Source organism: Leptonotus elevatus, chromosome 2, assembly GCF_054856555.1.
Source record: "Leptonotus elevatus isolate MCC_2025b chromosome 2, RoL_Lele_1.0, whole genome shotgun sequence".
Taxonomy (NCBI): Eukaryota; Metazoa; Chordata; class Actinopteri; order Syngnathiformes; family Syngnathidae; genus Leptonotus; species Leptonotus elevatus.
Window position 1 is genome coordinate 3,378,205 of NC_141240.1, and position 60,948 is coordinate 3,439,152.

At 41.4% G+C, this 60,948-nt stretch overlaps 3 protein-coding genes across 7 annotated transcripts in view; all 3 read right to left on the reverse strand.

Annotated features, from left to right (window-relative positions):
• LOC147178174 (uncharacterized) overlaps positions 1–1,476 on the reverse strand; it is a 23,883-nt gene extending 22,407 nt beyond the window's left edge. The window contains exon 1 of the mRNA XM_086068732.1: positions 1,075–1,476. Coding sequence (XP_085924858.1) covers positions 1,075–1,101 — 27 coding nt within the window. The 5' untranslated portion in view covers positions 1,102–1,476. The remainder of the gene's footprint in view (positions 1–1,074) is intronic.
• Positions 1,477–5,788: 4,312 nt separating this feature from the next.
• On the reverse strand, positions 5,789–23,709 carry LOC147178175 (uncharacterized). Of its 2 annotated transcripts, XM_086070151.1 has the most exons (7): positions 23,345–23,709; positions 22,158–22,238; positions 13,539–13,689; positions 9,825–9,892; positions 9,236–9,345; positions 8,613–8,704; positions 5,789–7,022 (listed from the first exon to the last, which is right to left on the reverse strand). In XM_086070151.1, the coding sequence occupies exons 1-7, from the start codon at positions 23,582–23,584 to the stop codon at positions 6,328–6,330; spliced, it is 1,437 nt and encodes a 478-aa protein (XP_085926277.1). In that variant the 5' UTR covers positions 23,585–23,709; the 3' UTR covers positions 5,789–6,327. The 2 variants fall into 2 exon arrangements, with proteins under 2 accessions (XP_085926277.1, XP_085926279.1); XM_086070153.1 differs by lacking the exon at positions 22,158–22,238 and having other exon boundaries at positions 23,345–23,707.
• A 10,398-nt stretch (positions 23,710–34,107) lies between these two features.
• edem2 (ER degradation enhancer, mannosidase alpha-like 2) lies at positions 34,108–60,179 on the reverse strand. Of its 4 annotated transcripts, none has more exons than XM_086068029.1 (11): positions 59,918–60,179; positions 48,726–48,836; positions 48,611–48,650; positions 48,401–48,506; positions 44,379–44,504; positions 44,047–44,258; positions 42,334–42,475; positions 42,129–42,253; positions 41,910–42,054; positions 39,302–39,423; positions 34,108–39,234 (listed from the first exon to the last, which is right to left on the reverse strand). In XM_086068029.1, the coding sequence occupies exons 1-11, from the start codon at positions 60,010–60,012 to the stop codon at positions 38,782–38,784; spliced, it is 1,677 nt and encodes a 558-aa protein (XP_085924155.1). In that variant the 5' UTR covers positions 60,013–60,179; the 3' UTR covers positions 34,108–38,781. The 4 variants fall into 4 exon arrangements, with proteins under 4 accessions (XP_085924155.1, XP_085924153.1, XP_085924156.1 ...); XM_086068027.1 differs by having other exon boundaries at positions 44,047–44,291; XM_086068030.1 differs by lacking the exon at positions 59,918–60,179 and adding an exon at positions 59,329–59,750 and having other exon boundaries at positions 44,047–44,291.
• Between the last annotated feature and the right edge of the window lie 769 nt (positions 60,180–60,948).

Consider the following 60,948-nt stretch of genomic DNA (forward strand, 5'->3'; position numbering starts at 1 on the left):
CAGTAGAAATGCAAACCCAGGACTATCTCATGAGGTAAAACTGTACACACAGTGCTTTAGGAATTACAGTGCAGTCTTCCTGAACCTCCAATCCCATGATTTAGAATGTGGTCTACAAGTGTCTTGTGTTATCTCATCAAGAATGCACATTTGTCTTCGGCCTCATCTGCTTCTTCCTCTGTTTTGCCTTTCAACTCACTTGTATCACCAGAGATGGGAAGTAGGAGGAACGTACAGTAAAAAATGTTTTACTTTTACTCATCAAGTACATTTCAAAGCCTGCACTTTTGTACTTTTACTTGAGTAATTATTTGAGAGAGTACTTTAACTTTTACTAAAGTAGTTTTTTACACAAGTAATTGTACTTTTACTCAAGTAGAAAAATGTCAGTACTTTTCCCATTACTGTGCATCACAGCCTCACTCTTGTTCATCTTATTGTCTCTGGCTGTTGATCCCATCCAATTGTTTGCCCTTCCATTGTTAGACATTGTAACAGTGCGTTGTGCTCCGGCTAGCTATATACAGTATATATAAGTAAATCTAGTTCATCATTGTTTGCGCGACTGCTTCAGACAGTTAGAAAACATCAAGATTCACCTGGGGAAAATAATTCTAATGGAAATGTATAAAAAATATGCCTATCATCTTATGACAACTTGTTCAGCCAATTGAAGACTTGCTATAATACATTTTGATCAACATGACAAAAGCAATTCATAATGTAATAACAACTGTACATAATAATTTGCATGGGCGAACCAAAGCGTTTGCAACTTGTTAAAATAAAAAGAGAGAGAGAGAGTGAGAGAAAGAGAGAGAGGGAGAGAGAGAAAGAGAGAGAGATAATATGTACACAATGATATGAACAATCAGTATTGAGAATTTCAATGCTGATCTGAGAAAGGTACCAAAGTGACGGAGAAAAAAGGCTTCCTCAGACGTATTGCATGTGACCACCACCAGCGATTTCAGGACAATATATTAAACCTTGTTTCCATGGTAATGACAATTCCAGCAGTATCCAAAGAAACGTGTCTCCTAGTTGATCTTCTCACTGGAAGAGGTCACTCACCTTGGTCCGAGTGAGGTGACACCCCATACTGGCAGCAGGCCAGGTCTTACGAGATGTCCTGATGGCAAGGTGGAAGAGGAGGAGGGTGAGCAGGAAGCGGACAGGGGGAGGAATAGCAGGGAGAAGAATCCACGACGTTGGTCGCTCAGTCTTGCTCCTCCGGGTGGGAAAAAGCAGTCGCCATGATGGTGCTGCATGCAAGGCATTCCATCGCAGGAAGCATAGATGATGAAGAGCAGTTCCTCCTCCTCACTCCACTCCTCTCTCTGCCTCTGACCAACATCCAATCACAAAGCCCAGATGATAGCCGCATGCTGTGATTGGCCGAAAACACCATCACTGTAAACATCCATTCAGTCTTTTCTCTCTATCCCTCACTGCTCGTCGTCTCTTGTCCTTCTCTCCCTCATCTTCCTCCTCTTCATCTTCCGACACAGACGCCTCACAAATGACTTTTATTTTGACAGCGACAGCAATAAGCTCTTACTGCTCTGGTTGAAGTGTTCCAAGAGCAGATTGGCAATTGGGAAATTAGGGACACCCACTGAACGGTGGGGCTATTCCAGGCTGATCTGGTCCTGTATAATTATTATTATTATTATTAGTAGTAGTAGTAGTAGTAGTAGTATGTCCAAAGTATTTTCAAATTGTGGACCGCACATCATCACACAGCCGTTTTTTTCTCACACACTACTGTCACCAATTGTATGGAAACTCTTTTACAGCAGCTCTTGTGATCATGTGACCATAATGAGCTAATAACATTGCTTGCTTGTCAGAAGATATTTGCAGGATATGATATGGATGGCTTCCTCTAAAGTTTTGAAGGTTGACAGTTTTGTTTTTTTTCCATCCATCTATCCATTTTCTTAACCGCTTGTTCTCACAAGGGTTGCGGGGGGCACTGGAGCCTATCCCAGCTGGCTTCAGGCAGTAGGCGGGGTACACCCTGAAATAGTTGCCAGCCAATCGCAGCATACACGTCCTTTTTTTCTTTTCGTTTTTTGAAATTATTATTATTATTGTATTTTATTTATTTTGTCTTTTTGCCTTTAAAGGGACAGTAACGAGTAAAAAATCTACTTTTTAGATCTTTTAGCCATGTTAAAATTCTAATTCCTCACCAAAATTGTCACAGAAGTGGTGTTTACCTCCATTCGCCCCCTCTATGAGAAATTCTAGGTCATTCTGCTCTCCAAGCACCAGCCGCTTCTAACCTGAAAAAACGAGCAGGTACTCACTCTATGATGTCATCAGGTGCGGACCCACCCCCGCCTATGTGGACTAAACACACGCTCACTTTTTCTGAGACCTCCATGCTCGCAGGATAGTGATAAAAGTAGCCTTTATCAGTAAACATTCTGTTAAAATGAATTCAAAGCAATCAATTATCCTTCACATTTGCAATGCCAAAGTGCAATGACATTTGGCCATTTTAAATTCCCATAAAGGTTCCATGGTTGACACTTGTGTAAACTACAAGTAAAATGTCTGCTCTGTTGAACCTAATGAATGAATGGTGTAGCGGTCAGTGCGCTTACCCTATAAGCAGAAGAACCCAGGTTTGCGTCCCACTTTTTTCTTCTTTCTTTCTTTCTCTCCTCCCCTCCTCCTCCGCTATTATTTCTTGCGGCAACTGAACCGTTATGTTTCAAATGTTTATTGAAGAATTGAACATCCATCCAATTTCCACATTTGGTTATCCCGCAAGGGCTGGCCGGTCTTGCGAGGCCACTCAAAGGAGTGCTCGAACACAGCACTCCAGAGTTTTGTGGGCGGTGCGCGCAGCAGCCGGCTTAGAACGAAAGGGGCGCGGCAAGCACACTGGGAGAGGCGGGGTTTTACTGAACGGGGCGTTTTACTTCCGCGTTAGACAGCAAAATGCCCAATATTTCCTAAAAAATTACACCGTCATGGTGTGTGTCCAAGGTAAGAATTAATCATTATATGCCTATAGTTAACTGTGGAAGGGCTTAAAATACCGCAATACATATCCTTTGATGGACAGCACAGCTGAAGAAGACATGACATAAAGGAAAAGAGCTGCTGCTTGGCACAGGATTGGAACCGAGGTGCTCTATGAGTGAGCTAATGGCGTTGTTAGACCTATTTTACAGGGCTCAAGCCTACCTAAAATGTTCTTAAACGCTCCTTAAATGAATTGGTTGTGTATTGTTTTGTTTTATATATATATATATATACATATATATATATATATATATATATATATATATATATACATACATATATATATATATATATATATATATATATATATATATATATATATATATATATATATATATATATATATATATATATATATAGTGTAAGGTCCATTCTACTTAATCATGTCGAAAACATCCTTAGTAATATTCCAGTCCATGTTTTCCCTGCGTCGTCGATTGCGACCGTGCTTGCAGTTGTATGTGCCTCTGTCAGCCAAGTGTTCCAAATATGCCAACTACAAGCAGCATTGAGGAAAATAACGTGACGGATGGACTGTAATTAATTACTTATATGATCAGAAAATCAATTGATTTCCTTTACTTCAGCAGTACTGTAGATAGCGAGAGCCCTTGTCATGTTATGTTATCCAATTCTAATCCATTCCACTTGAACTTCCTTATTACTGAGAATCCAGTCCATGTTTTCCTGCTTGTTTGCCTGCCGGTATTAGCGTCCATTGTCTATCACAGCTGAGAAAGTCATGATGCAATAAGTCATCACTGTCTGCTGTTAGCAACAATTAGTTAGGTGTGGCCATGGCCCAGAAACAGCAGAAAGTCCCATGCTATATTGTCTAATAATTACTCTATGGCTACGTTCTCACTGCAGGTTTTAATGCTCGATTCCGATTTTTGGGTGAAATCTGATTTTTTTGAGTAAGCTTTCACATTACATATTAATTGCGACCTCAGTTTGTCTGCTGTGCGGACGTAATGCGTCCCCAAAGTGACCCGCATGCGCAGAAGAAGATACAACATCACTCACAACGCTGTGCTTGCGGAAGTAAATACGTATGGTCCAGCGTGTCAGGGCCACGGACTTTTATAAATCCGTCATCCGGGTTCATATTTTTACCATCTCATATCTACAGAGGAGTGATGCAGGAGGAGGTAGAAATAATATTTTGTGAAAATGAGGCAAGCCTGTTCGAGTGCCTCATCTCTCGGTGACCTCTCCTTTTTTTCCCCTCCCAACGATGACGTCACGTAAAAATAAATGAGCCATCTGCGTGGCATCCAAATGAAAGACATATGCTATCCTTCCTTTCCACACATATCCAATGAACCCAGTGGCTACAACTTGTAAAGATAACTGAACTGCAAGCCAGGTATAACTTCCCGCTGACATCAGTTAACCCACAATGCTTTGTTTCCGGGCCGCCATTTTTGAGGGCACTCATTCAAAAGGAAAACATGAAACGTTTTCGATCTACTTATGTCTAGTTTCTTGAAAATGGTCCCTATTTGGACACTTTGCTTGATATTTCTTTTAATGTTCCCCCGTGTCCACGGTCTACCAACAGCTGAATGTTGTTGAGACCAACAGCTGTTGCATATCTACGGCTGAGTGGTGAATAACACCACGTAATATGTAGCTTGTAAACAAACAACCCACCATTGGTTCAACTGACTTAGGCCCCGTTCACACGAAAGCCCATTTCAATGTATCCGCACAAGTTTCTTACCGTTTGGGCAGTTTGTCCACACGGCGGCGCCGTTTTGGAGATTGAAACCGATCACTTATGTAACCGGGCTCCAGAACAGAAAGACTTTAAAATGTGTGTTCCAATGTGGACACCATATACGGGATACTTGTCCAGTGATGACGTAGTGGACGCAGCTCGATGACGACGCATTGTCATAGTTTGATGCTCCAATTCTCGCATAACTGCGCGCGAACCGCCAGCCTGTCAACAATGGCAGATAGCCGTGTCGTAGTCATTTTGCAAAACCTCCTTAGCTTTTACAGCAAAATATTTTTTGTTGTACTTGAATCACCCACCATTGTCACTTGTCTTGTGTTTGTCTCACTGATCTGTATATACTACTGGATAGCCAATAGCCCATACACGCCCGTACAAGCCGTTGAAGCGACAGGGCGGCCATCCTACTCCTCCCATCTCGCGAGCAGACTACTGGATAAGCCATACGTATACGTACAGATTAGACATGTACAGCTCGTAGGCTAGTATATATATATATATATATATATCTGGGAACTCCTTAAAGACTGTTGGAAAACACTTTCAGGTGATTACCTTATGAAGATCATTGAGAGAATGCCAAGAAAAAAAAGTAATCAGAGAAAAGGGTGGCTTTTTATTTATGTATTGGTTTTATTATATCACCTTTTTTTTTGTGGTTAAGTTTATAACTCCGTCATAGTTGTCGTCATAGTTTTGATGCCTTCAGTGAGAATCTACAATGTACATAATCATGAAAATAAAGAATGGTATTTCTTGGAAGGAATAATATGGCGGCCTCGTGGCTTCAAAAGTCTTGGCTATCCAGATCAGTGGGTCGTCTTCTTCGCTGATTCTTCTTCTACGCTTTCCATTAACTGCGTGTGGCTACGCTAATGTACATTACAGCCATTAAACGTCCTCAGCGTCTTCTTTTGAACACACGCATGTTTTGAAACGTTTCTGTGTGGGGGTGCACGCGTGCGCACGCTCGTTGGCCAGTAGCAATCATGCACAATGACATGTTTAATGAAAAAACTTTATTTATATACAACTATGGAAGCTATGCCTATGCTATGATAGCGATGAGATGTTTGTACTTCCCGTTTGTAACTTTAAACCTTAAAAGAGGCTCGTCAAACTCAGAACAAATTTATAAAAACGTCTTGTAACTTCATACTTAAAACTTCCGGTTTTTAGATTGTATTCTCCTCCTAGTGGACAATGTGAAGGATTTACATTGTGTAGCTTACTTCGTCACCCTTGCTCAGTTGTCTCACCATGCTAGGTTGCATCCATGCTTCAACACTCCTGGCTGCCTCATTCAACATGCAAACTCCACACTGGAGGGCCTGAGCTGAGATTCAAACTCACAATCTCTCAAACGAGCAGACGTGCTGACCACTACTTCACCATGCTGCTTTTAATTATTATAATTACTATCATTAAACACATTTCAAATAAAGGTATACACATGATATCATCACCTGCTTTTTCATTATTAGGTTGGTTATTAGGATATATTCTATGTGTGTGTTTGTGTGTGCATGTGGTTCTCTTCCTCACAATGGCAGCATGACAAGGACAAAGAAGATAAAATAGAGTAAAAGCACAGGCATGGGTGGAGGTGATGAGCATGAGATGGCTTCATTCCCTGTGATGGTCATGTCTTTTTGAGATTTTGTGATGATTGGCAGGCCATCCATTTTTGGTTCTTGTTGTCCTGACTTGGAATCCTCCTCCTTCCTCATGGCTGCTTTCCGCTGGGGTGGAGTGGGAGTCATTGGGGGGGAACTGCTGTCTGCTTGGTGGTATGACTCTGTTGTTGCAAGAGGACGAACAAGCACACCCTCCCTCTCCTCCTCTTCCTCACCCAAGATAAAGTTGGGATTGGGTGTCACGAGAAGAGGAGGAAGAGTGGGAGTCAGTAGCGGAAGGCTGGTTCTCATAGTTCTGCTGGTTCTGGTGGTGATGTCCACCTGGTGGTATGACTCTGTTGTGAGAGGAAGAACAGGCACGCCCTCTTCCTCCTCCTCCTCCTCCTCCTCACCCGAGATGAAGTTGGGCTTGGATGTCTCAAGAGGAGGAAAAAGAGTGGGAGTCAGTAGTGGAGGCTTTGTTCTCCTGGTTCTAGTGGTGATGTCCGTCTGGTGGAATGACTCTATTGTTGCGTCAGGAAGAAGAAGCGTATCCTCCTCTTCCCCCTCTTCCTCAACCATCTCCTCTTGACCACCGTCATTGTCATCCTTGTCGGGAACTACAAACCACACAAACCAGAGTATAACATCTTACTAGCTACAGAGGTAGTAAATCCAGGTCCAGAAAGTAAAAACCCTGCCACAGTTTGGCTTTAGCCCCTGGTGCTAGCTTGTTTGCTCCCTAGCTAGCTCCCATGATGCTAGTTTACCTGCTAGGGAGCTAACTAGCTAGCTAGCTCGCTAGCATCAGGGGCTAAAGCAAAACTGTGGCAGGGTTATTAGTTTCTGGACCTGGATTTGCCACCTCTGCCCCTGAACATATTTTAGTTATATGTGATATATTTCATGAAACGTGTCAAACACATAATCAAATAATATAGTGTGTAATATAGTCAGCTACATAGTATGTAACATAGAATTTCAAATTAACATATACTGTGGTCAAACAATGGAAAATTCAATGTAATAAAAATTGGGTGTAATGCAGGTAATTAAAGTATTGTGTTGTGTAGCCAGACAATCTAGTAATTAATGTGAAATGTAGTATGTAATGTACTGTAGAGTCATAATGCATTATGCAATAAAGTAGTATGTACTGAGGTCAAAATACTGTACCATGAAGACCATGAAAATAATGTATTCTATTCTGCAGCACAAAATAGGTGTATAGCGTGGCCAAATTATGTAGTATATACTCAGAGTTGGGGAATCCAGGTCCAGAAAGTAAAAACCCTGCCACAGATTAGCTTTAGCCACAGGTGCTTCTACTTAACTGGCAGGTAAACGAGCTCATAGAAGCATAGAAGCACCTGTTGAGTAGAAGCACCTGTGACTAAAGTACAAATGTTTCAGGGGTTGTTCTCTCTGGACCTGGATTCCCCAACCTTGTATATACTTAATAATTAGGGGTGTTAATTTGTAATCGTAATTAATCGCATGACATCAATAGTTAACTCACAATTAATCGCAAATTTTATAGCTGTTCGAAATGTACAATACAAAGTACAATAAAATATCTTAAATTCAGTAATACATTTTTCATACTCCTGTTAACACAAAAGTGGGGAAAACATGTTAAACTAATAGAAATATGACTGCAACTTTTAGTTATTGATACAGTAATTTCATAATTCATAAAATTGAGTTAAAATTAAAAAGATATCATGTACTGTAAAAAATGAGTGTAATATTGATTTGTGTTGGTCATTTTTCTGCTACTAGATGGCATAATTGCATTTGTAAGACGTTGATGATAGCTCAGTGCATTTTTCTTTTCATATTAAGAGCTATCTAATCTTTAGCATGAAGTAACTTGTGAAATTCTTCACATTTTTTTAATCGTAAAATACAACTTGACCCTAGTCTCCATAAATATATGCATTATTATTACATTTATTACTGCTAAATTTTGACGTGGACGTGTCTGCTGCGTTGTGACTGGAATTCCGCCTGCATATGCTTTCCAAGTAAGGGGTGGTCATTAATCGCATGTTAAAAAAAAAATTGTGGCGTTAAAGGAACTATAAATCAACTCAAAATTAACTCATTAATTTTGACACCCCTAGTAATAATAAATGTATTACAATGTGTGTACGTGCATGGATGCATGTGTGTTTATTAGCAGTAAGTTAATTAGGATAATGTCATACCACAGAGGTTGTTTTCACATGTTTGTAGTTTTTCCGGACATTGGGAGCATGAGTCTCCTTCCACATAAGGGTGCTCATCTTCGTAGTTCCCACTGCACACACACACGCACACCCACACACCCACGCACACACACACACACACACACACACACACACACACACACACACACACACACACACACACACACACACACACACACACACACACACACACACACACACACACACACATCAGTGCTAGCACATTGCAAAAACTCTGGTGTCCATAAGGCACTCCAGTTTAGCATTAGTTCTAGAAAGTAGCTTTCTGATGCTAAATAGCAGTACTGTTAGCAATACCATTAGCTATGGTAACTGTTAGCAATAGCATTCGCTACGGTAATGATGAAAAAGTCATTGGGTAGCAGTGCTGTTCAGAGGGGGCAGATCCAGGTTCAGAAAGTAAGACATCTGACACAATTTGGCTTTAGTCCCATGGTGCTAGTTTACCTGCTAGGGAGCTAGACAGCTAGCATCAATGGTTAAAGCAAAATTGTGGCAGGGTTTTTACATTCTGGACCTGGATTTGTCACCTCTGGTACTGTTAGCATTAGCTCTAGTAATCTAGAGAAGTTAGCACTGACGCTGGGTAGTAGTTGCACACCAGGAAAGAGATCTTCTCCAACGCAAGTCCCTCCATGTTGTTACACAGGTGGGCGGCACAGCCCACCCTGTGAGTATCTGACCACACCATCTGAAAAGTTATGGCAAAGTCTCACATGTCACCTACATCTACTAGATTGTGGAAGAATGCAGAAACCTTGTAAACTGTGCTGAACATGAAAGATACTTAGATGGACCAGTTGGCTGACGTTTGGGGGATGTACCCGGAGCCACAAGGGGACTCTGTAATGGGCACGCCTTCCTCTGGACGACCGCTTATACTACAGAATGGGGACATCATTCTGACTTTTCACAGACAAATAAGGACCTCACCTACAAATGGGGACATTTTGGAGGTCCTCATTACTTTCAACAAATAGGGGCCTCACCTACAAATGGGGACATTTTGGAGGTCCCCAATTGTAGGTGAGGTATTTTTGAGGGTCAAGAGTTTAGTTTGATATGGGTTATGGTTGAGTTTAGGTTAAGGACTTTAGGGGAAGGGGCTAGGAAATGATGTCCCTGTTTTGCACAAAAAACAACCTGCATGCGTATGCACATGTCACTGACCTGTGTGTAATGTCCACACATCTTGTCGTCATCACAACTGTTGTTATGGAAGTCATAGTGCAGATGTTCTACACACACACACACACACACACACACACAATTTTAGTTACTGAATTTGGAACTTGTGACAGGCGTATAAAAATATAATAATTCATCTGTGAGACATTTTATGTGCCCATTAGGCTGTGTTTAACTAATTCAAACCCAAAAACATATAAATACCTTTTATTAATATTGTCCTGCATTCCCAAAAACAGGATTATATGTTGTTGTTTTTTTAAATGTTTTTTTTTTTGCTAGAGCATACAGAAGACTTTAATGCAGCTGACCTGAAGAGGTTGCTTAAAGCAATGGTAGTTATTACAAAAAATGGCCAGCAAGTGGCAGCAGAGTATAAGAGATCAGCCAGGACCATGTTGCAACAAGCTCTTTTTGTCAGTGTTTTCAACAGGAATGTGAATAATGATGAACCTTAGCTATATTCTAATGCTAATTGCTGCAAAACAGAAACAGATACAAACATACTTTTTTCCTGATGAAAGAACAGATTCTAATCTTTCTTTTTGTAGGTTCCATGTTCCAAGGAAGACGTGTCGGTGGAATTGAGGAGGTCTTCGAAGTATTTTCCCCACCGATTCACGATGTCCCGAGTCAAGGTCAGCAACACCCCATCTCCACTATATACAGTGTTAATGGCGTACTGCTTTCCTCTCCTAAGACGCCCAATGGTGGACCAGAATTTCTTCTAAGCCGTCCGGAAGTCATTTTCCATGGCCTCACCAAACTCCTCCCATGTCCGAGTTTTTGCCTCAGCGACCGCCGAAGCCACATTCCGCTTGGCCAGCCGATACCCGTCAGCAGCCTCCGGAGTCCCACAGGCCAAAAAGGCCCAATAGGACTCCTTCTTCAGCTTGACGGCATCCTTTACCGCTGGTGTCCACCAGCGGGTTCGAGGATTGCTGCCACGACAGGCACCAACCACCTTACGGCCACAGCTCCGATCGGCCGCCTCAACAAAGGAAGCGCGGAACATGGTCCACTCGGACTCAATGTCCCCCGCTTCCCTCGGGATAAGGGAGAAGTTCTGCCGGAGGTGGGTGTTGAAACTCTTTCTGACAGGGGATTCTGCCAAACGTTCCCAGCAGACCCTCACAATACGTTTGGGTCTGCCTGGTTGGTCCAGCATCTTACCTCGCCATCAGAGTCAACACACCACCAGGTGGTGATCAGTTGACAGCTCCGCCCCTCTCTTAACCAGAGTGTCCAACACATACGTCCGCAAATCCAATGACACGAACTACAAAGTCGATCATCGAACTGCGGCCTTGTGTTTGAACATGGTGTTTGTTATGATCAGTCCGTGGCGAGCAGAGAAGTCCAATAACAAAACACCGCTCGGGTTTTGATCGGGGGGGGGGGGGGCGTTCCTCCCAATCACGCACCTCCAGGTCTCACTGTCATTACCCACGTGAGCGTTGAAGTCCCCCAGCAGAATGAGGGAGTCCCCAGGGGGAGCGCTCTCCATTACACCCTCCAAGGACACCAGAAAGGGTGAGTACTCTGAGCTGCTGTTCAGTGCATAAGCACAAACAACAGTTAGGACCCGTCCCCCCACCCGAAGGCGGAGGGAGGCTACTCTCTCATTCACCGGGGTAAACCCCAACGTACAGGCGCCTAGCCAGGGGGCAATGAGTATGCCCACACCTGCTCTGCGCCTCTCACCGTGGGCAACTTCAAAATGGAAGAGAGTCCAGCCCCTCTCGAGAGAATTGGTACCAGAACCCAAGCTGTGTGTGGATGCGAGTATGACTATATCTAGTCGGAACTTCTCAGCCTTGCACACCAGCTCGGGCTCCTTCCCTGCCAGAGAGGTGACATTCCATGTCCCCAGAGCTAGCTTCAGTAGCCGGGGGTTGGACCGCCAAGGCCCCCGCCTTTGGCTGCCGCCCAACTCACTGCGCACCCGATCCCTTCCACCGGTGGTGGGCCCATGGGAAGACCTCAATTCATTTAGATGGAAAAGTGGAATTAATGATATCCAATGGAAAGATGCACAAAAAAAGAAAGAAAATCACTCAATAGCACCACCTAAGCATGCAGTACCCTCCATTCATTTAGATGGAAAAGTGGAACTAATGATATCCAATTGAAAAAATGCAAAAAACAAAACAAAAAAATCACTCAATAGCACCACCTAGGCATGCAGTACCCTCTATTCATTTAGATGGAAAAGTGTAACTAATGATATCCAATGGAAAATGCAACAACAACAAAATCACTCAATAGCGCCACCTAGGCATGCAGTTCATTCATTTAGATGAAAAACTAGAACTAATGATATCCAATTGAAAAATGCACAAAAAAAATCACTCAATACCGCCACCTTGGCATGCAGTACCCTCTATTCATTTAGATGGAAAAGTGTAACTAATGATATTCAATGGAAAATGCAACAACAAAAAAATCCCTCAATAGCGCCACCTAGGCATGCAGTACCCTCCATTCATTTAGATACAAAAGTGGAATTAATGATATCCAATGGATTGATGCACAAAAAAAGAAAGAAAATCACTCAATAGCGCCACCGAGGCATGCAGTACCCTCCATTCATTTAGATGAAAAACTGGAACTAATGATAATCAATGGAAAAAGGAGAAGAAAAATCACTCAATAGTGCCACCTAGACATACAGTACCATTTATTTAGATGGGAAGTGGAACGAATGATATCCAATGAAAAAATGCAACAACAAAAAAAAATATCACTCAATAGCATCACCTAGGCATGCAGTACCCTCCCTTCATTTAGATGCAAAAGTGGAATTAATGATATCCAATGGAAAGATGCACACAAAAAGAAAGAAAATCATTCAATAGTGCCACCTAGGCATGCAGTACCCTCCATTCATTTAGATGAAAAACTGGAACTAATGATAAGCAATGGAAAAAGGAGAAGCAGACAAATTCACACAACACACACACCACCTAGACATACAGTACCATTCATTTAGATGGAAAAGTGGAACGAATTATATCCAATGGAAAAATATAAAAAACAAAACAATAAAATCACTCAACAGCGCCACCTAGGCATGCAGTACCCTTCATTCATTTAGATGGAAAACTGGAACGAATGATATCCAACCCAATCCACATATCGTCACAGTATCGAATCAAGAGTTACCCGTATCATCCCACGAGAAGTGGATATACTCTAAAATTCCATAAAAATAAAAAATAAAGTAGTCCATAAAACTGTCCTGTTTTAAATACAATGACATGTAAGAAAAATCTGTCATTTTTACTTCCTCGCAATAATAAAATGATCATGACTTGATTGACTTGAGCAGTTTGTAGTTATTACTGGTAACACAAGCGGCCTGAATTAATGTAAAATGAGTTTGTCATGAGACATATATATAGTATAAATAATGTTGTAAAACAATATTTAGTGAACAATGAACAAAAATTTAGAAAAATAGTCCCTATTAGATCTCAATATTGTTTTAGGCCGAATTTTAAAGTACATGTCTTTAACTTACTTTAAAATCAACTACCAGCCTCGCTACTAAAACAAAACTAGATCATGCAGTATATCAATATATCAATATTACATCAATCAACCATTGCCGCCCACTCCGGGGATCAAAACCACACAGCAAATAGTCTAGCTTTCATTGACTTTGTCATGTGCGTCCTCTGCAGTCTCACTCACCCAGGAACCACTTCTCCAGTGCCATCCGCAGGTCCAGGGGCCCAGTTCCAGCGTACAGGTTCTCTCCGGTGTCCTCCAGGTCCGGGTTGTGGTTCCAGATGCACTTGGCGGAATAGCCTTCAGCCAGCACCTTCAGCGTCGGGTCCCATTTCTGAAGAAGCAGGGAGTGAGTGAAGGTCTCATAGGTCACTGCAAGCGTCATCATCATCATTCACACTCATATTTTCAACTTCATTGACATTAACTCATGCTACTACCATGTGTCTACATAGGGGCCGTCATTTACTTAACTGCAGATGGAGGGAGACCTTTATTTGTCCAGTAAAATAATAAGAGACAATTTTAGCACTATATGGCAATTGAACTGGCGTTTAGTCCATGCATCTTCTCAGATCGTCAGATCAGCAGCCTACGCAGAGAAGCCAGAATTTCCTCTGCCCAACCATTGGTATTCCAGGTATGTCAGGAGGAGGATTTGAGGCTCATCTTAATCCTCATTCCTAGGTCCTCGCTCCTCCGTTTATACGCTTGCAACTCCCACCAGAAAATCCATCGAGGAGGTAGAAGATTGACAAAGGAAGAAACTTGAGCACTGACTTATATATGAAGGAACAAACAATTGTCCCCTCACGGTTGAAGCTAGGGGGCAGCCATCTTATGTTGGAGCTGTAACTGTCAACACACACCTGAAATCAATCTGTAATCAGCGAGCAGTGGCATTTAAGTAGCACCTTGGGTGTGGCACACTTGCTGGACTATTACCTTGCTCTTCGTCACAGTCCAAGTTTAGCCTCGACTCCACGACCTCGCTTCTGTATACCTGTTCTTGTTTGCCTGCCTTGCTCCTTTTAAGTTTTGATCTTCTTGTTTGAACTTTGTACTTGCTACCGTTTCCCTGTTGCAAGCTCTTTGTGTTAATTAGCTTTTCCGCGTTTGACGTGCCCTTTTTGTTACCTTATCTCTTGCCTGTTGCAAGATCCCTCAGTTGTACTTTTTGTGTGCTTTGTGGGTTAAATTTTGTACGCCTTACTGGTTGTCTGCATTTTTGGGGATCCACCACTGCGGAAACGCAACAGCTTGAGTGTGCGTGCATGTCTCTGCTCTTCTCCATCAAATACTACAAACTGAGAACAAAATAATTCACATTCCACTTATTTTTAAGGGAAGTGTACGAAAAGCGTCACAACCCGTGTCTGTTGCTCTGTCAGTCATCTGAGCTTTTTCTATGCATACCTGTGATTTCCTACTGTGTGCCCGTTCGTTGAACGCACCTTGAGTCCACTGCAGGAATGATTGCTGCTTTTTCTCCTGCTTTTTCTCCTGCTTCTCTGCGAAAAACTTTTGCTCTTGATACAAAATGTTTCTAAAATTGAAAACCACACTTGTGTTAGTCATGTGTTTATTGAAAACATGCGTAGGCAATGCCAATACTGTCGCGTGTCTTCCACTCTGCTTGCGCTCGGAGCCTTAATTAGCCGGTCATACTTGTCAACGAGGAGTGTACGGCCAGCGAGGCTACACTTAATAAGCTTTAATAAGCTTAATTAGCGCTTCATGCTTCTCAACGAGGAATGCAGGTCCAGCGAGCACTTCAGTACTGAAGCCATCTTCCTGCGGCCTCTCACACACACACGCTGAAAGAGCCGTGTCGCTTACTTAAGGCGTTTTCCACATATCTGTAGACAGGCGGCCATGCGGGTATGTGTACCTGCCTTTAAAACAGAGTTGGCAGTCTGTCTCGTATTATTTTTTTTAAGTACTAAGAAAAAATGATACCGAGCTGTTTTTTACGCCAAAACATTGAGGTACGGTATTGATACCGGTATCCCGTGCAACACTATTCCATAACGTGTGAACTTAAACTACGATAGCGTATTAGGGCCACGTATAAATATATATATTTTTTAGAGGGTGGGGGCAATATTCAGAGAGGCGGACGTGCTAACCAGCCGTGTATGACAGTAAAGTTTAAATTAAGAATAAATCCGTCTCCATCCTGCTTTATAAAGTGGCAAATTTGCCACGTTGCCACTTTATAAAGTAGCATATATGCAAGTTTTTTTTCTCTGAGTATAAGCCTACCCCCCACCACCACCACCCCCCCGCCCCGATTTTTTTTTATATATACTGTATACGTGGCCCTAATATGCCGTAAAAAATGAACTATCTATAAACCATTAGAATTCAAGTTTATTTGGCCCTTATTCGTATGTAACAAAATAATCTTATTGCTACACCAAGGAGAGATGGGGAGCATGATAGGTGCTTTCTTCACACAAATGATAGGTGTATTCTGTTGCAAATGCATTTATCTATTGAAATGTATCTTCTTCCCAGATTTAGTCATAACTGTTTTAATTTCCTCATTTTCTCAGTAGAGCTTTGTTCTGCGCATGTATCCTTGTGAGTGTTATCGCAATTTCTGCCAGGTGCAGTCATGACTGAATAACCTCCTCTATTCCTCAAATGGGCTTTGTTCTGTGTCTGAATAGTGTCCTTGAATGTTATCGTGTAGGTCCGGTTAACTTTGTGAGCTGTTTACTGGAAACTGTGTGGTACCGCCCTTCAAGATAGTATAAGAATATTGTAAGTCCTCTGTAATCTTCACACTTGTGAGAAGCTACAGCCATTGCCTGTAACTCACTTGTGCCCGGAATATTCTGTAGAAAGAAAAGCTTTGAAGGAACTGTTCATCGATCTCCAGCCTGTATTCAGATAACCAACATTCTCACTACCCGAAAGAAAACGAACACGCGGAGGAAAAGATTTACTCCACAACACTATATAATTGAGCTGTTATGTGTGTTGTCTTCTCCCTTCAGCACCACAACATGGAGAACAGCCTCTACTGTCTTGCTCATGCTGCTGCCCAAGTATAAACTGTGTAATGTCAAATCATCACTTTTGCATATACAGTTATGCTGTCAGTTAGAAATTATGAAGTGAAATCAATTATATTTCTGTTAACCATCCTAAAGATTCTGCCAGAGAACCTGCTGGTAAAAAACCCCAAACAGTTTATTTCTATTAAAATATATGTATCTGTATAAACGACCTGATGTGTGTGTTGTCTTCTCATTCCAAAGGGCCCTATGCTTACCTTGGCATGGGGCCCCAAATTTCTTAAATCCGTCCCTGCTGTAGACAGAGAGCAGAAAATTCGAACCCGAATCCAATCTAAAAAGTGTTGGCCAGTGGCTTGGAGGAGTACCCATTGTGAACATCTTAGGTTTAATCTATTATTTAAAAGATGTTTCAGTCATAACTGGTCAAATAAAAAGGTTATTGTAAAGATATTCTGGGGCAAATTGTTACATAGAGCAGCTTTAAAGTACCACCTGATTGTCGCAAGATGTCACCAGTTGTACTGTACATAACATGAGATCATTTTAACCTCACATTGACTGTTTTTGTGCTTTAGTGCTGCTGTTTTGGTTAGCTACTTACTGAATACAAATTCTTTAATATCCATATATAGACAGGACTGAGACTTACACTTATGTTAATTCCTGATTTTTGTTATTTGGGTCTAGGCATTCATCTGTCGAACGGTATTTGACAATTGAAGATGGCATTTTTCTTGCTCATTACATCAGCAAATTCCCATTTAAATGAACAAAGGCAGCTGTCGTTTACGCACCGGATACGTCATCATGATCACGTGACCAGGATAATGGCGTTCACCACGGTATATTCTTATTTTAATACTTAATTGGTTTAAAAAAAAATACAAATCTGGGACTAAGATGCCAGAGATGTTTGCACTTTTATTCTTTATACAGAATGCCTAATCGAATACTGGAAAATGAGTTATAAGTCTTGTGTTCCTTTAACACAGGGTTGTCAAATGTACGACCCGCGGGCCAGATCAGGTCCAGAAAGGGGTTTAATCTGGCCTACAGGAGGATTTTTTTTTAAGTAAAAATAAATAAATAGTATTGCCGGACCAATTAATCAGCTTGGCTACAATCAAAAATACATTTGTAATTTCACAAGCAATCCTCTGATGAGTAGTGCAACTTAATTGCCCTGGATGTCATAATTTTACATACCACCTAAAGTTCCGATTTGTTAAAAAAAAATATATATATATATATATATATATATATATATAGATATATATATATATAGATATAGATATATATATAGATATATATATATATAGATATAGATATATATATAGATATATATATAGATAGATAGATAGATAGATAGATAGATATAGATATGAACAATATATTTACAGTTGAACCCTGCTATTTAGGGATGACCTGCAAATAGCGTACCATTTTTTTTCAGTTATATGCGCTTAAAGGGTTATATTTTCCATGAATTTATTAATCTGGCCAATTTGGTAATATATTTTCCTCTATGTGGCCCCTGAGCTAATATGAGTTTGATACCCCTGTTTTGCACATCTACATGCAAATATCATTAAATAAAAGCTGAAATTCTGAACTTTTGTCTAATCTTCATCTATTAGTCTGAATCCCAAATGTCTTCATATACAACAAAAACAAAGGAATTAACCCTGCCATTCCAATACTTTTGGAGGGCACTGCAAAGCTGGCGAGTTTGATGTGCACAAGTTACACAATCTTGTGAAGTAGCTTTGAGAATTTCAGTTCTGATCTGAGAAATGTACCAAAAGGACAGGGAAAAAAATTTAATAGGTGTGTATGTCTGTGTGCGCGCGTGCGTACAGGCAAGTGTTCTTAATTATTCTCGACCCGCAACAAATGCAACAAACAACAACTGTAAATAATCATGGCTGCATGTTCTCCTTTTTCTTTCAAGGCTCTCCACATCTGGACTGACTTAGTGTTTGGACACATCACACACACACGCACACACACACCCCCACACACACGCATACACGCACGCATGCACACACACACACACGTTTGTCTTGCTATCTAAGTGGAGACATGCCATTGACACATTGCATTTCCTAGCCCCTCACCCCAACCTTAACCTTCACAACTGATTACCTTACCCTAGCCCCAACCAAAATCCAATTCAAACCTAAATTCTAAAACCAATTCTTGACCCTCAAAAACGAGGTCTGGACTTGTGGGACCCTTTAAACTGTCAAATCTCAACGCGGAGGAGCAGCGGCTCGACTCCGAATCCCTCCCGGATGACCGAGCTTCTCACCCTATCTCTAAGTTAGAACTCGAACACCCTGCGGAGGACACTCATTTTGTCCGTTTGTATCTGGGATCTTGTTCTTTCGGTCACGACCCACAGCTCGTTACCATAGGTGAGGGTAGGAACATATATAGACCGGTAATTCAAGAGCTTCGCCTTTCGGCTCAGCTCCTTTTTCACCACAACAGACCGATACAGAGTCCGCATCACTGCAGACGCTGCATCAAATCTCACTGGAGCAGTCCCAGAATGATAATGTGGAGAACTCCTTTGAGTGATTCACATGATCAATCTGGCTCTTGCCAGGTTATGTTGGCCCAGTAAGTCCCAAGACTTAAGATAATAACAAAAGATAAACAATAAATATGATAAAAAGATAAGGTCAATGCTTAAGAATGAAAATCAGGAATACTAATGCAAGAGGCTTGCATTTCACATGATTTTTATAAGGTAATTTATACTTGACAAAAACAATAGTGTTCAACTTTTTAAAGTGCAGGGATGAATGGTCATGACGCTATGATGACACTTTTGAATAGTTGAGTTTTATTAGTTGAATAAATACTAAGTTTTGAAATCACAAATTGCTTTCTTAATGGTGATTTCATCCATCCATTCATCCATTTACTACCATTTATCCTGGGTCAGGTCGCGGGGGCAGCAGTTTTAGGAGGGAAGCCCAAACTTCCCTCTCCCCAGCCACTTCAACCAGCTCCTCCGGCGGGATCCCAAGGCGTTCCCAGGCCAGCAGAGAGAAATAGTCTCTCCAGCGTGTACTGGGTCGTCCCCGAGACCTCCCGCTGGTGGGACATGCTCCCTGGACACATCTCCAGGGAGGTGTCCAGGAGGCATCCGAACCAGATGCCCGAGCCACCTGGTGATTTCAATCTCAATCAAATAATTGTAATTGCGATTTTTTTTTAGCCCAATTATGCACTCTGACGTATACATTGCAGCAGTTGTACACAAGTCTGATAAGGTCATTCTATGGACGTCATTCAAAGCAGAGTAAAAAACAAGGAAAACATTCTATGATATCAAGGAAAGTGCCAATAATGCAAGTGTTGCTGCTTGATGCTGTATGTATAAATAAGCATAGCAATGGGTTAGGTTTAGGGTTACGAGGTACTCTCCTGAGAGAATCTACTTGAAAACAGGGCAGACATTTTCCAACAGACGAAACAGGATCAGTTCCTTAAAGCAGAGGTACTTAACTATACAAATGTAAGTGTTAGTGTGGAGTTCTACAAAAACTACTTCAAACTTCAGCTCACCCATTTTAAAATGAATTACATTAGTTCATAGTTAATAACAGATTTTTTTCAAACTAAGTTCATTGTTCCAACCCCAGAACAATTATGGAAAAAAATATAATCACGATTATTTTTGATTGAGATTAAAATCATGATAAAAAAAACATTGGAATAAGTGGTTCAGAAAATGGATGGATGGATGTTCAGTGATTTCAGAACGTGGTATTTATTAGTGCTGTCAAAGTTAAAGCGTTAACTGATTAATTAATCACAAAAAAATTATCGCATTAATCATAAATTAACGCAGATTAATCGCATTTTTAATTTTGATAATAGATTATCCTTTAGCGTGACAGTGGATGGCTACGTTTAAGGTAGCACAGGTTGTGTTTTAGCATTAAACATAATTACATGCATTAAAGTAAAGCATTTAATAAATGTTTGCATATCACATTTAGAATATTTGTTCATGTTAAAATATTAGGGTAATTTTTTTCCATTTTAAATTATGCAAGTAATTAACTAATTAGAAAAAGATGAGGATGAGCGTGTGCAGTGGATCAAAAAAGATGTCCTCATAACATTCAATTTCAAAACAATGAACACATAATCAGTGCTTTTCAAATTTGGCGGGAAAAAAATGTTGATAAAAAAGCCTTTTTTATTAAGCGATTAATCGTGATTAATCAAAATTCTAAAATGTGATTAATCTGATTAATTATTATTATAGCCTCATGTATATTCATCCATGCACATAGACCTTTTTCACAAAACCCGGAAGCTAAGTGATCGTTGTGTGTCTCAACTTCCTGTCCTTATATCAAGCGCTAGAAGCAAGATGGGTCGCAGAGTATATTGTACATTATCTCAAGCATTTGCCAAAAGTCACCTTTGCCGATGTGGAAACAAGCATTGTACAAGAAAACTCCATCACAAATAAAGAAGAATGAACAAAGGGTACGCATTTTTCCACAAGAATCTCATTGAAAAGAGGACTGTAAAAAACGCTTCATGTGCGTGTATGTTGTGGAGGTCAGAAAACTTTTAAGAATGGTCACTGTAGTGGTTTGTGGTAACCCAGAGATTGCAGTGTAGCCTTAAGGGTTCCAGAAAGGAGTTTGAAATAAAAGCTAGTTGAAGGCAGAAGCTAACATAAAAAGGCAATACAGAGATGGCAAATCCAGGTCCAGAAAGTAAAAACCCTGCCACAGTTTGGCTTTAGCCCCTCGTGCTAGATAGTGTTGAATTATTAACATTGTTTTTCAGTTTCAATTTATATTTTAGCCGTTTTTGGAGTCATTTAGTTATAGCTGTGTAGCTCAATGAATAGAATTGTCTATTGTATTCTTATCTGTCTCTTTCGCCTGAGAAGAAAAGGGCAACAAGTTATTTTCCATGTTATCTAGAAGGGAGTGTAGTCTAGTACCGGTCTCAGCCGGTCGAAGTGAGACAGGCTGATTTATTATTGTTTAGGTCTAATCTGATTTGTATTCCTGAGAACTTCTGCCTTTTTGTGAAGGGGAGGAGACTTTTCGTATTCACCCACTTTTCAATAAATAATTATGTGCAGGAGAAGGAGGGGCACACTTTTGAACAGAACACTGCTTGGGTGACTTCAATTGTGTGATCAGAAGCTTCTGATAATGATACCTTTGCAAAGGGACTTCTTCACCAGAATCTCACCATTCAGTTAATTGAACACGCAAAGAGTAGAATACAAATATTGTCTACTCTAACAATAGCTAGTTCCCTAGCAGGTTAACAAGTACCCGGGGAGCTAGCTAGCTAGCACCTGGGGCCAAAGCCAAACTGTGGCAGGTTTTTAACTTTCTGGACCTGGATTTGCCACCTCTGCAAGTGAACGCTTCTTTTTGAACACAAGAACATCAGTCACCAATATCCACCCACACATCTCTACGTCTTATGCCCAGTTCAACCTCTGAAAATATAAAAACAATTGCCATAGTATTTTGGCTTATATTGGCATTCAGATATGGTAGCTTTTATATTTTGCCTGCTGCATTGTTCCAGTCGCTGTGAACGACACCGGAAGTTGATGCACACAACGAACACTTAACTTCCAGGTTTTGTGAAAAAGGTCTGTTGAATACTTTATTCTTTAACTAATTTAACATGAAATTCCCTTCATTTGTGCTATTAATATAACTAGTTTTTCACAGATCTGGAAAATAGTTGTGCCTTAGTGTTATCTTACCTGTGTATGTCTTTCCACAGCATTTGTGTGTGAATATTCATTATTTGAAGGAATATCACTCCCGAAGTTGATGTTAATTTCCTGTTAGTTTGAAAGAAAAAAAACCCTGTTATTCTGTCTAATGTTAAAATTCCAAGAGGTGGGCATTCTGTCAATATCGATGGAAGGTCCGTCAATTTGTCAATGACATTTGAACTAATTTGCTCCCAAAAACATATAAATACGTTATTTTTTTAAATACTACCATGCTCCCAAAGACGTATTCATATGTTTAATTTTTTTTTTTTATGCTATAGCATACAGAAGGCTTTGATGCAGCTTCTGAACTGAAGAGAATGCATGAAGCAATGGTAATTATTACATAAATGGCCAGCAGGTGGCAGCAGAGTATAAGAAATCAATCAGGTCCATGTTGCAACAAGCTGTTTCCCCCACTTATTCACAAACAGATTTGTGAATAATGATGAAAGTTAGCTATATTCTAATGCTAATTGCTACAAAACGGAAACAGATGAAAATGTACCATTTTTCCTGATGAAAGAAGAGACTCTAATCTTTATTTTGGTAGGTTCCATGTTTTTATAGCAATAGAAAAATTCTGTGGGCCTTGCAAAATCAGTCAAAATACAGTAAAACAGCCAGTAAGGGGGTTGCTTCAGCGAAATTGGCTGGGAGTGAATGAGTTAATGACAAATGGCACGATGATGGACACCCATTTTGCTGAGGAATGACAGATTGACAAATCAATTACAATGCGGTTCGACTTGAAATATTGTCGGATTGATGATGACAGAAGGGTGTCCCGATTGAGGGAACAACAGCGTAATATATGGCATATGCCTTTCTTGACGTCTGTCCCAGCTGACTTTGCGAGGGGCAAATTATATTCTGGACTAATCGGTAGCCAATTACTGGGCACATATAGAGAAACAGCCATTCACAACTAAGCAATTTTCTAGTATTCAATGAATGTATATGCCCATTTTTTTAATGTGTGTGGAAGCTGGGGTACCCGGGGAACATCCAGGCAAGCACGGTAAGGACGTGCAAATGCTACATAGGAAAGATTCAAACCCCAACTTTAGAATTGTGAGGCAGATGTGCTAACCATGCGACCATCGTACCTCCCTTTATGAGAATAATCATTAGCATGATTGTATGAATGGGAGCATTTCCCTTCTGCTTACCAGGGGTAGCATGGCGGAGGCACTCGGGGACACCTGACCTCTATAGTGGTTGTGGAGCTCCACCAGCAGCTCCTCTTCCTCCTCACTGAGGTGGCTCCAGGCTCCAGGAGCCAGCAGCGTGGCCAGCAGCAGCCAAGCCCACAGAGGAGCACTTGAGGCCGTGGAGCAGTCGGACATGCACCCTCTCCTCGCTGGCACTTTGCTAACCTTCTGGAGCTCCAATGTGCCCTGCTGTTGCATGTTGGGAAACAAGTCCTGGGAGTGTTGGAGGAGGTCTGTCCAAAGGTGTGTGTATGTGTGTGCTGTCGTCTACCCGGTGCAGATGTGTGCCTTGATCGCCACCACAGCAGCTTTAAGCGTGCAAGGTCCAACACACACACACACATACACACATACACACACACATTGCATCCTCCTCTTCCTCCTCCATCATCCCTCCCTCCTCCTTCCATCAAGTGAACATCAGAGCCGCAGCATAACAAACAAAATTCAGCTACCTTTCACACAGAACATTTATATTGCCATAACTGTGCGCGATCTAACAGCAATGCAGCATTCTGCAGTGAAATTATTGGTCTCATATAAGTCTTTACATGTTTTTTTAGTTCTTTACTTTGTTCTTCAGTACTTGCTTGTTTAGTCCTTGACTTGTTTCTTCGGTCTGTTATTTGGTTCTTAACTTGGTTCCTGTTGCTTGACTTTTTTCTTTTTTCTTGACTTAGTTCTTTGTTCTTGACTTGATTCTTTGGTTTTTGGTGTGGTTCTTCTTGTTGACTAGTTACTTCAATTATTGATTTTGTTTGTTCTGACTTGGTTGTAGCTTGGTTCCTTCTGGACTTGGGTCTTGGCCTAGTTTTTAGGTTATTGACTTGGTTCTTGAGTTTCCTTAGTCCTTCCGTTCCTAGCTCTTGACTTGGCTCTGATTTTCGTCTTTTCGTTTGTTCTTGACTTGTTTAACTGTTCATGACTTCGTTGCTTGTTCTTGACAAGGTTATTTATTTGGTTCTTTGTATATTTATTTAATTTTGGGCTTGGTTCTTTCATTGTGTTTTAGTTAGATTTGGTTCGTGACTTAATTCTGGATTTTCGACTTGGCTATGTTCAAACTGCAGGTCAATTCCCATTTGTGCTTTGTGCGCACCATAGATGCGTTCTGTTCACATTAGAGGAAGACACATTTGTTTTTGGAATGTGAACAAGTACATAAAAATATTGGATCTAACAAAACATAGCTTTTGTTCATGTGAGTAATCAATATGATTAAAGTTCAGGTAATCAAGTCAACAAAGAAGAAAAATCACACACGCAAATATACACACAGATGTGTGAGCATTTATATGATGAAGGACAAAAAAAGAGCAGAAGAACGTGAGTGAATCATATCCTGGAAATTCTAAATGTTCCTAAGCTGCAGGGTGGAGTCACCAACATGAACACACATGACATGTGCAATCATTTATTCTATTCACACGTTGCTACATCGCATAGTGTGTGTGTTGTGTGTCCGTGCTTGTGTGTGCGTGGTGAGCAGCAAGCAACCTAACATTGGATGGAATTCCCCTTTAGTCACAATGTGAGAATGATGAAAACACACACACACACACGCACATCATGAGAAGACTATGCAGTGATGTGTGAGTCCCACCCTTGTGATCTTGTTGCCATTGACTAGTTAGCTGCTAATGGCTAACAGATGATTATGTGTATGTGTACTTCCTATGCTTGTGTCCTAAACAAGGCTACAGGACAATTACATAATATAGTGCATACACGTTATGTACTGTATGTGAGCGTGCGTATGGTGAGTTTAGGGGTCTGCAGCCAATTAAAGCACACAAAACAAAGTTAACAGCAGACTCGCACGCTGTTCAAATAAAAAGTGGATGTTTGTGCCACTTTTTCTTGATGGCTCCTCATTGAGAACTATCCTCTAGTTCTAATGTGTCAAACTGGGAGTTCACATTAAGTGCTCGGAGAGCCTGATTAAAATGATGATGTCATGACTGTGGAAGCCGACGCCTCCTTAGAGACCACGTCAAACATTTCAGCAAACATCTGGACCAGTGGACCCCAACCCAGGAACAACTTTCACAGGAGGCTTGCTCTGCCCAAACTAACTTGTGGTCCTTGGTATGCTTGTGCTGGTTGTGTAGTAAACTCTTCTGCTTATTAACTACTGTTGAGCATGGCTCCCCACCCCAAACCTATAGCTCAAGAGTTGCAGCCTTGTTTTGTGTTCCCTTCACTCTAACATATTTTCTTGAATGCTTGAGTGTAGGATTTAGGCCTGCAACTAACCATTATTTTAATGATTGATTAATCTGTAGATTATTTTGGTGCTTCACTGAAAAATCTGATTATTTTTTCAAAGTTTAATTTCCATCACAGGCTTAAAAAACAGGACATTATTTATTATTTTGGAATTTAGATGTTTCTGGGGTTGGTGAAAGATTCTGGTTGGTAGACCGGTGGGTAGTAGGTGATGTCTGGTCGGTGCTGGATTTCACTTTTCTTTCTTTTCTTTGATCCTTCCTCGGGTCTCCTGACAACCTCACAACTCTAGCTGGATTCTGAAGTATTCGGTTTAGGTGAACGGTATGGGATTTTTAATAGGTTTTAGGTGAACTAATGAGTACACACTCACACGCACGCACACATGCACACACACACACACACACGCACATGCACATCCTCACCCACATACAAAATAAAAAAATAAAAAATAAAAAAGAGAGAGCGCAATGATGATGACATGTCAAATCGGTAAAATTACCGAATGAGCAATACTGAGCTCTCTCGGAGAAAAAAATAAAATAATATTTTTTTTTAAAAAGGACATTATTTCAAATTGGCAGTTGCAAAATAAATTAATTATGATTCAGTTGCTGCACTGTTAACCCGAAAAAGTGAGGTAATCGGTTGCCTCACTTTTTTTGAGTTGTTGCCTCACTTTTTTTGAGTTGTTGCCTCACTTTTTTTGAGTTGATCAGCTCAAAAGTTAAAGTTTTGCAGAACTTGAATGGTTTGATTACATCAAATTATTTATTTTTTTGATACATAGTTACTTAGAAGCTTTCTGTTACAGCAACTCAATTATTCTCAGTTACTAATTTATAAATGTTATAAAACCATTGGATTAAGTTAACAGAAGTCCAAACCACAAGTACACTGTGTGTCCTCACGAGAATCCCGGTAATGCTGGAGCCTCCCAGCTGTCTTCGGGAAGTAGGCGGGGTACACCCTGAACTGGTTGCCAGTCAATCGCAGGGCACACACAGACAATCTAGGGACAATTCAATTAACATACCATGCATATTCTTCAGAATGTGGGAGGAAACTGGAGTACCGGGAGAAAACCCACGCAGGAACGTAGAGAACATGCAACCTCAGCCAGGAAGGCCAGAGGGCCGGATTCGATCTCACAACCTCTGGACTAGGAGGAAGATGTTAACCAGTTGGCCACCATGCCACCTGTTATGAGCATATGTTTATAATCTAACATAAATTACTATCAATTTATTCAAATCAGATAGGAAACTGAGAACAAATAATCATTTACACTGTCATACATAAGGCTAAAATAAAATTACAAATTAATAAGTAAAATAAATTTGTTTATGTTTTTAAGTTACCTAAAAACTAGTATAGTTCAATTTAATTAAAACTTTTTAGTACAAATTACTCATAAAAGCATACAAAGTTACACCAACTTAAAAAAGTTAAGTTAGTAGTAGTTTTCATAAAACTTTGAGTATTGTGTACTTAATCTATTTGATTATTTTGAACGTTTGGGTTTACAGTGTGGTTTGGTCTGTGAATGTCAGAAAATCGGCAAAAATGTTGATCATTGTTTTCCAAAGTAAAAGCAGATGCTTGCAAATATTTGTATTTTATTTATTACAAAGATATCAGTTTGCTTTCATGTAAGACGAGAGAAATCTGAGAATATTTATTGTTGAGAGGCTGAAATTCAGAGGATGTGGAAATTTTACATTACGCAAGGTCTCTACCCTAATCTAACCTGGCAATAGCCAGATTGATATTGTGATTCACTCAAGGGAGTTCTCCACAATATCAATCTGGGAGTCGGACTGCTCCACTGTGATTTGTTCGGACATTCTGCGAGGTGATTGGATGATGCACTACAGTTTTGACCAATCACGGATATGAATGGCGTCGTAGTAGGAAAAATAAATTAAAAGCACAAACATCTTTACCAGATAAAAAATGCACAAAGCGCCTCCTGCTGTTCTTCTTCAAAAAGGAAACTGTGAGTAATTCTGCAGGAACACAATTAATTGCAGCGTCCATGCATTCGTCTGCCGGTGTCGCCGTTAGGTTTGTTTGTTTCCCACAGCTTCGGCACTTTCGCCACAGCTGCGTATCCTTCTCATCCTGCTGACTTGGGTCCTTTGGCGCACGATCTTAAGCCAACAGTTTCAAACTTGGGTGTTAAGACGCACAGTGAGTTTAAACTGGACCGTCAGAGCCAACACACCCACCACCAGGTGGTGATCAGTTGACAGCTCCGCCCCTTTCTTCAACCGAGTGCCCCAAATATGTGGCCGCAATTCCGACACAAGTACAAAGTCGATCATTGAACTGCGGCGCAGGGTGTCCTGGTGCCAAGTTCACATATGGACACCTTTATGCTTGAACATGGTGTCCAGTATGGACAATCCGTGACGAGCACAGAAGTTCAATAACAGAACACTGCTCGGGTTCTGATTGGTGGCCCTGTTCCTCCTAATCACGCTCCTCCAGGTCTCACTGTCATTGCCCATGTGAGCGTTGAAGTCCCGTAGCAGAACAAGAGAGTCCCCAGGGGGAGCGCTCTCCAGCGCATCCTCCAAGGACTCAAAAAAGGGTGGGTACTCTAAGCTGCTATTCAGTGCATAGGCACAAACAACAGTCTGGACCTGTCCCCTGTTGGAAAACGATCCTTTTGTTTTCCGCGTGTTCATTTTGTTCCGGGTAATGAGAATGTTGATTTTCTGAATACAGACTGGAGATCGGTGAACAGGTCCTTCGAAGGATTTATTTTACAGAAATTTCTGGACACAGACAAGTTTACAGACAAAACGCTGCAGTTCCTCTTGCAAGTGTGTCGATTCCTCACAATTGCATTTGTCTTATACTATCAGAAAGCGGTCCCCCCAAACCCCTCCCCTCTCCCCTTTCTCACCAGCCCTGCCCTTTAGCCCCACCCCTGCCCCCTCTCCCAAGACAGACAGCACTCAATACACATTGACAGATGGCCGATTGATGTGGAAATATAGTAGGTCTCAGACAAAATGGCACCTTGTAGCAAATACAACTTACAAAGGAATCATTTTTAACACATTTGCTCCCCCAAACAAATGGCAAATTGCGTGTGAAGAGGAAAGAAGAATCTTCAGACATTCCGTCACATTATTAAAACACTTCACCAAGCTTTACTGAGGAAATTAAAGCAGTTATGACTAAATCTAAACAGTTATAACTAAATCAAAACAGTTATAATTAAATCTGGGCAGAAGACTGTCAACATTCCCTCATTCGGACTCAAAAGAGTCCGACACAAGCAGATAAACATTTCAGAGAAAAATTCCAGCGGGATCTTCATCGTCGCAGACGGCTGGCGCAACATTAAGCAAGGGTTGTGTGGAAAGATTGGACATTATCATTATAATAAGAAGCAAAAGCACGCAACAATGAAACATTGAGAAAAGTTGTTTAGCAGTTATGTGGCATTCAAGAACAATGTGATTCATTAAAAGATTTTGCAGTGGAATAAGCATATGTGTATCACATGTTGATATTTAAGGGATGTCCCCCTTCCATGGGGTGCCAGGGAGTTTGTGGAGAATCAATACTTTGCTTAATACGATGTGTTGTGGTTATGTTCAAGGTTGTACTGAGGGGCTTCCAGAGATACCAGATTGGCATAAAAGATAATTTGAGAAAGAGTGTCGTGATGCAGCAGCAGATGGAGATGCGTTCCCACTTTGAAGCCATCTCGAGATGATGTTCTTTATGGAATGATGTCCTCATTAGAGGGCAGCTGGACACTGGATCAGTAGACGTGGTTTTCCGGTCGTCGTCAGGTGGTGGGATCGCTGAGCCTGGGTTTTCCGGTCGTCGTCAGGTGGTGGGATCGCTGAGCCTGGGTTTTCTGGCGGGTCGTGTAGACGAGATGTGGAACCACGTGTCCCCTTTTCCGTGCAGGCGAACTGCAGAAGATGTCCTCTCCGTCACCTTGTGGGGTCCAGTCCACCTGGGCTCAGATCATTTTCGTTAAATCACTTTTAACCATACATATTCACAATCATTTATTTCTGAAGGAGCATCTGGTTGTTGTTTTTTGTTAGCTGGGAGTTAGTAAATATTAGTTGTTTGAGTTCTGGAGGTCCCGGAACGTGCGCCCCTTCCAATGGAGCTGTTTGGAGCCGGAAAAAGTCTGTTGGTGTGACATTCAAACAGAGTCCAGCCTTTGGCTGAGTTAAGTGACATTCGCATATTCATTAATGCAACAAACAGGAAGAGCTTGTAGCCAATTTAAATTTGATGAGGCCAATGCTTTAGCCAATTTTCTTTAATATTTCTATTCATTCGCTCAATCTGTCCTTGGGATTGGGGATAATACACTGAACCAAATGTGTTTTAATCCCAATGCCTTTTCTACCGCTTGTAGATGTTTGTTTTTGAAATGGGTTCCATTGTCTGATCAAATTTTTCTAGGAAACCCATGTGATGGTATGTAATGATTAATCAAATGTTTTACCACGATATTTACTGTTTCAGATTTGCATGAATATGCCTCTGGCCATCCTGAAAAGGAATCCACTATTACCAGCAAATATCTATATCCTGACACTGGTTTTATCATGTCAGTGAAATCCATCAAAAACCATCTGATCCCAGAGCTGTCACGTCCGGCCGGACCGTGAGTGCCCTGGGGAGTTTTAGATGTATGCATACTATTATACCTTTTGCAAACACTGCAGTCCTGCAGTTCATTTTTAACAATTTGTCTCATGAAAGGATGCCACCAGGTGTGTAATTGTCTCAATGTTTCTTCCACACCTAAATGGCATATTCCATGGGCTTCAGAAATTAGATTTTTCAATTGTTTCTGAGATGGAATACATTTACCTTCTTTCCGCCATATACTTTATCTTTTTGTCCCCCTCTGGACTTACTTTTTCCTGCCACAGCTTGATCACCTCCTGTGGATTGTCACATTCAGATATACTTACAGTTAGTTGGAGTGTAGGTCGGTACCCCACAACCTTTTTTGCTGTTCGATCTGCTAATTCGTTTCCATTCTTTTAATTCAACATGAACTGTCATGTGTGCATATTTTTCCAGTGGAGTTGATGCATACAGACAAACTTGTCGACTTCCCCCTTCCCCCTTCTGATAAAGAGCAGCAGAATCACTGCTGACCTTTTCAGACACGTCAAGATAGAACATTCGACTGTAATCAGGAATCACAAAAGCTGTAGCAATGGAAAGATGCTGTTTCAAAGAGATGAAGAGCAGAGACCCCGTGGCTTTAAGATAAGAAGTGTCAGATGGATCTGTCAGCAAGCACCAAGAACAACAGGGGGCAGTTTAAGTGGAGACAGCAACTGGCGAAGACAGTCGTTAAAGAGACAAAGCCTTTGAGGCAGGCGATTGTAATGCAAAAGAGAGCATCAGATCTGGAATGACACACTCAGGGAGGAAAAACAAAGGTTAAATAATTTTCTCGCCTAAGAGCCTAATTATCAGGGAGGAAAAAAAAATAATAATTAAAAACAAAACTTTACAATAAAATATTAAACTATAAAAGCAGACTTAATAATTGTGTAAAAAGAACACGGATATCACCTGCTATTAACGTTTGTCCCGTAACCGCTCTCTGCACTGCCTGCAGCAAATTGTCAACCCCACACACTCACATCAGTGGGAGAGAAATGTCCGTAAAGCATGTGGATGCAAGATTTGGGCTTCGAGCCACAGGCCGATGAGAGGGCAAAAGCTGGACCTTTGGAAGATTCTTCGGGGTCTTTCAGAACCTCTGGTTCGGTCCATAACGGGAGTCAGGATGGGCACCTGAAAGACTCCGGACATGACACTTTAATTCTGCTACTTGATTCTGTAACTGAGCAATGTACAACCTGCTCTTCACCTCCTCACTCGAAGGGCCTCCAGCCGCGCACTCACAGCGTCATCATTCTTGCTTTCGCTTTTCATTTCCAAATCATTCTCACCCTCCCTTTTGGAGACAACCCGTTAATCTTTTCCTTTTTTTTTTTTTAGAGCCACCGCTCCTCCAACACAAGCTTTTTTTCCGTTTCTCTCATTAATATCACCAAACACGCAGTTAAAACATTGTAGGAAACCATCCATTCTCGCAACACTTCTCATCCAGTTATTCAACAATTCTTTCTCTACTTCTCTTTTTCAGGCACACCCCCACACTTCACACGCATTTTACCTGTTCTCTCTCATCCCCCCCACCCCGAAGTCACACACTCCTTGCATACTGCTCCCCCTCCCATCTCTTACACACACTCCCCTCCTCCTTCCTCAGCCCTCGCACACACATGTATTCCTGATTTACTCACCAAGCACTCATTCAGAATGGTTTGGTATTTGCCGAAAATCGAACCAAACACTGTCCCTACATTCATTTTGTCTTTATTTATTTTATTTTTGTTCTCTATTTTGACGTATTTTTGTGGTACCACAGTTTAATAAGCCTCCTATTTATTCAATATTCCCCCCAAAAAATAAAATAACAATAACAAACAAACATGTAATTTCTCAGCAAAACAACGATTTATGATTTCTAGGATTCCATAACGGAACAAAACTACCTTGTGTTTTACTCAAATAAATATGTCCGAGCCTCGATCTCTCAGTAAAACAACGATTTATGATTTATAGGATTCCATAACGGAACAAAACTACCTTGGGGTTTACTCAGATTCCATCAAAACCGCTCGAACTTCTTATTCTCTTATGTCTCTTATTTCTCTTCACTCAGTTGCGCACAATTCATCGTAACGTTACTTCTGTATACAAGGACTTAGGTTTCTAGGATTCTAAAATAGAACGAAACCACCTTGTATATTTAATTTCTTAGTCAAATCCAAAACCAAGGACTTTGTGTTAATGAGATTCCGTAATGGAACGAAACAAACTTGTATTTTATACTTTACTAATACCTGTTCACTTAGATCTCATGTACAATTTAGTCACAATTTAGATGACGTGAAAACAGGTCTCAGAGTTTACAACAGCAGAAATTCAACTAAGAGGATAAGTGTCCTCTTACCTTACAATTACTTTGGCGCCAGAAGTTCTGTCTGTTGATCAACACAAACGATCCTTTTGTTTTCCGCGTGTTCATTTTGTTCCGGGTAATGAGAATGTTGATTTTCTGAATACAGACTGGAGATCGGTGAACAGGTCCTTCGAAGGATTTATTTTACAGAAATTTCTGGACACAGACAAGTTTACAGACAAAACGCAACAGTTCCTCTTGCAAGTGTGTCGATTCCTCACAATTGCATTTGTCTTATACTATCAGAAAGCAGTCCCCTTTTTGAAAAAAGAGGGGAAAAAAAGAAAGCAGTCCCCCAAACCCCTCCCCTTTCTCACCAGCGCTGCCCTTTAGCCCCACCCCTGCCCCCTCTCCCAAGACAGACAGCACTCAATACACATTGACATATGGCCGATTGATGTGGAAATATAGTAGGTCTCAGACAAAATGGCACCTTGTAGCAAATAAAACTTACAAAGGAATCATTTTTAACACATTTGCTCCCCCAAACAAATGGCAAATTGCGTGTGAAGAGGAAGGAAGAATCTTCAGACATTCCGTCACATTATTAAAACACTTCACCAAGCTTTACTGAGGAAATTAAAGCAGTTATGACTAAATCTAAACAGTTATAACTAAATCAAAACAGTTATAATTAAATCTGGGCAGAAGACTGTCAACACCCCCCACCCGAATGCGGAGGGAGGCTACCCTCTTGTCTACCGGGGTGAACCCCAACGTACAGGCGGCAAGCCGGGGGCAATCAATTTGCCCACACCTGCTGTGCGCCTCTCACCATGGGCAACTGCAGAGTTGAAAAGAGTCCAACCTCCCTCGAGAAGATTGGTACCAGAGCCCAAGTCGTGTGTGGAGGCCTAGTCTCTGCCACACACACCCGCTCAGGCTCCTTCCCCGCCAGAGAGGTGACATTCCATGTTTCAAGAGCTAGCTTCTGTAGTTGGGGATCGGTCTGCCAAGGTCCCCGCCCTTGGCCGTCACCCAACTCTCTATGCACACTATCCCTTTTGCCCCTCCCATAGGTGGTGAGCCCATGGGAAAGGGGACCCACGTTGCCTCTTCGGGCTGTGCCACCAGGCGCTCGCTAACAAGCCCTGCCTCCAGAGGGGGCCCCCGGTGAAACCTTGCCTCTCAGTATCGTGATATGTAATACTTGCCAGTGGGTGTTGCACAGTGCACCATTCAAGACTATTGACTGTGTGTGACAGTGCAGCATAAATAGAGTACAGTATAGGAATATCTAAAATATGGAGCAAAGTAAGTACTGAAGGTAAGGTGATAATAATAATAGGGCCATCCATGTATTTTATGTTCCACCCTTAAAACTGAGGTCTGGCAACAGGTCTGGAAAGCACGTCCAAAATGGCTAAATGCTAGACTGAGTAGACCACGCATTGCATGCATGTTTTGCAACTGATTGGGTAACAATTTACAAATTCAGTTAATGATATAAATGTTCAAAACTTTAGTCTTTATTTAATGCACGACAATACAGGACACAGCATCGTTGATTCAGAAAATCATGAGAAAATGAATCACGTCTATGTGACCTAACATTGTGATTAGTTACACTCAAAGCAATTCAGAGATGTTTACATATTATTTGATATGTGAACAAATGCGCTGGAAATATTATATATATACATATTTTTTCTTTCTTTTTTTAGCTTTTAACCCTATTAAAATTCTATTTCCTCACTAAAAACACCACCAAAGTGGTGTTTTCCTCCAATCACCCATCTCTGAGCATTCCTGCTCACTCCTGCTCTCTAAGCACCAGCCCCTCCCTTCTCACTTATCTCCGTAGACAAGTGAGAACCCTCTCATGTACACAACGCACACATGACGTCACATCCACAGACAGCCCGCAGAGAATTTGAACCAAAATTCAGTTAAGATAATTGGCCAGAGGCTTGCAGGAGTACCCATTGTGAACAACTAAGGTGTTAAACTACGAATTAGACGATGTATCAGTCATAAATGGTCAAATAAAACGCCTATTGTAAAGATATTTTTTGACAATTCATTAGAGAATAGCTTTAAAGCGCAACTCAGTTCACATGTAGACTACCCCAACCAGGCGTGTGCTCCATTCTCACTAATATTTGAGAACGGCACTCAAAGGGGACATTACCTGGAGGACCGTTGAGCTTGCGAGGTCGGAGAGGGTTGGGCATGGCCTAGCTGTGATTGACAGCAACAGCGAAAACCATGATATAAATGTCTATACTATGACAAGCTATGCTAAATAAACTAACCAAGTGCTGTGATAATAAATCACTATTTTAACATGGAAATCGATATAAAGATGTTTGCAAAACGCTACTATTCCAACTCGCTAAGGAGGCGTGTACGAGACTGAGACGGTGGGTGGCAGAGCGACTATATCATATTCTAGAAGTGACGTAGTAAATCACTTCACTTCTCGTCTAATAAGAGGACACACTTATTAAGCCAAATTATGCTTATCCCAGTGTTTAACCTGAAAATGGTGCCATACAGACGTTTTTCCCCAGCAAACTCAAACTTTCAACAAACATGCACTAATATGTCAAAAATAATGACCAGGGCATGTAGACAGCATTAGTAGACACCCATTTATACAGTTTATCAGCAAAGAAAAAAAAAAGTTGATTTGTTCTTGGCCCTTTAACTCTTTGACCGCCAAAAACGTTTAATAAAGTTTAGTAAAATCCAAATGAGTGCCGCCAAATACGTTAAAAGACGTTCACTATGTGTTTTTGTTTTTTTGAAAACAGGTGGAGGAAAGCCTTGGCAAGCTGTGCTGAAAGTATCAAGCAGGTCGAGTTAGTATAATGACTATTTTTGGGCACTAGATGGCAGCGATGACTCTTTGGACAAGATCGGGTAGGCGTCAGTAGAAGACGTGAGGCGGAGCTAGAGTGTTGAGGAGAGAATGGCTGAGGAAGCGAAAATGGCGACCGGTTGCAAGCAGCTCACGCTTGAGCATTTTTTTCAAAGACGAAAAGCATCGACCAATGCTAAAGAGCACATTGATGATGATGATGGTGACTCCGAGGTTGACGCCGAAGTTGGAAGCGTTGACGCGGCGGCTTCGATCACGTCGTAAAGCCTCACCGGCTAGCGATGCTAACGCCGGAAAACGAGCACTTCTGCACAGGCGGACGTTCAATCGGACGATGAAGAGTACCCCGAGTCCAATGCATATTCATCGTAGGAGTGGGTACAGTCTGATCACGGAGAAGACACTGGTTCTGGACTACAATGCCACCATGAATGGAGTGGATAAGATGGATCAGAACATCTCTTACCACCTGGTATAGGAACTGAAGGACATGAGGAAGCCAGATGTAACACCAGGTCACCGTATCATGATCCTGAGAGTAGACTTGATGACAACATGGCCAAACACACACTGCAGTATATACCTGCTACTCCCCGGAAAAAAAAGCCGGCAGGAAAGTTCACGCGAAGGGGCAATCGCAGTGAAACTAATCTGTGGTGCAAAGCCTGCTGCGTCCCCTTGCACGCAGGGGAGTTTTACACAATATACCTCACAAAAAGAAAAACTGTGTAGTTGAAACATCCACACAATTGTAAATAGTACCACAGTTGCACACATTTGTAAATAGTTTGCCAAATTGTTTTGTCAAATTGTTACACTGTTGAATGTAAATAAACGTATTTTGCTATCAAAAAAAACTTTTTCATTGTTGGTGGTAGTGTTTTACAGAAGTAAAGCACTGTTTAGATGTTTGTGGCATCATTCATGGAAAAAAAAGGAGTCAAATTCACTAGAGTGCATGAAATAATCGTTTCACAAAAAGCTTGATTTCTCCGTATTTTGGTCCAAAACAGAGCATTTGGGTGAAACTAACCTATTTTCTATTGTTGATTACTGAAGAACGGAATAAGGTAGAAACAAACTTTTTTTTCTGATGAAAGATGAGAGTTCAATCTTTCATTTGGTAGTATCTGTGTTTCCATAGTCCAAACACAAACCTTGAAAGATCAGTCAAAATGCTTATATCAGCTGGCACCCACATATCTTCTTTTCTGAAAATGCTTGGCAGTCAAAGAGTTAATAACTAGACAAAGTGCAATTTCTGCAGAAATTGCGTGGGAATGCTGAAAACCTGAATGCTATTAGCTGAATGCTAAAATTTGAATGCATGTGCTTATGAAGTAAATTGAAAGATAAATTACTCAAGTACTAAAATGTGGTTCAAGCGGGGTTTGAAGCCAGGTATTCCGTGGTGGAAGACAATTGCTCTGACCACTGAGATAACTTAACTTGTTAGAAATCATGGCTAATAGCGTATTTATTTTGAAAAGTTTTCATCTGATGTTGAACGCTAACACGCATTTAATAATTTCAGTGAAATGATAATCCATTTCTAATATGATAGTCAGTTGGTATACATGTATATCACTTAGCATAATGGTCATGGATATATTTCCAATGTAGAGTCGGAGGTGGGATTCAAACCTGCAATCTCCTGGTTACTGGACAATGCACTTTCCCAAGTGTGCCACTGAGCAGTATCAGGGAGCTGGTAATGATAATAAGTTGTATGCATGGAAGTGGGCGTGGAAAGTGGGACTTGGAAAAATTTCAATGTCTGTCCCATTGAAAATTAATGGGGAAAAGTTGATATTTAACGTTAAATTGTGCAAATACAGTAAGTAATGTGAAATTAGACAATATATACCCTGGGAAGCGTAAATTTTTTAAGCAAGTTGAAATTTTAATGGTGTAAATCGGAAGTATTATGTGGGAGTTGTTACACGGCAAAAAAGTGTGGAGAATAAAAATCACAATAATGCTTCAGCATTCCTAGAATAACGCATCAGATTTATGTAGTGCTTTTTTTTGGACACGCTTCACAATGGATGAATTATTCACGTACTGACACATTGACATCTGGTGGCGGTAAACTACATACGTAATTACAGCTGCCCTGGGGCAGACTGACCGAAGCGTGGCTGCCAGTGTGCGCCTATGGCCCTTCCGACCACCACAAAACATACACTGGTTGTATGAATGGTGTGCGAGTGACACTGGAGGCAATGTGTGTGAAGTGTTTTGCCCAAGGACACGACGACATGCCTTGGGGAGAGCGGGAATCGAACAGCAGAGCTTCCGGTTATTGAACGACCAGCCCTAACCATGAGCCAAGGCCGCCTTTAAGTGGACGATATATTCTTGCTCAGCTTCCTTGCAATGAGAACCAAACTGGTCTGACATGCCTGTGATAAAATAAAAAGTTGTAATTATTCTGTCAGGGTTATTTGAAAATATCTGGTCTTTGTTATTCTCGTGGGTCCATTTATGAGCTGTATCAAATTATAAAGCTCTGTTATTTCCTTTAACGTTTTCCTGTTGTTTTTATCTATCCAGGTCACATTAAAATCGCCTAGTATAAGAACTTTACTGAGCGTATTTAATTCTTTTAAGATTACTTTAAATTGAGCATAAAAATTTGCATCTGCTCAGGGTGGTCTATAAATGCAATAGATTGGCAAGTTAAAACAATACAGTCAATTACTACTTTCCTGCATATGTATCTGTTTGCATTGAAAATTATCTTTCATATACTGTACAACAACAATGCACCAACTCTCCACCAAAGTAGCCCCATCCCTTCTGAAAATGTTATAGCCTGGAAGACACAAGGCTGCTTGAGGTGATGTCTCTGTTAACCAGGTGTATAGACAAATTAAGTCCAACTTTGAGTCAGAGCGGAATATTTCCACCTGGTCATGAACAAATATGAATTGTCGATGGAGAGCTCCAAGGTGATAATCTAAGCCTCTTTCTCACGAGTTTGTCTTTTCCTGAGACGCGGAATATTTCCACCTGGTCATGAACAAATATGAATTGTCGATGGAGAGCTCCAAGGTGATAATCTAAGCCTCTTTCTCACGAGTTTGTCTTTTCCTGAGACGTAACAGACCTTTGCAAATCAGAGGGAGGAGCCCCAGTATAGTTCTTCTGCTTTGAATTTGGTGGCAGCCAACGTGGTGTGTTGTGGAATGCGAATACCTTGAGTGTAGAATATTAATTCCATGCACAAGGTCATAATAAATACTAATGTACTGTACTCATTTTCTAAACACAGACACAGTAAGTCACATAAGGTCACATGTTATCGGGAAAAACTTGTCCCAGCACGGCGAGTCGAGCGCTGAAAGGCTGAACGGGACAGGACAGAGGGGGCGTCTTCCGCTCACCCTCTTTCACAGCAATGCTTCCTGATTGGGTGTGTGGACGAGTCTCTTCCGAGTGGTCGCCATGTTCTTTAGCGGGCTGTGATAGGCCGAGGAGGATGACACGGATCTCCTGTTGCTCCCGGCCCTGGTGGCTGCAACAGTACAGCGCCGCCGGGTCCAGCGGGTGGGCCTCAGTGTTGAAGATGTAGCCCCCCGAGCTCAGGATGCACTGGCCGTCTTCTCCGCCCTCCACCCACGACTCTGTCCCGCCACTGTGCATGAAGTGGTTGGGGTCGAAGAGTAAGTAGAGGTACTTGATGGTCTCAGCCAGGAAGAAGGATTCCATTCTGTTGTCCAGCTGGTGGTCTCGTAGGTCTTTCACCTGAAAGCACAAACCCCATCAGCTTGGACCGATGCCCTCGCGCCACCTCTGCCAGGGAGGCACTCACGCTGGCATAGCCGCATGGCGTCTTGGCAATCCGCTCAACAGACTCGACCGCGTCCAGGCCGAGCTGCAGGTATGTGTGATCGGCCGTCGCCTTGAACAGGTACATGGCGCTCTCCACCAACTCTGCATCGCGCAAAAGAAAGAAACCGAAGTTTAAAATTTAAGATATAGATTGCTTAATGAATGGTTTATTTCCGTTCTATACATAGAGTACAGAAAAGAAAACACAAACATCCTTTTGAACAAATCAATTAAAACCAAAACAGGCTGAAGCACCAGGCGTATTGTGATGCATTGTGGAGTTTGTCCCTTTTCTTTTTCTTTTTTTTTTAACTCTCAACTGCTACCTCTGGCCTAAAGCATAATTGCAGCCTGTGTCAAACTTGTGCGTGGTGTGCGTGCGAGTACATGCGCTCAAATAAACTCTTATTTTCAGTTTTCTTGGAATCTGAGCTGGAGTTTGGGCACATGATCCTCTGTAGCCAACCTTATTATTCTAATCGCTTTTTTTCTGTGATGTAATAATTGTGTCTATATTTGTGAGGCAACACAAGAGATAATATAACAATAAATGAAGACTTTATTTAGGAAATAATCACTCCCACAAACGTTTCAGTAACTCGTTCAATTTAAATTATTTTTCAAATATTTCCAACAAATTCCATCAGTGCCAAAGCTGTTGATCGCTTGTTTCTGAAGCCATACTGGTGGTCATTTAATAAAAAAAAATGCAACAGCATCAAGTCTTTCTACAAAAGGTTTTAAGCATTTTTTGTGGCGGCCGTGGCTCAGGGTGAAAAGATGGTCATTCAGTAACTAGAAGGTCGGCTGCTTAATCCCAGCTCTCTCCAAGTCATGTGTCGTCGTATCCTTGGGCAAGGCACTTCACACACATTGCCTCCAGTGCTACTCACACTGGTGTATGGAAGGTGCGAATGTTTGGTGGTGGTCGGAGGGGCCGTAGGCGCACACTAGCAGCCTCGTTTCCGTCAGCCTGCCCCAGGGCACCTGTAACTACTAAAGTAGTTTACCGCCACCACAGTATGAATGTGTGAGTGCATCAATAATGTATCCATTCCATTGTAAATCGTCTTTGAGTGTCTATAAAAGCAAATCCAATGCATTATTATTATTTAAAAAAAAGTCTGGTCTGTTTTTGACACAATATGCCTGTCACCCTTTTTTATAAATTTTCATTTAATCAGGAAAAGCACCTGTTAAAAAGTCGCAAACAGGTAAATGGTTCAATAACACAATTACAACACAAGTACTTATTTTACAAGTAATGTGACATAACATTATTATCAGTTGATTTTTTTTGTTTTTAAATATTCTTACAACTTCTAACATCCCTTAGACAGACCCCTTCTAGAAAAATTTAATTGCAAATTATTCAAAGCACAATCAAGCTTTATAACTTCATCAGGTCGAAATTCGGGCCTACATTAAAAAAACAACAACATCAACAGTAAATTCATTAATTCATAAATCAGAGTAACAACTTTTTATTATTATTATTAGGGTTAGGTTATTGTTTTCGTAAACACTGGAAATATAGTCCTACTAGTCTAATATTGCGGCTGCCAGTCAATCCAAGCTGGGCTTTTCTGGTGGTATATTTCCAATGTTACGATGTAGAACCGATGTGTGGGAAACCACAGCCAGCTTCCAATAGCTGCTGTGACTGAGCAAAAAAGGTTGGATAATGGTGAGTGCATTGGACTTGTTTAGCGCTGTTGAACTGTCAACCAAGAGAGCATTTAGCATTAGCTAAAGTAATAACACAACTGCCACCAGTCACCAGATTGACTAGTGATTAAATTTGTGATAAATAGTTCCTGGTGAGAAGTTATTGTATATTAAATTTTCAGCAAAATTGTAGCATTCAACAAGTGAGCCATAGAAAATTATCAACACATCTACGGTACTCCCACACAGTCACATCTTAAAGCAACACTAAGGAACTTTCTGTTATGTTGATTATGGCGGCACCATATGGACAAAAGCGGTATTGTTATGCTTGAAGGAAGACCACATTTTCCATGCGGACAAGCGCATTGCGTTGTTTTTGAGTTCACGCCATCGAGTGAAATCCGGACCATTGTTGATCCTTGATTGTCCTTTTATCCGGGTAGCTTCCATTTTTCTTTTCTGTCTCCTCAGACAAAACTTTTCAGTTGTTTTGCAGCTTCTGACAGAAAAGCAGTAATCGTGCATCGACATTCAAGTTGACTTCTGTCTTTGTAATTGAATGGAAAAAGGGGGAAGTGATGAATGCCATAAAGCAGTCAGCACATTTGTAGTATTTTGTGTGGCAGTGTTCCTACCATCCTCCTAAAAGTTGTTAAGTGCCAGTAAAAATGATAAAGAACCATTGAAAAGGTACCATTCAACTAGTTTTAAGTCGATATTTCATCAGAAGAGTTATAAAAATATTTACTACTAGTGGTATCATTACTTGGTATCGGTGAGCACTCAAGCTGAAAAACAAGAAGGAAACATCCCTATCAGAGGGAGTATGTACAGATAAGAAAACAGATGATCATGAGTGCAGGTAAACCAAAGATGATGACATGGCACAAAGAAAGAGTATGTTTAAATAACCAGACCAGGTCTGAGTGGGTATCCCTCCCTCTTGTCCACGGTGTAGCCCTGAGAGATACTGTAGAACTCAGGGAGACCACCAAACTGCCTCCACACTGAGTAATAGTTCTGGAAGGTTCTGACGGCACCGTCTAGGTTGCCTAGGAGAGTCTGAAACAACGCAAAACACTTTAAAGCACTTCTCCCTCCTCTCCAAGTGGTAGCATGTGGGGGGGCATAGCTACCTGCAGCCCGGGCCAGAATGCTTCCAGGGACTGGAAGACAGGCATGGACACGGTACCTTTGTGCATCTGCACCCACAAATACCAGTCATCAAAGCGTGTGTAGTTCACAAGGGCCCGGTTGTAGGCTGTCGTACCAAAGTGATGCCTCATCATCATCACACATCGGTCGTATCGCTGCAAATGATGGTCAGGTCACATGACTCACCGTCAAACATATGTAGCAGCTCCTCATCCTGCAGCAGGATGGCACCCTTCACCAGATACTCAAAGTATGAGTCCACGCCAGCACCAATGCCAGCGTCCTGAGCCACCCACTTTTTGGAGACCACATCGATGTGGTTGCCCACCTGCAAGCCCACAATGACAAGGATTCGTCTTTCAAATAGATGAGAGCTCATTTGAGCAAACTGAAGATTAACGCTCCATGAGATTTGGTTTATGCCAAAGGGCATCTATGGAGAGGAAAACACCAATCGTATTTTAATTTTAATTTTAATTTTTTACACATAACTTCCTATATTGAACTCATATGGAACTAAGCGAAAGCTGTATGTGTGCAGTTGGCGTGGACGGTAGTTATCTGTCTCGTTAACTCATTCAAACCCAAAAACATGTAAATACGTTTTTTAATACATTTTTTTTTATGCAAGCGCATACACAAGGCTTTGATGCAGCTTCTGACATGAAGAGGTGGCTTAAAGCAATAGTAGATTTTACAAAAAATGGTCAGCAGGTGGCAACAGAGTATTAGAGATCAGTCAGGGCCATGTTGCAGCAAGCTCTTTTTGACAGTTTTCTCAACAGGAATGTGAATAATGATGAAACTCATTCTAATGCTAATGGGTGAAAAATGGAAACAGATACAAATATACTTTTTTTTCTAGATGAAAGAAGAGACTAATCTTTCTTTTAGCAGCTTCCATGTTTTTTTTATTAATAGAACACAATATTCTGTAGGCCTTGCAAAATCAGTCAAAATCCAGTATAACAGCCGAGAGCGAAGGGGGTTGCTTCAGTGAAAATGGTTGGGAGTGAATGAGTTAATGTGGTTTGAAACGCGTTGAAATTCGACACCTCTGTTACAATCATTGTTAGTGTATGTTTGCTAGTAAACTATATGAGCAGTGATCTACTAACCCCGTAAAAAATAATCGCTGCAAATCTGTGAATACTTTGAGGGCTGCCAGTCGTTGCTAGCCATAATTTTCCTCTGCCGTTTTAGCCTGACAGTTGTGCCAAAGAAGGACTTTATGGAGAGGAAAACGCTATAGTCACAAAATCCGTAATATTGGGGCGATCATAGTATTATTTTCAGAGGTTGATGTGCGCATAAGTAGAGATGTCAACATAAATTAGAGCTTAACAGCACAACTAATAACAGATTCAAATCTGACATTTTGGTAGCAAGCACAGTGATTGGGTACTGTACCTCAAGGGGCAGAACGAGACACATTGCAGTGTGATGACTGTTAGAATAAATGTACACAAGTTATCCCATATTTACTCTTATAGTATTGCACGGCATTTATTCAGCAGTGTGGCCTTGTTTGAGTCATGTGGGTTAAAGTTATCTGTGAAGAGAGCAGAGCCCCGTGAGAAAGACGCTCCTGCAGCTGTAAAACAGAAACTGTGTCCTTATCACAAGATAGCGGCTGGAACACTTTGCGGATGATCTGTTGAACTTTGACTGTTAAAACATTCAGTGCCAAAGAAAGACACTGTATTATTATCTGCACAATGGCTCATATGCGTGATGGCTGCTGCTGTGCAGGGCTGAATTTCTACTGTCGCCACAAATGTCAACTATTGCTGGACAGAGAGATGAAATCTATCCATTATTGTTTGTCTTCTTTGTCGCCTCAGCTTAATAAATCACTGCATTTACAACGCTAATACCGTCTGCACGCTTTATATTTACCAGTCCGATGTCCGACCTGGTCTTCCACAGAGCCCTCAGCGCCCGGCGTGCAGCGTCCTCAAATGTGGAGTCACCCGTAAGTCGGCTCAATGTGGCGAATTCCAGGATGAAGGTTCCCACACCAGCAGTGCAGGTGACTGATGTCTCGGTAGGACTGACACCATGCAGCAGGTTGATCGTGCCATACGGCATTCCAGTGGGAGTGTCGAACGCTGAAAATGTGGCTGTGCGTGTTTTATGCTCTCCTGTCAAGTTTTCAAATGTTCTGCTCTACTAAAACCAGAGTATTGAAATATCGGCATGTGTACGTGTGTGTGTGTGTGTGTGTGTACCAGGTAGCAGTTTCCTGGCAGCCTCCTCGGCCATCCTGAGGAGTGGTCCGGAACACGGCCAGCCGGGCTCCAGCTGCACTCCGGCCCGCCCTGAAAGCAAGTGGGCGGACAGCAGACCCCCCACCACTAAAGGATGGAAAACATTATTTTGACATGCTCCGATGTGCCTGGTGGATGTTTTGTCACACCGGCAGTTGCTACTGTGGGTGGTAATGACAGAGTGACAATCTGACCATACCTTGACATTTTAAAGAAATGAAAAAACCTAAACAACAACCAAAGATCACAATAGTGATGAATGTGAAAATGGAAAAAAGCTATGATCATATATGCATTGTATTCTTAATCAATGCAAAAAAAGAATTAACACAATGCATGCACAACTTACACTTAGTGCATTTCAGATATTTCTAGCACAAATAAATAAAAAGTTTATTTTCATACAAAATTATACACAAAATATATAATGTCTACGTAAACAGAAACTAAAATGGTGAGGCAACATTTATTGTTGTAACAACTGCTCCCGAATTGTAAATCACAGTCATTGTGTGTTTGTGTGTGTGCATGCGGATGTTTTAACCTTGAGGTCACCACCAGAGGTGGGCAGTCCATCGGGAGTGATAGACTGTGGACCCTCGTTTTTCTGGCGAATGCCGAGAAACTTAAAAAAATAAAAATAATCTAACTAATAAACGGCGGACATGGGTTTTCATTTGTCAGTGTAATCGTCACTCACCGGGTCAAGCACCGATATACTTCTCACTGACGGACGGACGCTGATGACTGAGTGAAGCACGAGTTGCATGTCTCTGGTGTGTTTGTTCGTGTGTGTTGCTTAACAGGACTACATTGAACATATGCATGTGAGAGTGACTATTACTTATTTTCCTTTTGGCTTTTCCCTTCAGTCCAAACCATCTCAGTCTGGTCTCTCTGACTTGATCTCCAAAGCCTCTAACGTGCTGTCCCTCTAATGTACTCATTCCTGATTCTTTCCATCCTGGTCACTCCCAAAGAGAACCTCAACATCTTCATCTCTGCCACCTCCAGCTCTGCCTTCTGTTTTTTCCTTAGTGGCACTGTCTCCAGACCAGACAACATTAAAACTCTTTTATCACACATCACACCTGACACTTTTCTCCACCCGTTCCAGCCTGCCTGCACACGCTTCTTCACTTCTTTTCCACACTCTCCATTGCTCTGGACTGTTGACCCTAAATACCTAAACTCCTCCACCTTCTTGGTCTCTTCTCCCTGTAACCTCATTCTTTTACTTGGGTCCCTCCCATTCACACACAGGTACTCCGTCTTGCTACAGCTAATTTTCATTCCCCTCCTTTCCAGGGCAAACCTCCACGCCTCTAGCATCTCCTCCACCTGTTCCCTGCTCTCACTACAGATCACAATGTCATCAGCAAACGTCCTAGTCCATGGAGATTCCTGTCTAACCTCATCTGTCATCCTGTCCATTACCATAGCGAACAAGAAGGGGCTCAGAGCTGATCCCTGATGTAGTCCCACCTCCACCTTGAACTCCCCCATCATACCTACAGCACACCTCACCACCGTCTTACAGTCCTCATACATAACCTGCACCACTTGAACATACTTCTCTGTCACTCCAACTTCCTCATACAAAACCACAGTTCCTCTCTGGGCACCCTGTCATAAGCTTTCTCCAGATCTACAAAGACACAATGCAGCTCCTTCTGACATTCTCTGTACTTCTCTATACTTCTCTATCAACATCTTCAAAGCAAATACTGCATCCGTGGTACTCTTTTTTTTGGCATGAAACCATACTGCTGTTCACAAATGTTCACCTCTGCCCTCAGTCTAGCTTCAAATACTCCTCTGTAGTTGCCACAACTCTGCACATCTTCCTTGTTCTTAAAAATAGACACCAACACACTTCTCCATTCCTCAGGCATCTTCTCACTATCTAAGATCCTGTTGAACAACCAAGTCAGAAATTCTACTGCAACCTCTCCTAGACACTTCCATACCTCCACAGGTATATCATCAGGACCAAGTGCCTTTCCACTCTTCATCCTCTTCAATGCTCACTTCATCCTTACTAATCTTTGCTACTTCTTGGTCCACAACAGTCACCTCTCCTATTCTCCGTTCTCTCTCATTGTCCTCATTCATGAACTATTCAAAGTACTCTTTCCAACTTCCCATCACTACTGGCATCTGTCAACACACTTCCATCCCTATCCTTTATTACCCTAACCTGCTCCACGTCCTTCCCATGTCTGTCTCTTTGCCTTGCCAACCTGTATGGATAGTCTCTCCCTCCTTACTGTCCAACCTAGCATACAAGTCACCGTAAGCCCCTTGTTTGGCCTTTGCCACCTACTTTCACCTTAGGCTGCATTTCCCTGTACTCCTGTCTACTTTCTTCAGTCCTCTCAGTGTCCCACTTCTTCTTAGCTAATCCCTTTCTCTGGATCCACTTCTGCACCTCCTCATTCCACCACCAAGTCTCCTTATCTCCTTTCCTTCCAGATGACACACCAAGGACTGTCCTACCCGTCTCCCTGATCACATTTGCTGTAGTTGTATAGTCATCTGGAAGCACCTCCTGACAATCCATAGCCTGTCTCAACTCCTTCCTGAAAGTCATACAACACTCTTCCTTTTTCAGCTTCCACCATTTCATCCTCTGCTCTGCCTTTGCCGTCTTTGTCTTCCTCACCACCAGTCATCCTACACACTACCATCCTATGCTGTCTGGCTACACTCTCACCGCCCACTACTTTGTAGTCGCTGATCTCCTTCAGATTACACTGCCTACACAAGATGTAGTCCAACTGTGTACTCCTACCTCCACTCTTGTAGGTCACCCTATGTTCCTGCCTCTTCTGAGAGAGTGACTACTCCTGTTTCGAAAAAGGATCTCTGTTGAAACTTGATGCCAGCTATGACTGTTTTTTTCTTCATTTACACAACATGTAGAAAATTTGAATATAGCCACTGTGTACAATATAAACACAAAAAAACACCAGGGAGCTTTTAAAGGATTTTGTATAGAAGCTAAAAAAAAAAATTGGCTAAGGGCGCAAAACCAGCAGAATTATTGAAGATGATGTCACTTCACTTTGCCAGTGGCAACAACACAAATCTACAATATTTGCTTGAGTCTAATATTTTATTTATGTGTATTTATTTGCATATAAACATTTATGGGTGTGGAATTATATTATATCTAGGTGATACTTATATTGACCATTTGCATCGATGTTACGTAATCACATGACGGCGGAAGGAAATGATTGTTGAATGGAAGTGGACGTGACCCGACGCGACTTAGTGACTTAGCCACAAAAGAAAAGTTATTATTGCCCATGGAGCCATGCAATCTACTACTTCAACCGAAGTTCGCCTGTCAGTTGAAGTTGCACATTTAGTCGGGATTCATAGAGCGCGATATTTACTTAAGTTGGAGATCGTTAGTTTGAAAACAGTCCCTTACCTTCTTTTTACCAAGTTAATCAAATCGGCGACTTTGCCGAAATTCACAGCACACGACCTATATCATTATGTACTCAATGCCGGTGTCTAACCGGCTCTCCTCCTTACACCGGAGCTGATTTATTATTTTTTTTTTTTTAAGAGAGCTCAGTATTGTTCATTCGGTAATCTTATCATCATGGCTCTCTCTCTCTCTCTTTTTTGTATGTGCGTGAGCATGTGCGTGCATGTGAGAGTGTGCTCATTAATTCACCTAAAACCTATTCAAAATCCCATACCGTTCACCTAAACCGAATACTTCAGAATCTAGCTAGAGTCGTGAGGTTGTCAGGAGATGTCAGGATGTAAAATGCCCACCTCTGGTTACCACACAAAGTCTCAAAAAAGGGGGGAACTGGATAGACATACTGTAAATTATGTATTCATTGGCGAAACTGATGTTGTGGACAAAAAAATAACTTTCCATGTGGCACTACCAAGTGTGTTTTGGATATAAAATACATACATGTTTCTCAAGCTAAGTGACAAGCTAACAAGCTAACCTCTGATGTTGGTCTCAAAGACTGAGGCATTGATGTCGATGTCGAAGTCGATTGTGTCTTGGAGAAGTGACGCCACGCGCTGAAACTCAGTTTGGTTTCCCAGCACCTTGACACACACAGGCACAGGCATACACACACACACCTGTATTAAGTGTCACTGATACAAAGGAACAGGATTCAGCTAAATGAGACACCCATTTCCAATCTCACCAGCAAGGTATCAAGCGCGTCGATCAGCGTCAATGAGAAACTGAAGAAAAACAAGGAGACAACGACGATGATGATTAAAAATAACTGCCACTTGCAAGTCAACCTTTGACCTCACCTGCCCCAAGTGTTCTGACCATCACAGGTGAGGGGGCGAAGCTCATCGTAGGGGAAGGCGTTGTCTAGGTAACTGTTGTAGGCGTGGTAGAACATACCTTTGATTCGCAGTCTGAAAGGTTTTCAAGTACATATTAACATCAGATTATCTTCTAATGTTTACATTTACAGAGTTTGATAAGAATGAGTCATGGACACGCGTTCAATGCAGATTTCAGTAGAATTTTCAAAACGTTTGGCAAGAAATGGAACACTGTTTTGAGCGATTACGAAATTCTGACCACAAAATGAGGAAGTGTGAAAAAGGTCTATTAATTCATTGACTCCCAGCCATTTTCACTGAAGCAACCCCCTTTGCTCCCAGCTGTTTTACTGGATTTTGAAAGGTCCACAGAATATTCTGTTCTATTGCTATAAAATCATGGAACCTACCAAAAGAAAGAGTATTTTCTTTCATCAGGAAAAAAAAAGTATATTTTCATCCCTTTCCGTTCTGCAGCAATTAGCATTAGAATATAGCTAAGGTTCATCATTATTCACAAATCTGTTTAAAACAGTGGGAGAAAGAGCTTTTTTGCATCATGGCCCTGATTGATCTCTTTTACTATGCTGCCACCTGATGGCCATTTTTGTAATAACTAGCATTGCTTCCAGCATTCTCTTGAGTTTAGAGGCTGCATCAAAGCCTTCTGTATGCTCTAGCATAAAAAAACACATAAAAAACATATAAATACATCTTTGGGAGAAGATTGTAATATTTAAAATAGAACGTATTTATATGTTTTTGGGAGCAAATGAGTTAACGGTGTAGTAAAGCAAGTAGTACAGATGGTAAAGCCGTGCTAATTGCTAATCACTAAGCTATCACAAATCCCCCAAATAAGTGCTTGCGTGGAAACCATATACTTGTCACATAGGTCTGGTTCAAACAGCAAGTCAGCAACTTTGAACAGCAATATATCAGGCAGCTTCATAGGCAACTGGAGTAAAAATGAGCCGTGAGGAACAAGACACTGCCACCGGAAACATGAAGTCAGAAGGAACGTCACTGCATATGTCAGCTGAGAGGAGGAGTATATTAGTGATATAATATTTAAACTTTATAAAAACCTTTATTATTATTCACACAGAGACATTTCCATTGTTTCAGCGGCAATATTGATACAAGAAATACAATTTAAAAAGCCATAACGCACTAGCATCTCAAACAGCATATCCATTCCAATGTATTAGCATTGTTATTTGTTATTTGAAAGCTGTGAGTAACATATAGATAAACTCTACGCCGGTTATTTCATTCATAATTGTCTAATTGCTGCCGCAGGTTGTGACGTCATGCGTCACGTTGTGTATTTAACACTGAAGTGGCCAGACGAGCGCGTTTCACGCAGCGGGTAGCGTGTTATGCACCGTGACGACGGGTGAGAAAATGTTTGTTGCTGTCATCGTGAGAGCCGGCCGGGCTCATTCAATGTAATTAGCGATGCTGTTGACATGTAATCTGTCCTCAAATGTTTAACGGTAAAAGTACCTCAACCATGTTATCTCATTATCTGTTGATTATGTGATATTTGTTAAATATTGGTAATATTTATTCATGATTTTATAGAACTAGAATATGTGATAGTTAATGTACATTAACGTGATTGAGATTTATGGTACTGTTGTCAGGCTGTGTTCTCAACTTGATGGCGAGCTAGAAGGAGTAGGATCAGAACCTCTCAAGAATCGACGTCCTCCTGCCAGGCTGGTAGGGGGCTCTTTGTAGCTCACAACCCCACTTTTGGCTTTTACATCTTGGCTACCGTCCATCCAACTTTCAGACTCTCCTTCCTTTCTGCCAACCACTCAATTTTTCTGCACCTTTCACACCAACATTCCCGGACTCAATCTTCAGAACCAGATGTGGGTCTCCAACAGACTTTGGGTGGACTAAGGCAAACTGGGATTTGGATGTCAATGATTAACTTTGAGAGAGAGAGAATGGATTGTTTTATTATATTTGTTTGATGTTCACTGTACATAATCGCATTCCGGTTTATTGGTATTTGTTTTTCCTTTATTTAATACACATTGTCTGCACATCAATCTCAGCTCTCCTTGTCTACTCTCTTCTTGAGCAAAATCCTAGAACTTCTGTTAAACTAATCCAGTAACCTTAGTACATATCAATGTCTACTATTTCATCATAATGATTACTCTGACCCATTTGGTAGCCGGTGCCGGGTTACATTCTTGGTGAGCTAGCCAGGAGAATGTACGGACAGGTCTGAGATTGATAATTGGGATAAATTCAATATTTAGAGGCAATATGGACATTTTTGGAGAAAAATGGCATAAAAATTTCAAATGCTGTTTTGACATGACACTGATGAAGAGGTTATTGTGTTTTTGAATCGATATGGTACAATCTCCAACGTGAAAGGGATAACTGAGGCTGGTGTTTTCCAGGACACAATTGTTGTTGAATTTAGCTCGGGTGCTGTTTTGGATGAGTTATAATTTTCTGACTGAAGAAGTTGTGAAATTTTTGAACTTTCAACAGTTTGTTCTGACTATTATGGGACCTTAGAAACAAGGCAATATCTGGGAGAATTGAGAGAGTTAGCTAAACTTACCGAACAGGACTATGCCGAGATCCTACAGGGGGGTGATGTCTCTAATGGGTCAATCCATTACTGAGCAAAACCCTATCCTGTAAATGGAGATTCAGGCAGATTCCAAGAAGGATGTGCTGTCATTGCTACCCAGTTACCTACCACCGCCAACTTGAGTCCAATGCCAAGTGCTGCAAGGAAGGAACCAAATGTGAATGAATCAAGTCAAACTCCCTCAGCTCCCATTGGCCAGGACGCAACAGCCACTCCTGCTATTTATCTTCACGATTTGAAACCACCAGGAGTGCAGCGTTATATGGTTGAACACATGAAAATGATGATGCCATCCATAAGTCAGTCCAAAGGCTTAGATCATTTTTGGGACATGTTCCAAGGCTGCAACATGAATGCAACTATGAAGCTTGGGGTGCTGGTGTTGAGCTGCTGTTAAAAGATCCTGCTGTTTCAGATCTGCAGCGTTCTGAAAAAATATTTGAAAGTTTACTTGCACCGGCAGCGGATATGGTGCATCATCTTTTGCCTGAGATGCCACCATCAGTTTATCTCCAAATTCTTGATTCTGCTTATGGGACAGTCCAGGATGGTGACGAGTTGTATGCTAAATTGATGGAGCTGTATCAGGACTCTGGCAAAAAAACATCAGAATACTTGCAAAGGTTGCAAATCGCAATAAACTTGGCCGTGAAAAGGGGAGGAGTCACAGCTACTGATTTAAGTCGACATTTGTTGAATACATTTTGCCGTGGCTGCTGGGACAATACCCTCATATCAGAACTTCAGCTTAAGCAGCACAAATCCAATCCTCCACCTATTGCTATTACTAAAGACAGAAGAGGACAGAGAGTCAGCTAAGGCTCAGCGCATGAAGCAGCACCTCGGTTCAAAAGCGATGGCCGGGGCGCATGCTCAATTTGCTTCTCTCATCTCAGAGGAAGCACAAGTTACTGCACTGACTAACATTACCCAACAGCTTTCCCAAAAGCTTGCTGGCCGCTCTCACCGCGTAGTTGACAAATAAGCAACTTGTACCACCTACAGCTACTCAAGTCAGTAAGGCCAGTGACAGTGGAAAAGTTAACAAAACCACTCTTCGACATGACCAGCAGACTCCCTCACTTGGACCCAAGCCGGGGTATTGTTACAATTGCGGAGAAGGCGGACACATAAAGCGTAACTGCAGTAATGATTCAAATCCTGCCCTTGTGGCAATGAAGAAGAAACAGTTTGCAGAAAGACAGAAAAAATGGCCAAGAACAAACCCTCATGGTGCCTCACTTTTGACCTAGGTGAGGTTCCTGCTGAGGGGCGAACGGGAACTGCAGCGGCCCACATAGTCCCACCATGCAGACACCAATAAAGTTGAACAATCAGATTCATTTCACATCCAGCGAGATTGTTAATATGCCAAGAGGACTAATTGGCTCAAAATGTACTGGTCAGGTAAAAATTGCTGGTCAAGAATTGTCATGCTTGCTGCATACGGGATCACAACAACGATACCTATTTCAATGTACAACCAACATTTTTCAAACTAACCTGTGAAGCCCTTGTTGTGATTTGTTGCCAGTAGAAGGTGCGGCTGGCCAAGAAATCCCATTTTTGGGCTACATCAAAATGGCAATTACTTTTTCAAAAGAGTTTGTTGGTGAAGGTATGGATGTGTGCACATTAGCGTTGGTTGTTCTTGACATCAAGTCCGGGTTCCAGTCCCAAGTCTTGATTGGTATGAACAACCTAGACCCACTTTATGAGCAATATTTACAAGGTGCTTGCGCCTTTTACAAGCCATCCCAGCATGGCTACAGAACTGTTCTGCATTTGCTGCAGCTGCGACGTCAGCAGGCAACCGGGATCAAGGATTGCACAGTGGGATTGGCTAGTAAAACCCAGGTGGAAGTTCCAGCAGACTGCACCATGGTCATTAAAGGTTCTGCACGTGCACGTCCATCATTCGCAGGAGTGTAAGGAATAGTCTTGTCATCTTGCCCAGCCATGCACCTTACACCATTTCTATCCTGATCACGAATGAATCCGAGTAACACATCATCCTTCAATCATCAAGAGGCATTGCTGGATTTTCCCTGTCACCCCAAATTTGACACACAATGTCTGTACCAATCCCAGTCAGCAGGGCCAAGATGTTGATCTCAAATTGGACTTTGGAAACTCACCCATTTGCTTGGATTGGAAAGAACGAGTTGTTTCTACACTCAAGCAGATCCCAGAGGTGTTCTCGCATCATGATCTTGATTTTGGATGTGCTGATCGTGTCAAGCATCACATCCGCCTCAAAGATGAGACCCCATTTAAACATCGAGCACAGCCCATTCACCCGAATGACATCGGGGCAGTTCGTGACCATCTGCGGCATTTGTTGGAGGCTGGGGTGATAAGAGAATCACAATCTCCTTTTTCCTCTGCTATTATGGAAGGTCGGAAGAAAATTCGAGACATAAGGCTGTGTGTAGACTACCGTAAACTAAACGTTCACACCATCAAAGACAACTATGCACTCCCAAATCTGGAGGAGTCATTCACTGTGCCTACTGGATCATGCTGGTTCAGTGTTCTTGATTTAAAGTCTGGATATTTTCAGATTGAAATGGCAGAGGAGGACAAATGTTAGACCGCATTTGTAACTCCATTGGGCTTCTGGGAGTTTAACCGGATGCCACAAGGTGTGACCAATGCTCCAAGCACTTTTCAGCACCTTATGGAAAGGTGCATGGGGGACTTGCACCTGAAAGAGGTTTTAGTTTTCCTGGATGACCTGATTATCTTCTCTGATACTCTTGAAGAACACGAACGTCTGTTGCTAAGAGTACTCCATCGACTTTAGCATTATGGACTCAAGTTGTCACCTCAGAAGTGCAAGTTTTTCCAGACTTCGGTGCAATATGTTGGGCATATTGTTTCCCGAGTGGAGACTGATCCACAGAAAATCAGTGCTTTAAAATCATGGCCTATTCCAAGGGCGCTGAAAGAACTAAGATCCTTCATGGGATTTGCAGGATATTACCACAGATTTATTAAAGGATATACCACCATTGCAAACCCCTTAAATGACCTAACAAAGGAGTATTCTACAGTCCAATGCAAGACGCATAAAAGAACACTCACCCCAAGCGATGATGCTAGACAGTCTTTCAATGAGAGATGGACATCAAACTGCCAACTTGCTTTTGAAACCCTCATTGATAAATTGACGACCGCCCCTGTGCTTGGACTTGCAAATCCACAACAGCCATATATCCTGCACATGAATGCAAGCACCATTGGTCTGGGAGCCACACTATCAGGAAAAGGAGGGACAATTACGTGTCATTGCATACGCTAGTCGGGGTCTGTCCTCCAGTGAATACCGGTATCCCGCACAGGAGCTGGAGTTTCTAGCTCTGAAGTGGAGCGTAACAGAAAAATTCCATGATTATCTGTATGGGGCCAAGTTTGTCATCATAACTGATAACTCATTAACATACATTCTGATCACTGCCAAGCTCGACGTCCCCAGCAATAGATGGCTTGCTGCCCTTTCTACATACAATTTCAAACTTCAGTATCGGGCAGGCATTCAAAACGGAGATGCAGATGCACTTTCCCAAAGGCCACCATTGCAAAGAATGGGGCATAGTTCAACAGTTTACTCAAGATCCTAACCCTGGTAATACAGTGGAACTGAATTCAGACGTCATGGCTGCTATATGTCACAGCTGTCTGGTGAGAACTGCAAGCGCTGAGGGCCCTTCTGGAAGCTGTATGGCCTTGGGTGAGACACTAAAGTCTGTCTGTTTCCGCCATCCCTGATTGCTATGCCAGTTAGTCCCACCAACGATTGCAAATAGTGCCTGCGTTTTCCCTCTCCGATCTTCGGGAAAAACGAAGATCTAAACCCAATCTTAGAGAAGTCATTTACCTACTTGAAACTAGTAAAAGTATCCCACCTCTTTGCTAAAATTCTAAGCCTTAAGGTCCAGAAGGACGACACGTCTGTCACGTCGTGACACGCTTCCCGCGGGACTTCCAAATTAAAAGTCACTACATATTTCAGCTGTCAAGACACTTTTATTGTGACAAGGTCCGACAACAACAGTGCCTCTGACTGCACGTCGTCTTGTAAGCTGACTTCATGCCTTGAAATTAATAAATAAATTGTAACGCAATGCATTTCACATGCAATAACGGCATTTCAAATATGGGGAGAATAATTAGTTAGATTAGTCCGTTTATGAAAAAAGAACAGAGTTACCTAACAGCATTAGTTTAAACACGGTTATTCACAACACTGCATGTAACTGATGTATTTTTATTTTTTTTACACATTCCGTCCTACATTGAACTCCTATGCAATATACATATTCACTAGGGTTGGGTTAAAAAAAAAACTATGATATATCGATATTGAATCGATATTCTTCTTTATAGCCCAATATTGATTTATAAAACCATGAATCGATGCTTTTTAATATGGCTACCAAATGCAAATGTGCCCTTCTGTTATTCAGAGTACCGCATAGGGGTCTAAAGCACTCCACGATTCGATTCGATTACGATTCAGGGTGCTACGATTTGATTATTGAACGATATGGACTAAATGTTGCGGTGGATGATGACATTCGTCTAGCCCTTTCAAAGCTGCGGGGACAGTCCTTCTTCTATTGTTCGCTGGTTAGCAGCAACAACAGCGATTCTTCTCCGCTAACCTGGGGTGGAAACGCGAGAGGTGCTGTTACACATTTCCCACTAGCTTTTTATCCCGAGGATAAAATCTGTCGCTTAGTAACTTCCGCTGCCGCCATCCTCATCTTGTGCGGGCGGCAGGCGTGTCTTTTATTTTCGTGTTCCTGTCATTAAGTTATTATGGAAAATAATCGTTTTTGAACATTTATGAGTCGTAATCAAATTGTCAAGTGTTGCATCGCGATGAATCTAATAATCGATGTTTTGGCACACCCCTAGTACCCCAAGAGGAGCCCAGTGGTTTTGCCACTTTATTTACATAGGGCTGTGGTTGTAATTGATTTCAATTATTATTTATTGTTTTGATCAGGTCTTGTTCAATGACACATACATAAATTATGTAATACATTGGATTAAATTTTAAATGTAAATTTTCAAACTAATGCACCAAGTAAGAGCAAGAGGTTTGTACTATTTGCAGCATTGGTACTTCTGAGAATGTCTTCCATATAAGAGTAAAATTGGTACTGCATGAAATCTAGAGATAGACCGCTGTGCTTTTTTCAGGGCCGATACCGATTATCGGCAGTCAGGGAGGCCGATAACCGATATTTAAAGCCGATATACATTTGCAGAAAAAAAAAGTTGGTGTCAACATTTTAACAATAAAATAATAATAAAAACACATGACTGCTAAAAACCCTTTAACATGTTGCAAATCACAGAAGCTGTTTAATAAACACAGAAGCTGTTTAATAAACAGCTTCTGTGATTTGCAACATGTTAAAGGGTTTTTAGATCTTAGAAAACAGACAACTTTGTTTTAAAATTAAAATAAAACAGAAAGAGCATTGTGCCCCCAGGCTCAGCATTAGGTCTTGTAAAGTTAAATGAAAACAAATATCTTATTAAAATTTACTATAGTAAGTAAGTTTCCAAAAAATTAATATAACTGAAATGTTCAATGTTCATCATTGACTTTTTTTGTTTTAAAGTTCTAAAACAAAAAGTGTATCCTCAATGCAGCTATATTAGCCAGCTGAGAAATTAATGTCTTCTTTCCTTTATTTTTTGTGGATGTTCCGTCAGTCTTGTGTGCCCCATATGCCGCTGCAGTCTTCACTATAATGGTTTTCTGTGGTAGAAAGTAGTGAAACAGCAATGAGGACTTACACTTGGAGTGTTTGCCATCAGCTTCTGCACCAACTATAATGTGGCTTACACTCACAGACATATACAGGAACACACATCCACTCGCTCACTGTCTACTTTAATCAATATTTCCTAACCGTTAGCCGGCACACTAATTCCCAAATGTCCGCTAATTCGCGAGCTAAAGAGTTAGCGTGCAGGTGAACGGTTAGCCCGTGAGCTAACCGTTCACCCGCACGCTCACTCCCAAATAGCTAGTAAAAACAGCAATTAGATTAGCCCGCGTGCTAACCGTTAGCTAACCTAATAGCCGGTAATTTGCGAGCTAGCTAGTTAGCTCGTGGGCTAATAGCCGCTAATTCGCGAGCTAACGCATTGGCAACTATCAGGGGCAGCTTTATTTAAATTGCTTATTTAATACACAAGGCAGGTAGTAAGTTTAACTTCTACCTCTTAAAACTGCACACCGGCCGGTGGCCCTTCTGCATTTGATTTTCTCTTCTGCATGTGAGCATCTAGAGAGGAACTGAGCTTTCGCTGCTTATTGGCTGTTAGCACTTCACGAGCAACCACTCAGATGGTGCTGTGGGCGGGCCAATGCAGCACGGAGTCAACAGCCGCTGACTCAGAGCAGATGGAGGAGAAAAGCGCCCATCGGAGCAATAATAACAGTTATTAATCACAACAACAAAAAAAGAGGCCGATGCCGATATTAATAAAATACTGAATATCGGCGCCGATTATCGGCCGGGCCGATTATCGGTCTATACCTAATGAAATCCTTATCTGAATCGAAAATCAATGTGAATCGTGAATCAAATCGAATCGGGCCTTTCTGAATTGAATCAAATTGATTTTGGATATCTGAATCAATACCCAGCCCTAATATTTACTCTACAGTTTGGCAATTACCACGTTTCTGCACTAGTTAACAAATGTTCTTGTACTACCAAATCTGCCAACGGACTGCATTTTATCCTATTCCTCATATTTGGTTACCTTAATGTTGCACCAAATGGAGCAGTGCTCCAAATTTCCTTGTATACCCATTGTACAATGACAATAAAAGCATTCTATTCTATTCGGAACTAAGCAAAGTCTCTGTCTGTGTATGCAGTTGGAGTGGACGGTAGTTATCTGGCTTGTTAATGTGATTTGAAACAGGTTGTAATTCAACACCTCTGTTGCAATCTTTGTTAGTGTATGTTTGGTAGTAAAAAATATGAGCAGTGATCTACTAACCCTGTAAAAAAAAAAAAGATCGCTGTAAATCCGTGAATACTTTGAGGGCTGCAAGTCCTTTAACTTGCTATCCATCGCCGTCTAATATCTTCATCAACAGATATGTGTTAAAAAGCAGTTTGGTTTACACACTTGTCTACTAGTCTAAGCTACCACACAGCAAGATATGACCATTTTAGAATGTAATCGAGTATATAATGAGATACAGGACACTACTGTGAGCTTGTAATCATAACACTTATTTTGTTAATGGATCGACTGACGTTGGACCACTTGCCTGTATTGTAACTATTGAATCTTGTACAGCGTAAAGTCCTTTATCTAATCGATTATCTTATAAAATGGTCATATCTTGCTGTGCGGTCGGTTGTACAGACAGACAAAAGAGTAAACCAAATGTTGCTTTTTAACACATACCTACTAATGAAGACAAATGACGTCGATTGATAGCAGCAATCAACAGAAAGGACTGGCAGCCCACAAAGTATTCAAAGATTTACAGCAATCATTTTTTGCAAGGTTAGTAGATTAATTTTCAAACATTTTACTAGTAAACGTTCACTCTAACAAAGATTGTAACAGAGGTGTCGAATTGCGTGTTTCAAATCACAATAAGGAGCCAGATAATTAGCATCCACTCCAACTGCACGAACACACAGCTTAGTTTTAAAATACACCTTCTTCAAAACTATCAAGTGCATTTGACTGTTTAATAATGGGGGGTTTCGTCTTTGTGCTTGGAGTTTTTCCACTCTGGAGCCAGAGTCATATTCATGAACTTACTGCATAGCTTGCCACTCCGATAATCATTTGTTCCATGCTAGTAAACATAATAACATAACATCATCACAGCGTTTCAATATAGAACGGACTGTGTAAAAAAAAAAAAAAATCAGTTAGCATGATAAGTTTTACCTTTGCATTACAGGTATATTGTCCCCCGGTGTGAGCATAGCATCTCGTCCCAGACACTCAACCAGCTACAAGCTTTGAATCAGCCCCGGTGTAAGGAGAAGAGACGGCATTGACTACATAATGGTATATAGGTCGTGCGCTGTGAATTCCGGCTAGGTCGGCTTTTTGATTTACTGGGTAAAAACAGCAAGCAACAGATAGTAAGGGGCGGGGATCTCCACCTTAAGTAAATGTCGCGCTCTATGAGCCCCGACTAAATGTGCAACTTCGACTGACAGGCGAACTTTGGTTAAAGTAATAGATTCCATTTCTCTATGGGCAATAATAACTTTTAATTTGTAAAATAACAGTCGCTAAATCGTTTCGGGTCACGTCCACTTCCATTTAACAATCATTTCTTTCCGCCGTCCGTCATAGGGCAGTCACGTGAGTCAAAATTGTTGGGCTGAAAATAAAAAACTGCTGTGAAAATGTACAGATGTAAGGGACTTACAAAAGCCACGTTGTTTAATGAGGTTCAACTTGAATATTGGCTTTTTAGACAAATTATTTTTCAAATTCTCCAAATTCGGTGCGCGTGCGTGTTTACCTGACATCATGCATCTCTTCCTCGGTAAATTGATGACTCGCCGCCGTACTGACGCACACGTACACTAGGAATGCGGTGCGCACGAGCGCGCGCATGACGGCCGACGGGAGAAACAAATAAAAGGCGGCAATACTGAAAAAAATCCTCTTCTGCTAAACTAACAACAGCAACACTGACAACAAATATATGTGGAGTACAGCTTTTGCCAGTTCCTCGATGCTTCGAATACGACCCGGAAGTTTTTCTCACGACGCCATAATAAGGGGCGTTTCCATCATAGACAAGAATAGATACAGTGGTTCCTCCGCTGATCTGAATACAGCATGTGACTGGATAGCGGAAAGGCCAAAACTTTTGAAGCCGCGAAGCCGCCGTATTGCTCCTCCCAAGAAACGTTTCTCGGCATACGATCCTATACATTTATAGTATCGAAATTGGAGAACATTTGAGACAGTACTTAGTAGAAACAGCATGATTTATGATGTTTTAAATTTGTTAAACATAAACAAGGGGACTTCGGACATTTTACAACTTGCTTTAACTGCATGTATAAATTATATTTTGCAGAGGCATCTTTAGTTGAATTGAAGGTATAATTCTTTGAAAGAAATTATACAAATTTCCTCCTGCAAGTTTCCTCCCTTCCCCTTCTTTCGTCCCCTCCTCTTCATTTATTTCGTTAGGGCATTTTCTGTTGAAAACGTCAGACGTGTCTATAATGCAAAATAAATAAACACATTAATTAATTTATTTATTTAAAATAAAATCTGTGTGCATGTAAAATGTTTCTTCAATCAAAATATTTGCTTTTAATGAAATAGTAAGTTGGGAAAACAGCAAAGATCACCAGAAAAGCCTATCAGAAAGTTTGAGAGGACTTCATGATTCCTTCTGCTGAGGATCTGTATGGAAATGCAGATTTCATTTTACCTGGCCCCTAACCATATACGGCCAGTCGCCAGATGTGCAAAACCTGGTTTAATGCCAATGCCTTCACTGTTCTTGACGGGCCAGCAAAATCACCTGACCTA

Coding starts and splice junctions, on each gene's coding strand:
- edem2 (XM_086068027.1), bottom strand. CDS start 60,012: ATGCGCGCGCTCGTGCGCACCGCATTCCTAGTGTACGTGTGCGTCAGT. Junction 48,837..59,917: donor GAAGAGATGCATGATGTCAG/GTAAACACGCAC, acceptor AAAACCTTTCAG/ACTGCGAATCAAAGGTATGT. Junction 44,292..44,378: donor TGCCAGGAAACTGCTACCTG/GTACACACACAC, acceptor AAAACTTGACAG/GAGAGCATAAAACACGCACA.
- LOC147178175 (XM_086070151.1), bottom strand. CDS start 23,584: ATGCAACAGCAGGGCACATTGGAGCTCCAGAAGGTTAGCAAAGTGCCA. Junction 13,690..22,157: donor CTGTGGAAAGACATACACAG/GTAAGATAACAC, acceptor CTGCTTCTTCAG/AAATGGGACCCGACGCTGAA. Junction 9,893..13,538: donor ACTGGAGAAGTGGTTCCTGG/GTGAGTGAGACT, acceptor GTGTGTGTGTAG/AACATCTGCACTATGACTTC.